The 71,576-nt window shown below is 36.6% G+C and overlaps 4 protein-coding genes across 6 annotated transcripts; 3 read left to right on the top strand and 1 right to left on the bottom strand.

Annotated features, from left to right (window-relative positions):
* Nucleotides 1-8,376: 8,376 nt before the first annotated feature.
* LOC147565215 (uncharacterized) lies at nucleotides 8,377-15,572 on the top strand. The gene is made up of 8 exons (XM_086651697.1): nucleotides 8,377-9,111; nucleotides 10,235-13,679; nucleotides 13,761-13,839; nucleotides 13,929-14,026; nucleotides 14,125-14,190; nucleotides 14,283-14,372; nucleotides 14,460-14,636; nucleotides 15,248-15,572. The coding sequence occupies exons 1-8, from the start codon at nucleotides 8,720-8,722 to the stop codon at nucleotides 15,281-15,283; spliced, it is 4,383 nt and encodes a 1,460-aa protein (XP_086507823.1). The 5' UTR covers nucleotides 8,377-8,719; the 3' UTR covers nucleotides 15,284-15,572.
* A 21,920-nt stretch (nucleotides 15,573-37,492) lies between these two features.
* Nucleotides 37,493-42,065, top strand: LOC147565214 (uncharacterized). 2 transcript variants are annotated; one of them, XR_015230130.1, is made up of 5 exons: nucleotides 37,657-38,313; nucleotides 39,392-40,526; nucleotides 40,640-40,665; nucleotides 40,987-41,669; nucleotides 41,828-42,065. XR_015230130.1 is itself a non-coding variant. In XM_086651701.1 (4 exons), the coding sequence occupies exons 2-4, from the start codon at nucleotides 39,458-39,460 to the stop codon at nucleotides 41,566-41,568; spliced, it is 1,677 nt and encodes a 558-aa protein (XP_086507827.1). In that variant the 5' UTR covers nucleotides 37,493-38,313; nucleotides 39,392-39,457; the 3' UTR covers nucleotides 41,569-42,065. The 2 variants fall into 2 exon arrangements, 1 of the variants encoding a protein (XP_086507827.1); XM_086651701.1 differs by having other exon boundaries at nucleotides 37,493-38,313; nucleotides 40,987-42,065.
* Nucleotides 42,066-48,118: 6,053 nt separating this feature from the next.
* Nucleotides 48,119-50,674, top strand: MAN7 (Glycosyl hydrolase superfamily protein). Its single transcript, XM_086651704.1, has 5 exons — nucleotides 48,119-48,697; nucleotides 48,956-49,150; nucleotides 49,312-49,434; nucleotides 49,538-49,737; nucleotides 50,039-50,674. The coding sequence occupies exons 1-5, from the start codon at nucleotides 48,368-48,370 to the stop codon at nucleotides 50,487-50,489; spliced, it is 1,299 nt and encodes a 432-aa protein (XP_086507830.1). The 5' UTR covers nucleotides 48,119-48,367; the 3' UTR covers nucleotides 50,490-50,674.
* A 2,052-nt stretch (nucleotides 50,675-52,726) lies between these two features.
* On the bottom strand, nucleotides 52,727-57,931 carry LOC147565212 (glucose-1-phosphate adenylyltransferase large subunit 1-like). 2 transcript variants are annotated; one of them, XR_015230131.1, is made up of 14 exons: nucleotides 56,787-57,731; nucleotides 56,443-56,565; nucleotides 56,081-56,254; nucleotides 55,443-55,535; nucleotides 55,250-55,333; nucleotides 55,109-55,164; nucleotides 54,907-55,000; nucleotides 54,440-54,625; nucleotides 54,249-54,329; nucleotides 54,073-54,159; nucleotides 53,833-53,994; nucleotides 53,422-53,760; nucleotides 53,261-53,321; nucleotides 52,727-53,156 (listed from the first exon to the last, which is right to left on the bottom strand). XR_015230131.1 is itself a non-coding variant. In XM_086651702.1 (14 exons), the coding sequence occupies exons 1-14, from the start codon at nucleotides 57,033-57,035 to the stop codon at nucleotides 53,055-53,057; spliced, it is 1,602 nt and encodes a 533-aa protein (XP_086507828.1). In that variant the 5' UTR covers nucleotides 57,036-57,931; the 3' UTR covers nucleotides 52,727-53,054. The 2 variants fall into 2 exon arrangements, 1 of the variants encoding a protein (XP_086507828.1); XM_086651702.1 differs by having other exon boundaries at nucleotides 53,422-53,528; nucleotides 53,890-53,994; nucleotides 56,787-57,931.
* Nucleotides 57,932-71,576: the final 13,645 nt, after the last annotated feature.

The raw sequence follows: 71,576 nt of genomic DNA, 5'->3' as shown, positions 1-71,576 counted from the left end.
TAATTTTGATAAATGAGATTTTGTAGATTAATACATGCATCAATATTGCATATGTTGGGTTGGGGCTTGTACCAGTGGCAACTTTGCTCATAAAATTTCAGTTTTTGCCTGATACGATGTCGCTCATTAAATTTACTGGCCTCTGAATAACTGCCCAAAATGCCCGAACCCAGACCATAGAATCATATAGACGTCCGAGCCAATTCCCCTGTAGTGGTAATTGGATGTAGTAGTGGTGGTGGCGAAAATGAAAGTTGTGAGGGTATGAAATCGCGGGTCAAGAAGTCAAGAGGACCGGGTCGTTGACCGGAAGTCAGACATTCACCTGTTAATATTTTTACGGACACCGACGACGTCTTTGGGCTTAACCTGTGACAAGAGGCAAAAACACACGTGACCGTAAGATCCCTGGGACACCGGGATGGTGCCGGCCTAAGAGAGCTCTGACGGTCAAGTCATTAAGCTTGCAAGAGAAGTAATAGATACGTGAGTGATATCCGTGGAATTTACTGTTAGGTGGATAATGGTCGGAGTTTAGGCACGGCTCGTAGAGTGGCCGGACCTCGGTCTTTACGAAAAGACTGACTTGTTTGAAGAGAGATAATATGACAACCTATGAGATATGCCCTTGAATAAGGCAACACTGATGAGGTGCCTTGTTCAGGGGTATGAACCGTAAATAAAGTGAGAAGCTTTAAGGTTTGACCTTGTATCCCTTGTATGTAGATAATCACCTGGGTGATGCGGGGAGCTTCAAGGGTCTGACCTTGTTAGACAATCACGCGGGTGATATGGAAAGCTTTAAGGGTCTGACCTCTAGGAGAGATAAAGTAAGCAAACTCGTTGTTGATAAAGTAGTCGAACCCTCGACCAAATAGACGAACCCTTGATAAAGTGGTCGTCAGGTTGTCAGGAGAGAGAAAATAAACAGACTGACGCAGCGGAAAAACTGATAAAAGCCTTAGAACTCCGTCTAAAGACTATTGAACCGAAATTGATAACAAGAATACTAAAATACTGAATTTTATTGATTGAATGAATAAAACAACTCCTAGATCCCCCTTTATATAGACTTAGGGTTTCCTTAACCTAATCAAACTCAAATAACAATTTCTAATAAATAAAATACTACTTTCCTAAATCTAATCAAATTCTAATAACAACTTCTAAATAAATAAAATACTAGAATCTAAAACCTAAAAGGTTTCCTAAAAAATATAAAACTGCTAAAAATAATAATTCTCTACGAACAAAAATATTATACTACTAAAATAACTAGATTTTAAGATATCTCCCTGCATCACAGACCCTTGATAAAGTCCCCGTACTTGTACTTTCTTGAGAAAGTGCGAGCTTATTTCCTCAAGGAGGGGTCCTGTACTTGCCTTTTCAAGGAGAGATAAAGGTCTCGTATCTTCGACAAGTGGTTGATCTTCTGGAGAGATAAAAAAAATGGTAGGTTGCTTCTTCAAGGTCCTGTATTTGTTAAGGACTTATACCTAGGTGTAAGATCTTGTACTCTGTGAAGGGTACTTGAATGAGATGGAGAAAACAGGATGAAGTGTGATAGCGAGACTCTATGAAAGGGCAAGATGATATGAGAGAGGAAGTGGTTCAGATGTTTAGATATCAGATGATAATGTTAAACCAGTACTCGATATGTTTGTCGATTACCAGATGTTCTTCTCCATAATTGGATGCCCTGTATCCTCCTTGGATCAACCATTTTATAGTATTGGTGGTCGACTGTTATCCGGTAATGGGTTGTCGTCTTTAATGGTGGTAACGCATGGGCTGCCACCATAAATACGGTATCATAACCCCCTAACGAGTATATCTAGGATATTGTCATCTTGAATGAATGTAACGTCTTCCAAACGGATACATGGTGGCAAGTCTGCTGAGGAGGTGAGGACTGACCTCTTTATCGAAGACTGGATGCGCTTTCGTATTTTGGCGTTGCTTCGGGGTGCCCGAAGATAAATGGGTCTGACCCATTAACCATTAATTGATGGATTTGGTCACCGTGAATTTTTAGAGACACTTCTGGTGACGTATTTTGTCTCGTACAAAAATAAAGATCAAAAATCTAAATTTCTACATAAACAAGAAATTAAATCATGGAAACATCAAGTTGCCCTCTAATCCTCAACCTGAGTTTAATGACAAAAGATCTTTTTAACCCCACAACATTTTCTTCATAGGCCAATGGTGAAATGGGTGACCTTTTTAATAATCAATCCAAAAGAAAGGGGGCCGCTTGCAACAAAAAAAAGAAGAAAGGGGCCGAAAATTGTAGGCGAAAGGGGTCCCACAGTCATGTGAACGTTCGTTGTTTTCGATAGTGGAACAATTTAAACAGAATGAATCATACGAAGTTTCGTGTCTTCGCCGATTAATCGGGATCTTCTTTTGCTATCATATTACCCCGCGAAAGTTGTTCCGCGTATTCCGGTGATGTGGCTAATTTTGTTTGATAGTGATTATTAGCCGTTGCAACCAGAACGGCTATTATTTTTACCAAATTCCAGCCGTTAGATCTTATTTTATCTTATTGTACAATACTCGAGGTCAGATGGAGGAAGTTGCTTTGAGATTCTCCATGATATTGATTTAGTATTTTGTTTATTTATTTTTTAGTACTGTATTAGTTTTCCCTTGGCCACCTGGACTTTGAAGAAATGTCTAAGATGGCTATTTTCCAAATTTCTAAACATTGATCAAAATTTATTTTACTTTCTCAATATTACCTTCCTTTATTTATTTATTTTCATATATTTTTGTTTGGAGTTCTCTAATACAACTATTGTATACAAAGGTATTGGCATTGATTGTTTAATAAGTCGTTCACTTCCATAGAGGATTAGTCTGAAATCTTCATGGTTGAGTACATACACTACCAACTAACTTCGATATTAATTGTTAACGTCGTAAAAAAATATTAAAAACACAAGAAATAAAAAAATTAAAAGAAGAAACCATGTTGTTATTTACGAACCAAATATGTTTGTGAAGAGCAAATATATGTTCTTCACGAACAAATTATCGATCACTAAAAAAATAAAAATAAAAAACTCCATTTGTATGGAGGTTTTGGCAGAGAAGGAAGAAAATAATGACAAGGTTAGGAGAAGATGGAGAGAGATGGTGTTTTTAAATTTTGATTGGTTGCCATATAAATGGACTAGAGCGAAAAGAAGATGACCATTCCACAAACTATTTTTATGTAGTAGGTTAAAAATTATTCAAAGGGGTAGGCAATTTGCCCTTTTTTTTAAATGAGATTAGGCCATTTGCCCATTTGATTTGTGATCCTTCAAATTAATTAACTTCTTTACTTTTTTTACTTTTATCGCGTCTGCTATTCTTTTTTCGGAAAGTGACTACGAAAGTCATTACAATGACATTTGATACATCAAAGATGTGATAATTACAATAACCACCGAATAAGGCCTGAAACAAGCGGGCCTAAAGTCTAAGGAAACAAACGATCTAAAGCTCATCTAACTACTTTTGTGTTTCGGTATTTTTTTTGTGTCCTAATTTTATGCTTGTTTGTTCCGTATAAAACTGTAGTTGATGGTTAATTTTAATTTGACTCCAACTCGTTACTAATTGAAAATTTTGGTCTCTAGATGAAAGTTCTTCATGTCGCAGAGAACAGATAAATATTCTTTTTTGAGAATTCGACTACGATCTACGCTACAAGACGTTGATACATCATGAAGATGTGATGAGCACGATAACCACCTAATTAAACCATGAACTAAAGCCCGACAAATTTTTTACCAGATGAAAGTTGGGAACAAATATAGCCGGTTGTATGTCGACAACAAAACTACGACAAATTAGTTACATATGATGTTACAAGTGACTGTTACAAATACAGTCCCGTGTGGACTAAACGATAGACAAATGTACAAATTTTCAAATGAGCCAAACCGTTATTAACAACAATAATAAGAAAACGTCCACTACCTTTGGTGTAAAGGTTGGACACCCCTCTTAAGCCCATAAAGTTGTGGGATAGAATCTTGGTGGAAGCAGTTTGCCATCAAAATTTATCTCATGTAACTTAGGCAATATATATGATAAATAATATAATAAATTTATCGGACTTTAGACATCTTTCGTGTTGTCGGACTTTAGACCACTTTTATTATGGTTAAGTTAGGCGGTCATCATGCTCATCACATCACGACTAACATACTCCTAGTAGATTTCTCAAGAAAAAGAAGAACAGTAATAAGAAAACCAACATGAAATTAATACTACATTAAAGTTCACCTACTGAATTATGCTAGTAATAGTGCATTACAAGCCATGTATGTAAAGTAAGAATCATTGACTTGTCATCATGATCAACTTTAGGATCTTATCGTGTAAAAAGAAAATGAATCTTATCTCATTAGATATTATCATAAGTAGGCAGTAGCAAATTCAACAAACAAAAAAAAAAAAGTAGGCAGTAGGCTCCTATTAGAATAATGCAGTATCATGCCATTTGATTTTTTTTTTTTTTGTTGAACTAGCCATTTGATGGGTATACAGTTTACTAAACATTATTAGAGACTAAAGTTATATTACTATAATTTCCCTATAAAATAAAATATTTTTATAGCTATTTCAAAATATATTTTTAGATTTTTGTAACATTAGAGTATTGGGCCAACAACTCTTGATTGAAGTAGTAAGAGGTATAATCTTCCACCTTAGAGATCAAGAGTTTGAATCACGTTGGACATTAAAAAAACATTGGAATATTTGTAGTGCAATATCATGCCATTTTATTGGTATAGTAAACATTGTTATAAATTAAAATTATATTACTATAGCTTAATATAATTTTCATATGAAATAAAATATTTTTATAGATATTTCAAACATATATTTTTGGATTTTCAACACTAGAATATTTGTGAATACTGATGGACGATTAGTTGATATTTATTTTTACATACCATTATATTATAATAATACTTTATTATACTATGGTTTTTACATATCGCTATATTATAATAATATTTTATTATACTAATACCATAGTATTATATAATATTATTATCATCCTTATCAAATGTTAATAAGGGTCTTCCAATTTTCAAAGACATTATTTCTTTCCATAGTTCTTCAAATTTACAATAAAATGTCCACTAAAGTATATGTAACCAAAATGTTTTCAAATGTCAGTGATGTCATGTCAAATACGAATATCAGATATATTGAAGGATTTTAAAAGGTCTTAATCGAATAATACAGATTTTTTTGGGACATTAATTTGAAATGTCATAAACGAAGAACACAAACATTTTGAAACATTTGCAATGTACAAACATTTAAAGACACAATCGATAACACAAATATTAGTGGACATGGGACGAATAACACAAACATTGCGAGACATTTGAAATGTACTACACAAGTATACAACATTTAAAGTAACAACAGATAATACAAATATTAGTAGACATTGCCATGTCCACCAATATCCACAACCATTACCCTTTTGTTAAACTAAGGATGATATTTGGGAATTTATTCAATTTGGGGATGATTTTAGAGTTTCGCGACTTTAGGGAATAAAGAAAAATCTCCCGGAAATAAAGAATTGGTCAATAAAAATTGATTTAGCGGGCATATTCTTCTTTTAATACAAAAATTGACTTGATCAAACATTGCCCCCTAATCTTCATCTTCTTTCTCCCTCTCTCTCTCGGTCTCTTACTATTATCTCTCTCTGTCTCACATTATCTCTCTCTGTCTCACATTATCTCTCTCTCTCGTTCTCTGTCGTTCTCTCTCTCTCACACTATCTCTTTCGCTCTCACTGACTAACTCTTTGTCGTTCTCACTCTAGATTTCCCCCTCTCTCTTTCATTGTAGATCACTCCCATCTCTCTCGGTGTAGACATATCTCTCTGTAGATTAGTCAGTTTTTTTTTTTCTCTTTCGCAGTCTTTATCTCTCTTTCTCGCAGTCTCTATCGCGTCCTCTCTCTCTTGCAGTATGTATAGATCTCTCTGTAGAGATCACAGAATTCGTGGTCACAAAATATTTTGTAACCACAAAACGTTTTGTGGGCACAAAATATTTCGTGACCACGAAATCCTCGAAGCGTTTCGCCAAAAACCCTCATCGAGGTCTGGTTATGTTTGAGAAAGTGAGAGTGAGAGAAAAAAATAATTAGAGATCGATCCATAAACAATGAGAGATTGAGAGAAAAACAGTGAGAGATCGAGAGGCATGGATAGTGAGAACAATAGAGAGAGATAATGAGAGAGAGGGGGAGAGACCGAGAGAGAGAGACAGTAACAGTAAGTTAGAGAGGAGAAGAGGGAAGATGAGGCAATGGTGGTCAAAATGGTGGTGGTGGGAAGTTGTGGTGGTGATAGAGAAGAAGATGAAGATTAGGGGGCAATGTTTGATCAAGTTAATTTTCGGGTTAAAAAATAATATTCCCCCAATAATGTACATAAAAACATGGATTCCCTAGAGAATTTATTCCCCGGAGATTATTCTTTATGTCCCAAAGCGACGGCCTTTATTTAATAAAAAAACTGTTAGGAAAATTGTCTTCAGATACAAATAAGAGGGATGAAGATTAGAGGCTTGAAACATGTACTAGGTACACTATCCTTAAAGCATTATTTGCCCCCTCTCACTCGAGATTACTTGAAGGTTACCAGGCAAATTGCTTCCCAAGATATGACAAGTCTTTGTGAAATTACATCAAGTAATTTGTGGAGATTTCACTTAAGGAGCGCTAGGACATATTGAAGATGGCTTCCGAGACAGTTTTTACAAATATCTTAAATTTGTTGTTTTAGTAAAAATCTAATTTTTAAAAAACAAAAAGACACTTCTCAATAAGTAAAAGATATATCTCTCCACATCAAAAGACATAACTATTAGAGATAAAATTCAAATTTAAATTATAGAAAATAAGTTTCAATTTTATAAAAATAATTTTATTAACTATTGTCAAAAAAAAATCTAACAAAAACTCTTGAAATAATCAATGGCTAGTATATGCCTTATTCTGCAAAAGTTCAAAAAAAGTGTAACCCATATTAAAAAGCATCGATTTCATTTTTCACATATTTGGTTCATTATTTTAGAGACAGACTTTTGGGCTCGAATGATTTATCATGGATAAATCGTTCAATGTCCGCTAGTGACCAAAGGCGGGGATGTTTAGGATAATGCAACTTTCTTAGTTTTTTTTTTTTTTGTTAAACTAGCAACTTTCTTAGTTGTTGAGTCCTTCCATTCTAATTAAAAACAAAAGAAATAACAGATAGTCTAATCATGTCTTAGAATTTTAAAAAGGTCTAATCTGGCACTAAATAATTAAACTAGGAACTAGAATTTAAGAGAAACTAATATATATTAACTTCAAATCAAATGAAACTATACTTTAATGAGATTGATATTTGTATGTTGCTTTAACAAAAGTTGAAGAGACAGAGCCATCACTCAAATTTCAAAAGAACATATACATAAATAAATATTCCTTTTGGATATTTTACATTTACATTGTTTATACAAAGTGGTCCTCTTTCCAAATACTGGTGGGGCCTGGGTTCCTAAGTCTGTCTATGGCCTCATTTGAACTAGTAAAGACTACATGTATACCACTAAGTGTTGATTGTGAATTCAATGAGCAAGCAAGATGAAACTTTAGTATATTTCTCTCCACCTATTAGGGGCTCCAATTGGAGAACATTAAATAGAAAGGTGGTCGACAGCTAAATCAAGAACACAGCTAAATCAAGAACACGAAGAATGGTTATTTCTTGAGAGGAAAGACGGTTAGTTACATGATTGAGATGGATTTTTGCGAATACAATATTTGTTATCAGACATTCTGAAAACTTTTCACGCTACACAAAGACAGTTGTCGTAAAAAATAAAGAGATTCCCATTTTTATTCCCGCTCATTACATTCTTTCCCATTTTCTTTAATTTTCTTGCCTCTATCCAAATTTTATTTATTTATTCTCTATAAGTAGATAAATCATTTAGCAACTTTTCCATCTCAATGACAAATATACCTATCCTGTGAAATTTGATTAAATTCACTAATTCAAAGTATACTATACTAAAAATATACATCTACAATGATATGTTATCAAAATCTAATATATCATAATATGCTATATAGGTTTTGGATTATGTTATAGATTCTATTCCTAACTAGTTTAGAATCTTAATTTCTAAGTTAGCAAAAGTCTAAAATTAGATAAAGTTACTCACTACCTTTAAAAAGAAAATTATAATAAATCATAGAGGGGGTATTTGGCTATACTCCAAAAGTTTAGGTGTTGGATAGTGAAATGAAACTAGTGAAAAAAAAGTAAACCCCACAAAAACGGTAGCGCCGGTCAATTCTCATTTCGCATTTTTTTCTAGTATTACCGGATTTTACCCGTCATCTCGTTTAAAATCCTTTGCTTCTTCAAACTCAAAAACCAAAAAATCGCCGATTATGACTGGTACAGCCAGTACTATACAGCTAACCAGACGACGAGTCTACTACTTTCTCTCTCTAAAAACTAAAACTTTCTCTCTCTAGAAATGAAAGCACTTCGGTTCCTCGTTTCCTTCTTTCCTGTTTCCTTCTTTTCTTTCACTCCTTTCTTCGTCTCTCTTAGCAGAGAAGAAAGAGAGAGCAGAGTAATAGAGAAACCCTAGCTCCAACCTCTTTCTCTCTCTAAAAATGGCGGATTTCTCACATTCAATGCATAGAACACAACCTTCTGCTACTTTTTCAAAGAAAATTTCCTCAACTGGAAATGGTTTTACAGGCAAAACTGTATATGACGATGTCTTCGGAGGTCCTCCGAAGTTCGGCGTTCCAACTTTCTCATCTAGAATAGATGATTACGATGAGATTTTTGGTAGTTTTAACTCTTCGCGAGTTTCTTCTATACCGATTTTGGATCTTCCTATTGTTGTTGATGAAAGTGATGATATTTCGATTGATGTACGTAACTCGAAATTCAATTACTCGGAAGTTTTTGGTGGTTTTAATGGTTTAGATTTCGCTGTTTCTTATGAAGATTTGTTAGCTGAACCTAAAGGAGGCGAGAGTTCTTCTGATGATGCCTGGTATTGTTCTCTTACTGGTTCAAATTCTCAAAATTATAACTTTTTCTGTTCTTTATGCTTTACTTTTTTGTTATTGAACGAGATGATTGAGTTTGTTTATTAGTTTATCCTTGAGGTTTTGATAGAAAAAGCAGAAGAGATTTTTAAATTAGGGTTTTTTCATATGTTCAATTGATCAGAAAGATTCACGTGAAACACAAGCTAGAGCTATCAAGAAGGATTTTATAAAAAGTTCTTTGGTGGATTGTGACATAGTGGAAGATGACCTAGAAAACACGTTTAAATGGTGCTTATCAGGAAACTATTAGGATGTTTGTTGTTACTATCATGTTTTTTGGGATAACTGAGGGTGAGATTTCTTTGCCAAAGGGCTTTAGACTTACGAATACCTATATTTGTGGCTTACTCTGAGGCTAAAAGTGAAAGCCCATTAGAGATATCTAATATAGTTACGGACCGTGAAATGGAAAAAAAAATGCGAGAACTGGTTGAAGAACGCGAGGAATCATTTGGTTCTGAAACTTCGAGGATAGGAAAATTCCTTCTATTTTCGTAGCTTTCCACGAGGACTACATGATTCCTTACGTACTTTTTTTTATATGATTCTTGTTGACTATCGTCTGTATGAAGTAATACTATGTCGTACTTCATTTTTCATGTTACAAATTTAAGGATTGTTTCTCAATTATTCATGTCATCTACCTTTTAATGCCGAAACACCAAAGTACGGTGAAGCACATGTGAAGGGATTTATCGCTTTGAATGCTTTCACGAAAATGTTTTCTCCGAATAGTTTCTCATTTTTTTGACTTCTTGCTTAACTACGTGCATACGACTCCTTTTTAGAGTGAGTACTGAGGCTATTGTTTTATACTGCGGAATGTTTGACTTTCATGGGATTTTGTATGTTTATGAAATCATCAAGTGTAAAAAATAATAAGTAGAATGAGGTTTGGTCTTCTATAATGTTGTTAACCACATTCTGTTAATGATTAATTGAACTGATATCGAAATTGTGTGGAGGAAACAGACGGCCCTGTAGTTTATAAGTTCAATCTTCACAGGTCAGAATTTGACTAGTTCATTTCATTTCATTTCTGAACATTTTATGTCGCAAGTGCAGGACCTCAGCAGAAACAGGTTCTCAATCAGAGGGGTCAAGTGAAGATCCTGCTTGTTCAAAAAACAACCATGCCTTCTCAAATGAAGAATCTTATGAGTCACTTGGTGAAACAAAGAAGTTCAATATATTGTATCAGAAGACTAATCAGATAAATACAGAAGATGTGATAACTGCAACAACACACATAGCACGATTAAATTCTGTTCCTGGGTATAGTTTTATAGTTGATTCTGAAAAGGAAAAAGTAATATCCAACACAACCAATTTTTGCGATGTTGATGCTGATATTGGTGGTCAGGTTATGCGAGAAACACATCTCGAGGAAATCATGCTAGATGAGCCAGTCTCTCATACTATACCAATGATCTCTAAGAGAGATCTAAAACATAAAGGAAACTTCCCCAAGGAGTATACGTCAGATCAGCCAGTTGGTCAACCGACCTCCGGGATCGATATGAAACATAAAAAGGGCCATCACAAGGAGACTAACCTTGATCAGCCAGTTTATCAACAAATCTTTGAAAATGATGAGAAACATGAAAGAAATCAACTCGAGGAAACCATGTCAGGAAATGGAAATTATCGGAGTAAGTCCTTTGTAACAGTTTCTGAGATCAATCTTAGAACGGTTCCCTCTCACGTCCCACCTCCATCTAGACCACCACCTAAAGTATCTATTAAGAGAACCGACAATGATGGCTCCCCGACTTACTTTGATGTGGAAGTAGATGCAAGCTCATCTGCTGCCGCAGCTGCCATGAAAGAAGTAATGGAGAAAGCACAGGCAAGACTGAAATGTGCAAAAGAATCAATGGAAAGAAAGAAAGAAGGCCTTCAAAACCGTAAGAAGGTGAATCTGAAGGATGGCACAAAAGCTAAGGAACAAAGGGAAGGGGTAACTGCAGATGAAACTGACAGGTTTCACGAGAAGGCTCATGCCACATTTTTGAGAGAGAACAATGAAATTAAAGGATTCGATTTGGAGGAAAGGCATAAAACCAGTAGGCGAGTGCAGGTAGCTCCTGATTTTCAGTTGACAGAAAAAATCTCCAATATATCTACAGAATTGATAAATCACAAGCATGGGGAGAAGTGTGTATCAACTCAAGAATCCAATGAGCGTCAAAACGCAACAGGAGAAGGGAAAGTAGAAGACCAATATTTTGAACTACTGAAAGTAGATAAGCTGACAGCAAATATGGATGAACCTAGGTTGAAGGAACAGAAGAAATGTAAAAGCAGTGCACCAGAATTAATTGTTGCTTCAGAGTTCTGCTATTGGAAAGAGGATGAAAACAAATTTACGGTGGAAATTGAGAGGGAAGAACGTGTCAAGAAAGCGAAAGTATCTCCGGAGCGGGAAAAACACGAGCAAAAGCTACAGGAATCTCTTGAGAGGTTAGAACATGAGAAGCAACTAAAGCAGGCTTGTCGGAAGGAAGAATATGAGATAAAAGAGAAAGAGATTCACGAGGAGGAAAATGAGAAAAAACAAAGAGTAGATGATGAACGTGGAGAAAATGAGGAAAGAGCAACAATGACACGCGAGAGCCGAGAAAAGGAGAAGAGACTTCAAGAGGCTTGTGAACAAGAAGGAAGTGAGAGAAGACAAAAAGGGGCTTATGATAGGGAAGTAAATGCAGAAAACAAAAAAGCGGCCCAAGAGTTGGAAGAAAGTGAGAAGCGGCAAGAAGCAGTTCTTGATTATGGGAGGACAGAAAACGAGAAAAGACTTGAAGAGATTTTTGAAAGAGAAGAAAATAAGAAGCAGCGACTAAATGAAGCTCGTGAAAGAGAAGAAAATGAGAAGAGACGAGAAGCCCGTGAGAGGGAAGAGAATGAGAAGAGACTTGCTCATGAGAAAGAAGAAAATGAGAAGAGACTAGCTCATGAGAGCAAAGAGAATGAGAAGAGAGTAGCTCGTGAGAAGGAAGAAACTGAGAAGAGACTAGCACGTGAAAAGAAAGAAAATGAGGAGAGGCTGGCTCTTGAGAGGGAAGAAAGTGAAGAAAGACTAAAAGAAGCTCGTGAGAAGGAAAATGAGAACAGATTGAAAGACACCCGTGAGAATGAAGAAAGGGAGAAAAGACTAAAAGAAGCTCGTGAGAGAGATGAATATGAGAAGAGACTAAAAGAAGCTCGTGAGAGAGATGAATATGAGAAGAGACTAAAAGAAGCTCGTGAGAGGAATGAATATGAGAAGAGACTAAAAGAAGCTCTTGAGTGCGATGAATGTGAGAAGGGGTCAAGGGAAGCTTTTCAGCTGGACGAGTTTGAGAGTGCACAACAAGAGTGCACGAGGGAGGACAATGACGAGAAACTTAAGGCTGCTCAAGAGGCTCTTGTGTGTAGCGAAGAAGGCGAGAATCTGAAAAATTCTAATGAATCATTAACCAGTGCCCAAATCGAAAATAAATTGGAAAGAGTGAATGAAATGCGTAAGAAAGGTTTAGAAACATCTAATGCCGCTCCAAAGGAGACCAACCAGGACCTACACACTGATAAAACTGCAGATGAACCTGAACAGAATGGAAAGATGATGGAAACAGCTACACATGCAAGTGAACATAAAGAGATCGGGAGGGAATTGAAAGCAGCCAAAAGAGAATTAAATGAACAGGATGGTATTTGTAGGTTAGAGAAAGAACATGTGGGTCAAAGTGCAACAGGGGAAGATCCTGAGAACAAAAGGAAAATGGCTTCAGATGGCAAGTCACAGGACGATACGAAGAACTCAGGAGAACCACGAGCTCCCATTTCAAGAGGAAAAAATGAATGGAACGAGAAACCATATATGGAAGCTCAAGGAAAGACAGAGTTGGCAGAAAATTTCAAGAAAATGGAAGCAGCTCATCCCACAAATGTGGTGGAACAAACAAGTGAAAAACTGAATGTAGTTAATGATGTTAACATAAGCCATGAGACCGAAAGAAAAACAAAGATTGTGAGTGAATCCCTTCCAACTGAAGAGAGTGAAAAGGAAAAAAGGATGCAAAGAGAAAGAGAGCGGTTGAGAAAGCTAGAAGAGGATAGAGAAAGGGAAAGAGAAAGAGAAAAGGATAGGATGGCTGTTGAGAGAGCAACAAGAGAAGCTCGTGAAAGGGCATTTGCTGATGCCCGTGAAAGAGCAGAAAGGGCTGCAGTAGAGAGAGCGACTGCTGAAGCTCGGCAAAGAGCTATGGCAGAAGCCCGGGACAGATTAGAGAAGGCTTCTGCTGAGGCTCGAGAGAAATCATTAGCTGAGAAGGCTTCAATTGAAGCCAGGCTTAAGGCAGAGCGTGCTGCTGTAGAAAGAGCAACTGCAGAAGCTCGAGCTCGTGCGGTGGAGAAAGCAAGGACCGGAAACACTGCTTTTAGCACACGAGAACGAACAGAAAGAACCTTTCCTGAGAAGTTCTCAACTACTTCTAGGGATAGCGGAATGAGGCATAGTTCATCTTTCTCGGTGGGTACACTTTGCGTAGACAATATGTTATTTGCTTTTCCTTATCATTCAACTAAATCAAAATGGATTAACTATTGACAGGATGTGCAAAACTCTCAATTTCAAAGTTCAAGTTCCTCGAATAATTTCCAGAGATACTCTCATTCGTCAAACAATGCTGGTATATGGCTCTTTAGTTGTTCGGAATTCATTTGTGTATATCCTCCATTAAATGATTTCTCATCTTGTTAGACTTTGGTGTTTATGCAGCTTCATATGTTAGTCAGAGATTTCAAGGAGCTGAAATTGAATCAGCTCAAAGGAGTAAAGCAAGATTAGAAAGGCATCAACGAACAGTTGAACGTGCGGTATGTATGGTTTTATTGCTTAACTTGGGATGTTCTGGTGTCTGTAAGTCGTAGATAGACGAAGTAAACATCTTCTTTTTATGTTTGTGCATGTTCAGGCAAAGGCTCTAGCGGAGAAGAATATGCGCGATCTTCTTGCTCAGAGAGAGCAATCTGAGAGAAACGTAATTATTTGATTACCCATAAAGGAATTTATTTAGCTAGTGACTGGGAAGGTGTTGATTTCTTACTTCTCTTGACCTAATTTTAATTGCAGAGATTTGCTGAAACTTTGGACATTGAGGTCAAAAGGTGGTCGAACGGGAAAGAGGGCAATCTTCGTGCACTGCTCTCAACACTACAATATGTGAGCACAAGAATTTTCCACTCGTTTGTCTCTTGTACTTCGAAACTGTATATCTTGCTTTTGTTTTATAGCTTAACTTCCTTGCAGATCCTTGGACCCAACAGTGGGTGGCAGCCGATTCCTTTGACTGAAGTTATAACAGCTGTAGCTGTAAAGAAAGCTTACAGGAAAGCCACTCTTTGTGTCCATCCTGATAAGTTGCAGCAACGAGGTGCTACCATTCAACAAAAATACATTTGTGAGAAGGTTTTCGATCTTCTAAAGGTCCGTTCCTCGATCCATTTTTTATGCTGTTGCCAAATTGCTCCAAATGCTGTCTAAACACTTTAAATAACGAAAACATAACTAGAACATTGTAGTTATACTGGGAAAAACAGTCTTCACATTATGCTCTTACCAACACTTGATACCGAATTTGCTACTAAATGCTTAGACTAATAGATATAATAAGTTATTCGGCTAGGGCCCCACAAAGAGAGCCAATTTTAAGTACCCATTAAAATAAAAGCATTACATTATTGAAAAAGGAAAAGAAAAATAGTAATCTAGGGTTCAGCTTGTAACGAGGAAAAGAAAAAAAAAACTCCTTTTCCTTTTCTCTTTCTTGCTTTTAAGAAAGATGTAGACTCAAGGGTAAATATGTGTAATCATCTATGACCCTCTTTTACTTTTAACAGTCATACGATTGTCCTTGCTTTGTTTTCCTAAATTGGTCCTCCTATATATATATGTGTCTCGAACCCGAGAACTAGTGGATGGAAATCAAATTGGCAATCACTCCAGCAAAGGATTATTGACATATTGAGCTCATTTTATCTTCTGTAATTGTATATTCATACACAAGAAGCTCATTTGTTTTCTTTTGTCAATGTCAGGAAGCCTGGAACAAGTTCAATTCAGAAGAGAGGTAAAGGAGAACTTTCCCCATTTATTTTGAAGTGTGAGCCGGCTGTCTCTGCACATTCTGTAATTTCTGAACACCTTAGTAAAGTTATAAAAATGAAATTATATCGAATAGAAATTGCAGTTATTCTTGTTAACAACTACCTTCTTATTTGATCTTATTCACTTTTAAGTGAATCTAATTTTTGGGTAGATTGTGATATTGAGGAGTTAGAGAATTCTTGAAAGACATAGTGGATAGCTAGTATGAAATCACAGTTCTATTTTCAAATGTATATAAAGTGAATGAATGGTCCACTTAAATGTCAAAATGGGTGATGAGCCAACTACTATACCTAATTTCAACTATCATATGCTAGAGTAGGTGAAAATGAAAAAGTCCTGTCTGTTAGGTCACTCTTATACAAAAAAGATTTAAAAACTTGCAATAATTATATTGAATATGTTCACTTTAGACCGACATCTCAGGAGAGCTTGACTTGTTTAATTTTGTTCTACTTGTTTCTGAAAGGTAGTCTAGAACTGGATTGTACGAGAAATGCTAATTGGTCTAACAAGGAAAATTTGGTTAGAACTCTAAAAAAAATTTAGGTTTTTAATAGATAATTCGTCTTTTTGACTAGTCTTTTTCTTAAATTAGGTCTTCGGCCTAATTTCCTAGCGGGCTTGAATAGTGATGTGTCCCGCTGTAAATGCGCAGTATTAGACATCTTCATTCTTGGACAGGAGTCAATGTTATAGTGTACAAATTTGTCTACATGATCATCTTTATCTAGAGTGGACTATACGTTTCTTCAAGTAGCTATTGAACATTTAATTGGGTGTCAATATTCAAACTTACTAGAGTTGTATAAGAAAAAAAAAGACCATCTAGAAGAAGGAAAATCTATCACGTAAGAGATTTGAATCTACAAGAGAGAGAAAGAGATAGGACCATTTAATTCCCAACCTAAATTTCAAAAAGCTTATATAAGTTGTCTATTACTTAACCAATTCAGTTCTTATCAAACATCACCTAACCCATCTTCTTCTATTTAACAATTCTTTTCAACAAAAAAGGTGAACTATAGTGAGCCATGAGTAATGGATCATTAGCTCAATATTCAGATGAGGAAGATGATCATAAAAGAATCCATTTTGGGTATGACAAGCTAGACAAGATCAACCATGAAGATGACTTTGATGAGAATTATGAGTTTAAAGCGTCAAGAAGGAATAACTTGACATGGCTATCTCCAGCTGCATTGTTAGGGTGTACGTCCACGAAGACTAATAGCATCATCGTGACACCGGAAGTGAAGATGATGAGGTCGACAACAACGACAAAGAGCCGGCGTAGTCATCCTCATCAAGAAGAACAAGGGAAGGTAGAAGCCAAGAAGCTTGCAAAGGCCCATCCAATATTCAATTTCTTAGATATGAGAAAGAGCAAGAAAGCCATGGCAAAGCCAGAGTTCTTGAGGTATATAGAGTATTTGAAGGATGGTGGAAACGGGCTCAAGCCTGATAATGGATCCTAATATTAGTTCTCTCTTTTTTTTTTTTTTTTTTTGAGAAATCGACTACGACCTACATTAGTAGTTCCAAGGCATTGATACATAATGAATATTAGTTCTCTTTTTTAGTACTGTTGTTGATGTAATATTTGTATCTATTTCTCGGACCAGTGACCTAGACGGTGGTTACCGACTTAGTAACTGTTCCAGCCAAAGATGGTTGGTAGTGTCGACTGTAATTGTATCATGCAATTCAAAATTACATTTTTATGTCCAGTTAGGCCAACAAATTGTGACCTCTCTACTCCTTATTGATTAGGTTGATTAGGTTCTATAATTTGTTTATGTATATTATTCTTGTGGTAACATTGTATCGTTCAAAATTTAATAGCTATTGGTGTGTGTGGACGCATAATTTCAAAGTAGGTTCATATTGAAAATATGATTACCATTACAACTTGGGGCACTCTATTGCTTCACAGGCATTCCAATTCGTCCACTGTGCTAGTTGGATCGAACTGGGCCAAACCCATAGACGATGGGACTGGTTTAGAGCGTTAGTCTATTACATTGAAGAAGGCACAAGAGATATAATTATCAAAAGTTTTCATTGATTGAATTGAGTACATATTTATAGGATTTACAATAAGGTTTGTAGAGATTTAGTAAATAAGGAAATAATTACAAATAAGAAACAATAAATTACAATTGCTATTTTCTATATTTTCAGCTATCTTGTGGAGATATCTTAATAAGACCAGATTCAATTTTCTCACAAACGAAATGGTAATCGATTTCGATATGTTTTGTTCATTCGTGGAAGACATGATTGGCTGCAATATGCATCGCTGCCATATTGTCACAGAAGACCTGAAAGGGTTCTGAAATCGGGACACGGAGGTCTTGAAACAAGTATTTCAGCCACTGCAGTTCTGCAGTGAGTGTAGCGAGAGCCCGATATTCGGCCTCTCAGTCGAAGATCGGGAAACGGTCGGTTGTTCTTTGGACTTTCAAGACAACGGGCTCGAACCAAGCATAGTGAAGTAGCCGGTGGTCGAGCGACGGGTGATAGGGCAACTGGTCCAATCAGAATCGATGAAGCCGGAAATGGTCAGAGTGCGGGATGAAGAAAGGAGTAGGTCATGATTCATGGTGCATTTCAAATAACGAAGAACTTGAGTTGCCCCATCCATATGGTTGGAGTGGGGATTCTGCATGAGTTGACTAAGGTAATTCACGGACAAAGAAATGTCAGGACGTGTCACTGTGACATAAAGAAGGCGCTCAATAAGACGACAAAACGAAGTCGGGTCGTCTAATGGTGTATCATCAGTAGGTAATAACTTTAAATATTGTTTCACAGGAAAAAAGACTTCGCTTTGATCCTAGGAGACCCGAGTCGCGAAGAATGTTCAACGTATATTTGTGTTGGCAAAGAAAAATGCCTTTCGGGGAACGAGATACTTCGATTCCAAGAAAGTATTGAAGTCGACTGATGCACCCGAAAAGGTTGCACACCCAAGCGGAGGTATCAAGTAGTAATCCGGCAAAGCCGGGATCGATCCAAGGATAGGAAGGTAGTTTGGATATCGAAAGGGTCTCGTTTGCCGGTCTAGATATCACTAACTAACTTAGACTAAAAAGGAAAAGAAACAAAGATAAATGGGGGTTTGATCGAATAAGGTGATAAGAGAATAAAGCAAACAAGTAAAATAAACTAAACTAAACAATAAAAGTAAACGGGCGAGAGAGATTCGAGAGAAGAGTCGGAGGAACAAGAGTCGGGAGGCAAATAAGACTCGATTCGGGCAACAAATAAGTGATAGAGGTGTCGAACCGGGAATCCATAATGATAAATCTACAACTATGTATGGTCCGATCTAATGTTCCTAAGTATAATCGATGTTCGACTCCTAAGGTGATGTCCATAAGCACTACGTATATCCGGGGATCATACTTAGTCAAACAAACGTCATAATCGGTTAATCCCGAGTCAACGAAAGTGTTGTCTAGTCGCCTAACTATGTGAAGTGCATGACAAGACACATGAAATTATGACTTAGACTACGATCGATATCGAATACTTTGTTTCGTCTATTAACTATGCGAAGTGCTTGACAAGACACATGAAAATACGATCAAAACGATAATCGAAATAAATGAACATCAATTTATAATCAAAACATCAAATCATATTAAACATAATCACGAATTCATCACATTTCATCTCATACAATCGACACACTAAAGTTAGCTAAACATGATGATTGAATAAGAAACGAAAAGGAAATGATGAGAGAATCCCCCTTTTTCGATGATGGTTCGAGGCTAAGATCGTCGGAAAATATGAGTTTTTAGTTGCAGCCGATCTCCCCTTAGCAATTTTTTGGGTTCCCCATAGCGACCACCATCATCTTCTCCATTTAGAACACAACCTCCATTAAGCTAACCCTAGCTTTTTCTCTCTAGAAATTTGTAGCCCAAAATCAAATCAAATCACATGGGTAGCTAGCCAACAACATGGAGAGTAAAAGCCCTAACGTTTCCGGCCAAGAAGGTGGCCGGAAAACCCTTGAAAATCCGGCCCAAGTTGAGCACAAATCCGGCCAAAAGAGGCAAAATCCGGCCAAAATACTTAGATCCGGGCCAAAGGATGATGTCCCGTGCATATCCGAGCTAGATGCGGCCGTTTCGAGTAGCTTCCTTGCCGTCCCGTGCTCTTCAAATGCATCCGAGCTGCTGTCCCGAGTTCGCAACCACTGTGCCGGCAAGAACAGCAGCAACCCGAGCTTCAAGAAGCTTACCCGAGCTTGCTGTTGCTGCTGTGTCCCGAGCTGGTGATGAAGGCTGCTTCTTGCACCCGAGCAGCTGTCCCTTGAAGCTTCAGCCCGTACCGGCAGCTGCTGTCTTACCCGAACTCTATGATGCACCGGCCAAGCTTGGCCGGCCTTGAGTGCCGGCCGACCGAGCTTGGCCGTGACCTCCTTCTTCCTTCTCTCTTTTTCTCTCTCTCAAGCTCCTTCAAGAACACCAAGAACCTTCAAGTTCTAGCCTCTTTTCCCTCTTTTGTTTGGTGAAGAAGATGATGAATAGTTCCCTCTTTGATTTCTTTTTCTCACTTGTGTATACACAACCCTAGACTTACTCAAACTTGACTAAGTCTTAGGCCATTTTGACTTGGACCAAAAAGGTGCCCATATAATCTCTATTATTCTCTTCCTCTTTGGGCTCTTGGGTTGGGCTTCTTTCTAAAGCAAGGGAGTGCCTTCATCGAACTTTTGTTTCAAGACCGAACCTCGGCTTCTTTCCTTCACAACTTCTCCGTCCGAACTCCGAATCGACTTCCGTTTTCACCTTCGTACTCGTCATTGACTTCACTTGTTGTTTGACTTCTGATTTTGACCAAAATGACCAAAATACCCCTGGTGCTCTTTTCTTCCCTTTTGCCGCATAAGATGAAAATGTGATAATTCGCTCTCTTTATTCCGAATTACACGCCAAACCCCAAATAAACTACCTAACAATAAAAACACATAAATAATTAGAAATAAAACTCGAAAAGAACTAACTAATCAAAGTTAAGTGACCTAAATGTGGCATTTTCACGTTACATCATCGACCAAGGTTTTTAAGAGAAAAACGTTTCTCAAGACGTTGTTGAAGAGATGAGATTTCCGAGGCATTATTGCCGGTGATGATGATGTCATCTACATAGACTAAGACGTATATGACGGTCGGACCATCAAAAAAACAAAACAAGGAATGATCAGAAGATGACTGTTTAAAACCTTCGGTGAGTAACCCAGTAGAAAATTTAGCAAACCACTGTCGGGAAGCTTGTTTTAAACCGTAAAGGGATTTGTGAAAATGACATACTTTGTGGTCACCAGTCCTGGAAAAACCAGGCGAAATAGTCATGTAGACTTTCTCATCCAAGTCATTCATGTAGACTTTCTCATCCAAGTCACCTTGGAGAAAAGATTTATTCACATCCAACTGATGGAGGGGTCAATCTTTAATGGTAGCAATGGAAAAAAGTTTGCGAACAGTGACCAATTTGGCGACTGGGGCGAAAGTATCATGATAGTCGATGCCTTCAACTTGGATATAATCCTTAGCAACGAATCGCGCTTTATGACGTTCAATTGATCCGTCAGAGCGGTGTTTGATCTTGTACACCCATTTACAACCAATTGGTTTCTTACCCGGGGGTAAGGGAGTTAATGACCAGGTACGATTTTGTTCAAGAGCTTGAATTTTCTTATTCATTGCATCACGCCATTCTGAAAAAGCTTGGCGAAGGAATAAGATGTGGGTTCCTCTGTGGTGACAACGAAAGTAAGAAATGCCCGATGGGAAGGGGTAAATTTATCAAAATTGACATAGTCAGTTAAAGGATAGTTGGTAGAAGCGTAGGTGCATCGGCACAAGAGCAAAGATAGTCAGCCAGATGGGCAGGGCGTCTCGTTGTACGGACTGGTCTCGTTGTAAAAGTTCTTCTAGAGAAGTGACTGAAACCAGGGCGGTGTGAGAATGCAGAAGCGAAGGGTCCTTCGGAGGAGAATCATCTTGCGGATAAGGAATTTCCTGCAGAGGAGAGATATACTGCGAGGGAATAATAATGTCAGAAGGAGGCACAGTGGATTCCTCTGATGAAGAAGCAACGGAAGATGAAGTATCTAGCACAATATGTGGGAGGGTCATCGCGTCAGTGAAATAGTGGGAATGTTCATCGACCAAAGACGAGAGAGTATACAAGTCCGGACGGGGCGAGTAAGTATCGTCGACTGACTGAAGTAATAGGCGTCCGAGGTAAATAGGGTGAACGAGGCAGGTCAGAGGACGCCGATTGGCATTCAGTGAAAAGCAACTTATCCTAAAAAACGCATGTTCCGAGAATCATAGAGACTGTGTGTATCTAAGTCGTAAATGGTGTAGCCTTTTTTCCCAGGCGAGTAACCAACGAATATTCCAGATTTAGCTCGATGATCAAATTTATTTAGGATGTTGGTATTTGTTGCAAAACATAATCAACCGAAAACTCGGAGAGCTAAGTAGTCCGGGGGAGAATCGTATAACATTTCATAAGGAGATTTATATGAAAGTACTGGGGTCGGCATTTTATTGATTAAATAGGTTTCCATTTTTAAACATTCCCCCCAAAATTTTAAAGTGAGATGTGCTTCAAAATGCAGGGCGCGAGCAACATCGAGTAAATGACGATGTTTACGTTCGACTACACCGTTTTGTTCAGGTATTGAGACGCAACTTCGTTGATGAAGAATTCCATTAGAATGGAACCAAGTTTGGAGATCACTGGATAAGAACTCGACTTCATTATCAGAACAAAAAGTCTCAATCAGGTTTGAAAAAATATTTTTAGGGCTCGAGGTTATAGATTTAATCTTCTTATGATATTGTTTAGAAACAAACTGAAAAAAGAAGTTCAAATGTGTCTGAAGGAGTTGAAGGAGATGTCCTTCGACCAAGGTGACAATGCGAACGATTTGTCGGATAGGACAATTGATGTGGAAGATCATCAAGTCCGATTGATTTAGGGATCGTAGAGTTGTAGCTAGAGACCAACTACGATCGTCGAATTACGAAGTAATTCGCGGCTAACTTCGATCGGATCCTACAACGGGTTACACATAAGAGTGACAAATTGATCTAGGATATGACTAGTGGGAGTGAGATATAATCATGGGAGTGTCCCATAAACATATCTCATAGGCCTAAAAGGAATTAGGCAAAGATAGTACAAAAAGGCCAAAAACAGGGTTTTTGGGCCTAGACCGGTTCGGGTACTTCTAGGACTCGGATTGGGCTGAATTTTGGAGGGTTAGTTGCTGATATAATAAACATTATATCTGCCAATTTTCGTGGTGTTCGGACACCTCCTCCTTGGGGAATTGAGAAAATACCAATAGTTGCTATTTTCGACTATTTCCCTAAATCTTATTCTAAAGGGTGTTTTGGGAAACCTAAAAGGAGGTGGATTCTTATTAGGGTTCTATATAAACACTCTTAGGGCAGAGAATAAGGTGTGGAATTTCTCTCTAAGCTTTCTTACTCTACCACATCAAGTAGAGAGGAGAAAGTGAGCTAATTCCCATTACTATCAATCTAGTCAAAGAAGAAGGTGTTCTTCTTTTCCAACCACCATTGGTGTGCTAGCTATACAACAAGGTGGGAGATCAAATTGATTGCTCGTGTCCCAAGTAGAGGAGCTACACTTGAAGCTCTTGGTCTTCTTCAATCAATTCAACTAGTTCGAGGGAAAAGCGATTAAGGTAATCTACTATCTCCATTAGATTAATTACTAGTTTTGCATGTGATCCTGGGAATACTAGTGTAGACATTAGATGTCATATTTCCGCTATAAACACTAGTAGAAGGGTGTAAATCCCTACAGTGGCGTCAGAGCCTCTTGCTATTAACTAGTTTTTGCTAAGAATCGAACTAATTTATATGCTTGATAGTTTGAAAATTGAGTTTATAAAAGTATTTTAAAAGGTGTTTTTAAAAAGGTATTTTTAACTCATAATTTGATGGGATTCAATAAATTTTCAAATTGAGAATCACATTGATGATTAAAAGTGTTTTAAAAGTCTCAATTTGATTGAATTTCAAACTAATCAATGCTTGATTAAATTGATAGTTATGTTTAAAAAGATTTTAAAACATAAAATTTGATTAATTTTGAATTGGATTCAAAGATTTTTCAAAATTGATTTCAAAATTGTTCTTTGAAAAATTTCAAAAACCTAGATTTTGATCCAAAATTGGTTTGATTAAGAGTTGTTTTTAAGTTTTGGAAACTTTTGAAAAACAAAATTTTGGAATTTTAGAATTTTAGAAGTGTTCTAAAAAGAGTAGTTTTGACTTTAGGAAGCTCTCAAAACAAATTTGGAAAATTTAAAAGTTTCTAAAAGTTTTAAAATTTTTTTAGAAGTGTTCTAAATGGAATTTCAAAAATTTAAGAAAAGTTTTAAAAATTGGAAAATAGCAACTTAGAGTTGCATAAGAAAAAAAAAAAAAATTTCTTTCTTTTTGGAAACTAGGGTTTTGAAAAACCCTAGTGTCCGGCCAGGAAGCTTTCTGGCCGGACCAGAAGCTCCTGGATGCATCCTCTGGACGCGTCCAGAGCAGCTGCTGAGACGCGTCTTGAAGACGCGACCAGCAGCTGCGACAGAAGCTTCTGGACGCGTCTTTGAGACGCGTCCAGAGCAGCTACTAAGGACGCGTCTTGAAGACGCGACCAGCAGCTGCGAAGGAGCTTCCTGAACGCGTCTAGGACGCGTCCAGAGCACTCGACCAGACGCGTCTTGGAGACGCATCTGGGAGGTTCTGGGTGTCTCGGACTAGTCCGAGACACCTAGTGCTGGTCCGGTCCAGTACCAGACACGTCTAGGACGCGTCTGGTACATGGACTAGCGTCCTGGCTCCGGCCAGGACGAGACCAGGCCTTGATAGGCCTCGGCCAGGACATGCCGGCCCTATGGGTCGTGCTATGTCCGGACCTTGTCCGAGCCCTTTTTGGGCTTGGGCCGGGACTTGTCTATGACTTGTCACGGGCTTTTTCGAGGCTTTTCGGACCACGAAAAGGGACCATCATTCGAGTGGGAGTTTTTGCCAAAAATTTTTCCGATTCCAACCAAATAATTCCAAAATCAATCCGGGCCATCCAATAGCCCAAAACGGATTTCTCTTTAAATTGATTTATGAAATCATTAAGAATCGAACCAATATTTTTTCCGAAATTGACCCGGGCTTTCTCGAGCCCAAAACGGAGTTTTTCTTAAAGATGAGTTTAGAAATCATAAAAGATAAAACCGGAAAGCACCATTAGTAGAATTCTTCGAATTTAGACTTAAGGTCCGTAATGTGACATGTGATGTCAACAAAAGTATCTCCCAAGATAATCATGCATATATAATTCTTAGCCTTGATATATTATATGATTGCATGTGATGTGAATGCGGGAAACTAGTATGGCCATAGATTTATTTCTTTATTCTTGTTTTAAGCACGGATGGGTGCATGCTTTGTAATTAATTTTAATTTCAAGTTTATACGATCTGCGAATCGTTAGAGTCTTGTAATTAGAGTTTAGGGTCTATGAGTCCATTGAAGAAACTCGAGGATGAAATCCAAAGGCGAGTGGGAGAAATCAATGGAGGTTCAAAGATGGCGATCTAAGACGAACCAAAAGGCGAAACAAGAAGAAAACCAAGGGTGATTAGATCCTCTAGGTTAGGGGCCATACTAGGATCCATGTCTGCTTGATTTACTTTCTCGCGCGCATTTACTTACTTATTTACGCTTTATGTCGTGGACGTTAGTTAGGCTAAATAGTTCACTATAACAAACGCCAGACTAGCGTAAAAGTCCCCAAAACGTAATCTTGAGTAATCGCCTATCCAGATTAAGACACTCGTTGCGCCCTTGTTCGAGGAAGGTGGGTCGGCCTTCGCAGAGTACCTCCTCTACCTTGGGACAATGCGGGTAGGTCTATAGAAGAGGCCTACACGTCTAAATGGTTCTACTCAACGAGATCAGCAAGAGAGTCTTGGATACTCGAGGCAAAAGGATAGATTAGTCATTCATTAATGAAATCTATCAACCAAGAGTCATAAGGTATGATCAGTGAAGTAGTTCACTCACCCGGAACGACGGAGTCAAAGGGTAGGGCCTTCGTCCGCTTTACTCCGAAGAACTGGGGTCTTGGAATCACTTATTCAATCGGGGACGATTTTTATTGAATAATGTGGGAAAACTAAGTTTTTCAAAAACGATAACGAGTTTTAAAACTTTGCCATTTCTTTATGTAGTTTTAAGATGACAAACGATTTCAACATTGAATCACACCTAAGGGAGGTGTTGATCCACTTCCTAGAATGGAAGAATGAATCCGAGAATAGTTCTCAGATTCAAAAGGAAGGTCACTAGAATACCCAATCCCAATGTTGACTCATACAAGAGAAGGTCAAAAGCCATTTGCAAGCAATCGTATAACATTCTCTTTGGAAGAGTAATGAATGCTAGCATAACCATTAAGACAAACTAAGGAAGAAATTCCTACAGAAGTCATAAATGGAGAGGTACGAGACCTTCAAGGCAATCTGAAAGTCATCCTAAGGGAAGACAACAGAATACATCTGTCACCCAATTCAATATCGATTGAACAAAGATTGATAAAGACCTTAGATGAGTCACTCAGGTTGTTACAAACAAACTGAGCAGAACATACGGGAATATCCAGTCTAAGAAAGGTTCTTGAGATTTGGTACAAAGAATCTAAGAAAGAGATCTTGAGATTCAAAAGGGCAAAAGGATCAGTCAAGTGAGACAAACATTTGATCAAAGAAAAGCAGCTACCGAGTACATGATCAAGAGTATTTCTCATTACTGTGAATGTTTCTGAACAATGGCTAGACCATTTAAAAGGAAACTACCTTTAGCACCTGGAGGACAAAAGGAATGGAATTATGAATTCCGATTCCGTATCCTTGTTAACAAAGTTAAAAACAAGTATCGTAAAATTCCTTCATCAGGTATTTAAGACCAGATGAGCGGCTCAGTGGGAGCTCAAGGAAATCACATACTTGACTAAAAGAAGTAAAGATCCAAGAGGGAGCAGAAGCAGTAATGCTAGGGATGCTGAAAGGGATCGAAGTCTTCTTTTAGACACTGATCTAGCTTAGAACTTAATAGTAATTATTTTGTTCTTCTAGAAACGTCTGATGTTTTAAACCAGTGATAAAATTAACTGAAGGTTAACATTGATAATGGCTAAAATCAAGAGATTCAAACTCATTAAACTTCAGCATTGTCAATTGGGTCTTAAGGACTAATTGACAAAGTCACCCTTTTCAAAAGGCATAAAGACTAGTAATCTATTAGGACTCATACGGTGTTATGCAGACCTATAAGTTTATTTGCAGAAGCTAACGAGAGAAACTTCAAATACGTACTCTGACAACCTCATGAAGTATGGAAACGTACAAATCATAAAGTATAAGTCAGAATGTTTGAAAGGTTCAAACAAAGTACAAACCGAAGTAAAGAATCACTTTGACAAGATAGTGAAAACTTGAGTCAAACACTTGATAACCATCAAAGGAGTTGAGAAACAGTTTCCCAACTCTGCTCCATGGAACACATCCGACGGATGGTGGATTCAGTGGGAGCAATCGAACATTGCTATGCATAATTCGATCAAAGATGGGTTTAAGCCAGTCTTCCGAATATTTTGGGACATATTCTATAAACGATTGTTTTCACACTTACCAAATTCCGTCTAAAGCTAAATTTGTAAAAGCGTTACAAAAACTAGCTAATATCTGACGCAATTTCTTTTGAAAGAAATTTGGGCTTCTTCCACAACCAATCAAGAGAACAAAGTGTTTGTTGCTCATGATAGTATTCTTCTAATAATTAGCACACCTGGTCGTCTGGGAGAAAAACACTAATTATTACAAGAATAAGTGGGAGAAAAGTTACAAGTCGATTTAATTCGATCATGAGAAAAATCATGGAGGGTCATGAAGAACAATCATGAAACTTGTACAAGACGATTAAAGTCGACCAAGAGCAACAAACTGCGGCTCCTCGGAAAAGGAAAGGTTAAAGACATGATCTTATAAACCCACCGCACAAAAGCGAATGTCATTCGCCGGAGAACTCTCAAAACAAGTGAAAGTGCCTCTAAAGGAATATCTTAAAGTAATTGAGAAAATTCCAAATTGTTGTTCAAAAGCCCTAAAAGGTCAAATCTCAAAGACACAGAAAATAAAGGCTTTTTCTGAAGAGATAAAAGACCTGCGCAGAAACGGAAACTGACTCTAGATTTTGGCTAGAAGCCAAAATCATCATGGAATCCATATCTCGTCAAGACATGAAGCTTGATAATTTAAGTCAACAAAAGACCTAAATTGGTTTTCCAAAATAGAAAACTGAGAAGGATGGAAACATTCGTGTTTCCCGAAACGAGACAAGAAGAATAAAGATTCTTCCAATCAAGTTATGTCCACAAGCATGCTTCAGAAATCTATCGACGGATTAAAAGCACGCAAGAGTTAGAATCTTCGATTCAAAAGGCAATCAGAGAAATTTGATTCCTGGAGAATGAAGAAAATCTTGAATCACGAGTTTCAAGAAGGTAAGTGGGAGTAAACAAACCTTCCGGGTCCGTATGCAGAGTACATACAAAAGATTGAGTACGACATAAGGTGTTGTATAACAGTAACGAACTGACTCAATAAAGGACCACACACAAAAGGATAAAATGCCATTTTGGGCATCTGAAGATCTATAAGCATAGATCAAAAGGATGATAGGATTAGAGAGACTCAGTACGCTGAGATGCTTGAGATCTGAAACAGAAAATCTAAGACTCGGAAAGTCTAAAAGAATTTCGACCCAAAAACTCATGACAGAGGGCGTTGCAAAACTCGGAGTCTAAAAGACACCGATGAGCTAGCACGCATGAGAGAGACATTTATGTTCGAAAACATAAAGTCAATCATGTTGGACATGATTAGCATTTAAACATCCGAATTCGGATTGGAAAACCGAAACACTACTTAGTACATCCTAGAAGGCTAAAGGATGAAGTAGTACAAAGTTGAACATGTCATCGTAGCAAACTTCCAGACATGGAAGGAAAGTAGGCTAAAAGTGTTTTAAACCGGGAACTGTTGCAAATACTACACAAAGAATTAAAGGCCTTAACTCTAGTAAAGATTACTAGATATTATCAAGGTTGAAGATAGTAATCTTCAAATTAATTGATAATAAGCAAAGTTTAAAACCGACTACCACGGTAGTCAAACTAAACTGTCACCTTAGACATAGTATGAGATTCATACACAGTCTAAGGCATGAGGTATAATTTTAAACCTCGACAAGTAAAACTGAGTGGGTAAAAGGAGTTTTACGGAAGAGGCTCAGATTTACAACTCTCGTTATCAGAAATAATAAGAATTATTTCACCAGTCGTCTAAACTTGGTTTAGTGTTTAAACGACAGTCCATCGATAATAAAACGTTCCGAATAGGTTTGTCAGATACGTGATCTGATGAATGAAACCCTATTAAGTGAACTTGGAATAATTATTATCAAAAATCCCTGGTCCAGGTCATTGCATGGACAACAATGACTCACGAAGACTAGCACGGGAGTCGATGGGATAGCGCAGTTTCATGGGCTATAGGAATAGTATATTCTATTCGACTACGTGGGTGTATAAAAGGTTTATACACTGGATAACCCTCAAATGAGAAGTACATCACTCGTGATGAACGTCAATACTTCTCATAAAGACAATTGGAGAGATTCCTCAAAACATGAGTGCTCCACTCATCTTATGTAAGGAATGCCCGACTTTGGTTCCGTTAAACGCCGCGCCGTAAAAGGAGGTTATAAAGACGGATACTGGGAAGGACAGGATAGACATGAAGTTAAGTGGGAGCGCAAGAATGGATTGTGTCACCCTAATCACATTAGGTACAAAGTGTCTCAAGGCCACTTGATGAGTAGCAACTGAAAATGCGTGGCCGCGCTCAAACGGATTAAAAGTTAATCGTTTATCTTTTACAGTTGTACTCGGATATCAAGAAAGTCTGAATGATGTGACGTATCAGATGGGATACTAAATTGACACGGGAATCGAGGCATTGCACTTGTTCTAAGTCCAAGTGGGAGTCTGAAGGAGTTGAAGGAGATGTCCTTCGACCAAGGTGACAATGCGAACGATTTGTCGGATAGGACAATTGATGTGGAAGATCATCAAGTCCGATTGATTTAGGGATCGTAGAGTTGTAGCTAGAGACCAACTACGATCGTCGAATTACGAAGTAATTCGCGGCTAACTTCGATCGGATCCTACAACGGGTTACACATAAGAGTGACAAATTGATCTAGGATATGACTAGTGGGAGTGAGATATAATCATGGGAGTGTCCCATAAACATATCTCATAGGCCTAAAAGGAATTAGGCAAAGATAGTACAAAAAGGCCAAACAGGGTTTTTGGGCCTAGACCGGTTCGGGTACTTCTAGGACTCGGATTGGGCTGAATTTTGGAGGGTTAGTTGCTGATATAATAAACATTATATCTGCCAATTTTCGTGGTGTTCGGACACCTCCTCCTTAGGGAATTGAGAAAATACCAATAGTTGCTATTTTCGACTATTTCCCCAAATCTTATTCTAAAGGGTGTTTTGGGAAACCTAAAAGGAGGTGGATTCTTATTAGGGTTCTATATAAACACTCTTAGGGCAGAGAATAAGGTGTGGAATTTCTCTCTAAGCTTTCTTACTCTACCACATCAAGTAGAGAGGAGAAAGTGAGCTAATTCCCATTACTATCAATCTAGTCAAAGAAGAAGGTGTTCTTCTTTTCCAACCACCATTGGTGTGCTAGCTATACAACAAGGTGGGAGATCAAATTGATTGCTCGTGTCCCAAGTAGAGGAGCTACACTTGAAGCTCTTGGTCTTCTTCAATCAATTCAACTAGTTCGAGGGAAAAGCGATTAAGGTAATCTACTATCTCCATTAGATTAATTACTAGTTTTGCATGTGATCCTGGGAATACTAGTGTAGACATTAGATGTCATATTTCCGCTATAAACACTAGTAGAAGGGTGTAAATCCCTACAGTGTCTTAGTCTCAGACTTGGTTTGCATAAGGAAGGCCCAAGTAAATCTGGAGAAGTCATCAATAAGTGTGATGAAATAACGCTTGTTGGTTAAAGATGGAACCGGGAAGGGTCTCCAAATATCAACATGAATAACTTGAAAAACAATAGTACTAAAAGAGCTACTTCTATTAAAAACCAACTTAGATTGTTTTTCCATCGGACATACAACGCACTCATACGACTTATTAAAGGAAATAAATGAGAAACGTTGTGATAAATAACGTAAACGGGCTAAATTAGGATGTCCAAGTCGACTGGCCAAACGTCGAGTGGCTTATTGAAAGAAAGTGTCGGAAAAGTCCTACGAAGAATGTAGAGTCCATCAATATCATCAGCCCGACCAATCTCCTGATTATTTGAGATCGTTTGATAAAGACAATGAGTAAAATCAAAATAAACACCAGATATCAAATATTTACAAGTATGATGCAAAGAAATCAAATTGAATTTGAAATTAGGGATGTAGTAAACCTAGTCAATAGATAGATAGTCGAAAAAATAACTCTGCTAATGTATTTAACCAAGTAAGTCACACCATCAAGAATTTGAACACAACAAGACGGTGGTGCTATATCATAAAAGCTCAAAGCATCTAAAGAAAAACAAACGTGGTTTGAAGCTTCACTATCAACAATCCAAACGAAAGGATGAGAAAGAGAAAGACCTGACATCCTAGCAGTGTTAGAACTGAGGGGAATTTGTGCATTGATAACTGCCATGATGCGATCATAGTCTTCTCTGGTAAGGATTGGAGTTGGAGAAGAGCTAGAACCCTGACAAGCATTATGGGCGACCATGTAGGATATAACATCGATCAACAGAGTGACCGAGACGTTTGCAATGAGTGCACATAACATCTTTGTTACAAGTGTCAATAGTGTGTCCAAGAAGGTTGCACTTGGTACAATAAGGACGAATATGCTTATGTTTCTGTCTAGATAAATCAGTTTCTTTCAACTTGTTAGCTGTCGTTATCTTGGCGTTGAGAGTGTGAAAATCAAAGGGAGCATTGAGCTTATTTTTCTGCTCTTTTTGAATGATCAAATTATATACCTTGGCCAGAGAAGGAAATGGTTCTATGAGCAGAATGTTATTGCTAGTGGCAGAATAACGCTCATGAAGGCCCATGAGAAACTCAATCGTACGCGAGGTATGATGATATTCGATGGTTGTTTTGCCAACATGAAAAGTACATGAAGCAGGTGAAATGGTAACATCCAGTTCGTCCCAATAAGTCTTCAATTGAAAATACTCCCTCCGTCCCAAATTAAGAGTCCCATATTGGGAATCCAACTTATTTTCACATTTTCTCTTCTTCCATGTTTACCCTTATTTATTTGATAGTTTTTCTTGAACTAATTCAAAGATTACAATTTTTATTCTAGAAATACATGTAACCATATTAATTTCTCACTTGGTTAATCTAAAAAGAATGGATTTGTTCATTGGAAAACAAATTTTTGTATTGGAAATAATCAAATGTCTTAATTAGCTTAATTAATGCACCACATATTGGAAACATATAAGAAAGGGTATTTATGGAAAAGTAAGGGATTTTATGTGATAAAAAAGGAATGGGACTCTTAATTTGGGACATCCAAAAAAGGAATAGTGGACTCTTAATTTGGGACAGAGGGAGTAATAAGCTGAAATAGTTAGGTGCTCCTGAGTCAGGGCAGAGATCTTTTTCTGCAGTTGATAGATGTAGGTATCGTTAGATGTAGCAAAACGCTCTTTCAAAATCTTCCTAAGATCAAAAGCAGAAGCCGAACGTCTCGTGCTGCGTCGGATTTCCTCGCTGACAGAATTGGATATCCAAGCTGCCACCATGGTGTCACAACGGGTCCATGCATGAAGTTGCGCAGGATCTGTGGGTTTAGGAAGCAATCCATTAATAAAACCTTGCTTATTCTTGATGATAAGGGCATTTTGCATGCCGAGAGCCCAATCGGCATAGTTCGGTCTTGTGAGGACGAGGTTGACGCCGACAGAAGTTGCATTGTCCGAGGTATGCACATAATAAGCCTCACAAATTTGTTGACCATGAGGAGAAGTGTCTGTCATCAACGGAGTGTCCTCGGACTTCGAGTTGAGATCACTCACGTTATGGGATTGTCCAGAGGTCATAATGTTCTGTAAAAAATAGAAAAGGTGAGTCTATTTGAAAAAAAATTATGCGTCACAAATATATATACATATATATATATATATATATATATATTTATATATTTATAAGTGACAATCCATATTGTCACAACTAACACAATAGTGGGGAAAAGAATGAGACAGTAGATGCTATCGCAAAATAATAGTCCCAATAGTAATGTATTGTGGTTAAAAAGGAAAGGCGTCACAAATGTGAGATGTCTCTAAAATAGAGATTCCGAGTTGGGATCACGGGCGGGCTGACTGGTCACAGGGGCACAACACCAGAGTTGGAGTCAATCTGAGTTGACTCAGGCAATTTGTTGTGGTCGTAGGGAGTTGCCGGCGGTCAGTGTTGGCAACCTAGGTCTGGTAAACTCGAATCAAGCAATGGGAAACTCGAATAAAGCAATGTAAGCCGATCGATCGAGTTGATGAGTCGAAACCGTTCGACTATTCTTGAAATCTAGAAAGATAAAGTGCTCTAGGGCAGCCGAATGGGAGAAAATATCACGAGTTGAGTGATTATAGTTGGTCAGGAAACCAGAAAAAGGCTATTTCCGGCTAACAACTTGGTAATGTCGGCGGTATTCAGAAACCCTAGAAGATGGAGTCTTTCTGTCGTCAGAGAGGGAGGTGAGTTTTCGGTCAAAGAAGATTGACCGAGTAAGAAAGGGGTCAGCGGCTCTCTAAAAAGCCAGGTTAAGTTACATGTACTGGGTCAAAGTACATGGTTGTGCTAAAAGACCGGGTTTTAGGTGTTCCGGAATGAAAACAAAATAGGTTCTGGAGGTTTTATGTGGATCAAAAGAATAAAAAAAATTGAAAAAGAAAAGGAAATTAATCAAAAAGTGAATGAGCAAACAAACACTAACCTTTGTTGATGGGATGATCGAAGGAAAATATAATAAGAATCCGTAGAGCTCCTTAAGATGAATAAAGCCGAAGAAACGTAATAATCCTTATAAAAAAAACTAGAAATTTAATTGTGCTCTAATACCATATTAAATTGAAGAAGACACCAGATACATAATTATCAAAGGTATCTTCATTGATTGAATTGAGTAGATATTTATAGGATCTACAATAGGGTTGTAGAGATTTAGTAAATAAGGAAATAATTAGAAATAAGAAACAATAAATTACAGTTGATATTTTCTATATTTCCTGCTATCTTGTGGAGGTATCTTCGGGATATTCATTGTCTTCAATATACTTCAATACACTCAGCTGCTAGTGGTGGCCAACGGGTAGTGTCGTGTCAGTTTGGAAACGGACCGACACGATCCGTTTATAAAGCAACACGACAAAGGACGGAATGACTCGTGCCGAACCGTCACGAGTCAAGCGGGTCTCGGGTTTATGCTCCCAAATTCGTCAACCACGACATTTTAGGAACAACAACACGGTCCGCCAAGACCACGATAAACCCGTTAGAAACGAGTTATTTTTATTTATAAAATATTACTGCCACTTTCTTTTTTGTTGAAAGTAATTATTAGTCGGTATAAATGAAAAAACAAAATAACACTTAAGTTGGTAATATTGTTCCACATCTAAAAGATAAAAAGATAAAAGAAAAGTGAAAAGTTATAAAAGATAACAACTTTTTTTCCAACAAATAAATCAAGAAAAGGAACAAACATGTTAGACTTTAACCAAAATATCACAACGTTTGACTTGAAAAAGAATCAAGTGCTACTTTTTGTTACCTTTTTTTTCTGTTCACAAATAAAATAAAAAATTGAAGTGTTGGTGAATGGACCGATAATGGTAGGGCCATTGTCGTGAAGTGTTTCTGTGCTCAGACCTCGTTTGCCACCACTATCAGCCGCACCAGACCCATTAAACATTACTATACAAGCTAAGGAGCTAGAGTTAGACCTTACTTATATTTCAAAGAAAATGGTATCGCTTTTTCTTTCTTCTTTCTTGCTTTGGATGCCTCTACAAGTGTCATGTCTTCTTTATCTGGACCAACTCTTCTTTTGGCTTTTTGTCTTGGGTTTCAAACTGAAAAGTATGTAGCCAACAAACAAAATAGTCTGCGGACTCTCGAATTGCTTTGAATCGGTTATTTTAACTTATAAAACATTACTACTACTTTGGTGAAAATAATTATAGATCGCTACAAACAAAAAAAACAAAGTAAAACTTAAGTTGATAATATAGTTCCCATCTAAAAAACTAAAAGATAAAAAAAGTGAAAAGTTATAAAAGATAATTACTTCTTTCCAACAAATAAACCAAAAAAAAACATGTTAGCTTTAAAACAAAAGACTACGATGTCTGACTTAAAAAAAAAGTTAAGTATTTTTTTTGTTACTCTTTTTTATAAATAAAATTAAAAATATCAGTGATGGTGAATGCACCAGCAACAGTTGGACCATTCACCACGACAACGTCTGGAAACGCTATGACAACGACATGAGGCGTTTTTGTGCTCAAACCCCGTTGGCCACCACTATCAGACACATTCGACCCATTAAACATTACTATTACAAGCTAAGCTCGAGTTCGACATTCCTTGTATTACAAAGCAAATAGTACCGTTTTTTCTTTCCTCTTTTTTGTTTTGAGTGCCTCTACATGTCATGTCTTTTTGCTTTTGGCAGTTTTCTTGGGTTTCGAAATGAGCAGTCTGAATCTCACCAATAAAATAGTCTGAGGACACTCAGACAGGTCTGAATCTGTGTTTTTCAAATTAAGTACGGGTTAGGCCCAGCTCAAGTATCCTCAGACCGTCAAATCCGTAGAAACGAGGGTTGGCCAAGAACAGTTTGAAGGAGTGCCTATAGACATGATAGGACCCCAACATGTGTAATCTAAAATCATCTTATGTTGTTAACTATTTGACCAACACCTTTTGTACTCAAAGAGTCAAAGGGGTCCACTTTTTCATAAAAGTTTCAAAACCCAAATGATTACGAATGTGGTTAGTGGGTCTGCCATAAACAATTAGTCATTCAAATTAAAAATGGTGATTGAATTGATTTCTAGGCAGAGAGAGACCATAAGCAATTGTTGGAGAGGACGTGGATTGAAACAAAACCTAGGCATCACTACGTCACGCGTCAGGTGCAAAGAGCTACTGCGTGGTTACTCAATCTACCATTCGAAAAATTATACTCTTTTCCTGTTTTTTCTCTCTCTGTTTTTGATGAAAAAAATTCAATTCTTTGTAGGGGTACTGATGATGACATGTTTAAGGTTTTGGTTTTGAATATTTGAAACGAATTAGACATAAAATATTAGTTTGAGTATCCGATGATCCAAAAAATAGTCATCAGTTGACTAGAGTCAATAAGTCAAAGAATGGGTCGAAATTCCAAAGGATCAATATCAAGGTAAAAGGAGTGTTGAGTCCGAAGAATTCTGTCACTTAAGACTAGAATCGGGAGGTCGGCACGATCGTCTTAAGAGCCTCAATCCTGCCCTGCTTCAAATACAATCCCGTCTGCCCTAGGATTTGCGAGAAAGTTAAGGAAGTCCATGTTAGCAAACCCGAAACATGGAAAGGTAGATAAGTGTGCTAAACGCTTACAACTTAATCCTGAATCTGATCAAAGAGGTTAGCCGGTGAAGATTTCCAGTATTTTACCTAACTTGGACTTCAATAGTCTTAAAAGGAAGAAACATTTCTTAGACTCTGAAAGATATCTATCGAGATCCTAAAAGAGAGAAACTATTAAGTATCTAAGATACGGGATAAACTAAAAAAGAAACCCTAAATCGCTTAAACACTGAAGAATATTTTTAAATCCCAAAGGTGGATCTCGACCGCCTCATCATCACCGTCTATCAACAGTCGGTCCAAAGCAGGCTATAAAAGGACACCAAATCACCTCGAAGAAGGTATGTTCCCGATGAACTCCAAAGTTCACTCAATACCCAATTCTTAAAAACTGCAAGGACATTAATTTTCTTGAGCGTCAGAGAGGTTTCCGAGCTCCTTGCAGGTTTTTCTTTCAGACTTTGGGACGCTGAACGGGAGTATGATTGATCGTGAAAAGAATCGACGAAGGAGAATCAATCAATCAGACACAATCCAACATCAAGTCAACTTTGTTCTGACTGGTGTCAGGATGAAACCTTTTGACATCCACAATCACAATGTCTATTAATATTCCAAACATTGTTTTTCTTTTATAGATATTTATAGATATGTTAATGTTTCAAAAAAGAATATTTTTTAAAAAAATATCTCCCAAAATATAAGACATTATTTATAAATGTTTGATCAAGAAAAACTATGAAAACAAATTAGCGATAGTGAAAACAAATTAACGATAATGAGGATGATGATAATCATCACAATAATGATGCAATAATAAGGGATATTTCGTAAAAAGGGCAAAGAACACTCGATGATTACTATGGAAGATGGATTACTCTCAACAAAAACAACTATGGAAGATGGACCAACTATCAACAATAGTGACTTATTTTTTTTTTTTTGATGAAATACAATAGTGACTGTTATAACAGGTAGATCTATGTCTTTTACTTTTCATACTCAGGTGCCAATAGGTGTTTGGGTCAAACCAGATTGACCTTACTCATTCTCCTCCCATGCGTGTAATTAGCAATTTATCCGGGTGCCTTTAGCCAGACACTGTTTGCTGTCTCTCACTTTCATGTGTTTCCGCAGAAGGCAAAAAGAAAAAGAATATATAGATTGAAGCCTAAAAAGACTAATGACTTTAAATATCTCATGATTCTTGCTGTCCCTCAAGATATTAAAAGGGAAATGATAAACATTAAACTATTACACAACATTTGATTTGGTTGAACAAAGAAAGGTATTTGAAGATATTTATTTGAGTCAGTTGTTGAAGATATTTTTCTTTAACAACTGTACTTTTTATTGAGGAGCTTGATATTTGAGTAAGGGGGACCATCCCTAGCTAGTGTTAAAAAATTCAGCCAGTAACTTTTTTTCTTGTTGAAAGATTCAGCCTGTAACTTGAACGCCAATAGATCCATTTCCAAATTGCACTATAGCCTGACCAATACATGTGTTTGGTTTCTCTGACCGAAATTCGATACATTTTTAAGTTTCATCTATTTTTTTGCACAGTTTATTTAAGGTACCCGTTTTCGGGAAATAATTAAATTTTTTAGGTAATTTTTTTTAAGCAGATAGTGTAAGGTTTGTCCTAATTATTTAGAGCAACAAATCTCCATTCTCTCAATCTCCTCCTCTCTACGGAAACTATTGACAAATGCTAAAGAAAGCAGACATACTGGACCTACTCCAGACCTTATCAGACGTGACCAAGTCAGATGAGAATACGAGGGTGCACCCTATAATTTATGAAGTGACACCCTCGCTATCGGCAGTCTAGAAATTTCCTATATAAAAAGGCTTTACTTAATCCAAAAAAGTGGAAATTTTGGATGGTGCAAATTAATGTATGGGAATTGACACACTAATAAAATGAAACCTTTGTCACTCTCTCCACTTAAGTCCAATCCACTTGTTAGATGCGAATACTGTGGTGGAACAAACATCGCCTTCGACCTTCTTCCTTTGGTCTTTCCCCCTTTTCTTTATAAACTCCCCAATCTTCACACTCCCCTCTCAACAACCCTCTCTCTCTCTCTCTCTCTCTCTCTCTCTCTCTCTCTCTAAATTTCCTTCCACCCATCTTTTTCTTTGTTTTTAAACACCACAAGCAAGTTTAAAGGTATGAATCAATTTTTTTATTTTGATAAAGTTTATTTCTCTCTGCTTTTAGTTATTCAGATCTGTTATTTCCTAACTGATTATTTGCCAATTTATCTGGTTTAGAGGATTTCTTTGCTGGATGATTTCAATAAAACTACTATATTATTGTTTATAAAAAAAATGTTGATTTTTCAATTTTTATTACCTTTATTTCAAATGAAATTATCTTCTTGGGTTTTTAAATAATTTGGGATCTGTTTGTTTATTTTCATTTTTATGAAAATCCCCATCTTAACCATATAAGATATTTGTTCATTTCATAGAAACTTGGAAAAAAAAAGGAAGAAGAAGAATATAATTTTGACTTTTGGGAGAATCCAAGATAAGATATTTATTGAAGAAGATATTCTGATTCAGTTATCTAGCTATTTCTTGTTCTTTAGGGTTGCAAGTAGACTTTCTAATCAAGATTGCATAACAACTTAGGTACTACATTGACATTTAGCTGTTCAGATACTAGGTGGTGTTTTCTCTTTTCAAATTCAGATATGAAATCTGACTTGAGATCTGAATGGACTTGACTCAGGAGTCAAGAATGTTTTTCTTTTGGACTTCAGTTGGAGTCCACAGTGTCTTTTATTAGTCTGGGTTAAGAGCTCTTTTTCTGAAATAACATGAAATGACTATATGATTATAGTTTCCGAGTCTCCGAGATGAAATCAAGTTAAACTTAGACGTCTCAGATTCAGACAAGTCAGACAATAAAATACAAGATCACCTAAGTGTTGTTTTTTAGAGTCTAAGCGCGTGAGTTGGTATATCTTTGCTCGACTTATACAAACTAGAAATTCTATTTATCCCTTCATTTGCCCCCTCCTCCAGCCCTCCGCCTGATGTGGCCACATATTATTTGAGCATATTCTGTGTCTATTTCCTCCACGCCCGAGTGATATGCCGCCACATCAGGCGGGAGAGGGACCAAATGGAAGGATGAATAGAATTTCTGTATACAATATTTTCATGTCTTTATTTCTTGTCTTTATCTTGTGTTCATCTTCGAAGTCATTGACATTTATTCTTTGTCATGGAAATCAAAGGTATACTTGTACCAGAGCTTCGACTGCTATCCATCCATTGAACTACTCTAGGATTTCAACCTTATCATGCCAGAACATGTTAAACGAAGTTATGAAGTTGGGGATATAAAATCTTTGAACTCTGACAATTCTTACGAGTCTGTATGGTTAGCCCATTGGATGCGAACTAGCTCTAACTCAAAATCGTGGGTTCAGAACTATTCTGGACTTTCCAATGAAAAGAAAGAAGATAATAATACTAATCATGGAATAATGGTTGTTAAAAGTGTAGATCGTAGAAAGAGTGCAATAATAGATATTGGAGTGGGTCCAAGTAATGTTTCAAGGCCTCTTCTTTGTGATCATCCTCGGTCATCTTCCAGTTTTGTCGCATGTAAGTATATGTCTGAGGCAACACAGTCGAGATCCTTTTTGTATGTAAAAGAAGAAAAGGAGCAGGCAGTCTATGCCGATACTAATTTTACTCCATTGGAGCAGGAAAATTGTAGTTATTGCAGCTCTCCTACATTATGGGTTTCTAGAGGAGAGGGTAGTCCTCAAGATGATACTCAAAATTTTGGGAAATCAAGCTCTAATCATAAGAATTGTACTCCAATAATAAATGATCCTTCATCCACCAATTTTGATTTCTCACTTTCTATTGATGGGAAAGGCAAATCAATTAAGTGTCTAACAAATACTGGAATTTCATCGAGCTGCAATAATCATGGGGCTCACTTACTACAGAGAATGCCAACTTGTGCTGTCCATGATGTGGAAAGACTGAAAAGATGCTCGACTTTGAATTCTGTGGAAGGAGTTCTTGGAGGTTTTTCGAAGTTCTCTCAGGCAACCCATCGTATGTTCATCACTGAGAAGGGCAGCGTCGACTTGACCTGCGGAAACCAGACGTATGGAAAGTCAAAATTATTTAAGGAATTTACAGGAAACACGCTCCCCGATATGTTTAACTTGCCTTCTCACCATCATGATACACGAGGACCAAAGCTTCAATTAATAGGAAGCTCCAGTAGTAGCGAGAGAAAGGAAGATACTGAGGATGGCGAGACTCACTGCCTACAGATAAAGAACGGATTATCAGTAGAAACTGATACCATGGCCCTCGATGATTCTGACACAAGAAACTCTTCTCAGGGTAAGTAATTCAGATTGGGCTGTTGTTTGCATAATGTTGTTGAACTGTTCAAACGCCATTTGTTTCATGCATATGATACCTAAGTAGGTTTTTTCTCTTCCATTTTGCTGCAGGTATAGCTTCATCACCATCAAATAAGGTACATTCAGCTGCAATTCAGAATTTAGATTCGTTCATGTTTCTATTTTCTTCATTAATGTTTATGGACAGGAATACATACCATGGAAACTTTCTACTTGTTCATGTTTCAATGTTCTCGCAAAATACTTATAGGTTCAAAATAATCAAAACCCACACCAAGTTAGTTGAATATTAATCGGAAAAAGATATATAGGTTAAAAAGTTTTACATTTCAATCAACATTTGATATATTAAATCTACTATTGTGGCAGGAAAGATATTATGTCGGTGCAATGGGAAACCATTATATCTCAATTATAACCAACTTTGTATTTCACAGGAGTTTGTTGTGCGTGAAAATCGAGCTATGATCAAAGTTGGAAGCAAAAGAACAGAAATGTCGATACCTGATATTAATTATGATTCTTCAACCATTATACCTGTGAAGAATTTAACAGGTAATAGGGATGCGAGTTCTCAGAGAACAATGAGTTTGGTTAAGCGTCTCAAATTAAGTTCATCTGGAGAGAAAGTCGATAACTTTTTTGGCAAAATTATGAGTTATAGCATAAGAAGCTCAGAACCCACATATACTGAAAATCTTGGGAAGAAACACATGGAGTCCGATAAAAGTATTGTGTTATTCAAGAACTGGCAATCGACTTCGAAGGATTTCATGAAAGAAGACAAGGATTTTACTCTCTCCCATCCTTGGATTCAAAGATGGTGTCGTAATCAAGCAATGAAAAAACCAGCAGCACCCGTAACCTGTGAACCACAGGTTTCAAAACCATCAAAGAAAAAGAAGTTTCTTCCAAGCGTTGGTGCTATGGCATTGATGGGTAAAGCCACAAACAGTTTTCGGCCATGTGAGTTCAGGAGAAGGGGTCCTGTTGTAGTCTGGAATACTGAGAAGGTCTGATAACACTTTTTACAGGACCAGTCAAGTTTCTCTAGCAGAAGACGAGAAGCAATTGAAACGGAAATGTCTTCTCTCTTGTAATGAAAATTGGAGATTTAAAGGTCGGGCACTAAACCGTTCTGCTTTCTACCTAGATTTATCTGTCTGTCACCTTTATCTTCTTTTGTTCTTCCCAAATCCCAAGTTGTTAACCTAACAGAACTAGCAGTTTCTTGAGTGTTGTTGTAATCTAACAGAATGGAACTGCTTGTTGGCGCAGTTTTTGTCGACAGCCCGTTTGGAATTCCGCAGTTTTATTTTGTAGCAGAAGCCAGAAGCAGATTGAGGTTCGAGATGAATGATTGGTTTATGTTGAACATAAAAAAAGGGATGATTTTCTTTGAATCAAGAATCACATTGGTATGTGGACTTTCTGAAGTGTTCCTTTTCTCCTAGTTTCATTGAGTACTACAATTATTAGGTAAGGGAAAATATATAAATAGTTGATTTGCTCCAAATGAGATTTTTTATCTTTTCGGTTGCCTAATGTATACTATTTTTAGTTCTCTTAGGGTTTGTGAAACAATAAAAATAGGAGGAACCTTTTCGTAAGCAAATAAGGTTGGACGTAGCTTTCCCTACTCGGGCGTCATGTCGCCATAGTAGGAATTGAGCTGCTAGATCTAACGATCCCAGAGTCTTAAATGAATGAACTCATAGGGCAAGTCACTAGCTGGTTCAACACAAAGGTTGGCTGGCGAAGCAAAAAAGATTGGAAATAACCCGAACACTTCTATTTTACAATATGACCTAGGGGCGTTTGGCCCTAGCAAAACAACTTTTAAGTAAGCTTCATACCACCAAATCAAACTTTTGGTCCAAACTCAACTCTCATGTTTGGGAACAAAAAAGACCAACAAAAACTAATTTTGTAAGCCACAAAAAAATAAAATGTTTAGCTCTGCAGAGGTACTTTCTTCAAAAATACCACGTAAAGAATACAAACTTCTCATACGATAAGTAGGGCCAAAATCCCACCCTGTTCCGATTCATATGATAAGCAGGACAGATTTTGGCTCGGAACTCGGAACCCGTCCACGACTGTTCGAGTCGGAAGGGTCTGTGACCGTCTGATGCCCGAGTCGGTTTGTATCCGCCCGACCGAAAGAACTTACGCGGACGGACACGGACATAGGTCCTTACCCGGTGATCCGACCGAGTCCGCCCGCTTATATAGTCCGTATAAATATGAGTACAGCCAACACGGCCGAGAGAGATCTGTATGTACATAAAATTAACATCTCCTTATAAGATTCCAAAATATCAAACCTATTGTTGAACCGACCCACCTGCCAAACTCTATATTTAGCGGATGTCACGGAAAGTTGCGTCTTTCATGCCTTAAATTCACCATATTCTAGAGGGTCCCTCTTCTAAATTGAAATGAAGGCACTAGGGTTGGGATGAGAGAAAGAAAATAAGAAATACCTTAACTGAAAATGTGAACGTTAGGAAGAAAAAAAGAAATTTCAAAATAAAAAACAATTTACTTTTTTAAGTTGAGGTTTTTTTTTCTTTTTTTTTTTGTTGTTGTTGTTGTTGAGCTTTTTTAAGTTAAGTTGGCTTTTGGTAGTCAAAATTTGATTTTAGGTCTGTTTTTTTGTTGCAATCAGTATGGGTTCTTGAACACGTAAAATAAAAGAGAAAATAAAAAAAGATAGGAAAAGAAAATTAAAAAACAAATAATACTTGGTTGAATCAGTAAAAATTTTGTAGATGAGTTACTAGGCCGGTCATTATTTCACCCTCGCTAGTCTTGAGATGCATTTTTCGTATGGATGGGTCCTAATTTATTAATTATACTGTAGTCGGTTTTTTCTAACATACATTTAAATTTGGGTCCGTGGGTATATAGACCAAAATAATGTTCAAAAAGGGTTTAGGGTCCAATCTTGTCAAAAAATAGATTTTTAGTCCTTTTGCTCTTGGGTCTAAAAACCCATACTATTTATAAAACAATTCCATTCGTGTCCCAAACTATTTTCACGGGATTTTAAATTGTGGGCCGAACCGAAAATTCCAACAACTTAATTAACCGTGAACTTGGGATAAATTATAGGAAACAAAATCGAGACTTTCCCAAAACGAAACGTTTCCAAAAATCCTAACCTAAATCTTCGAAACGCCATTACCAGAAACTAATCAAACGCTGAAAAGAAGGAAATCAAATTTGGGAGTGATTTGAGGAATTTATTAGCAAAAAACGGATAGAAACAAATCATAATTTCTCTCTCCTCTAAACAGATTTGTAAATTAAATTTATTTTCTCTCTCTAAACTTTCAGATTTGGAAAGAGTATATTTTCTGAGATCAATTTAGCGTGATTTGGGGGTTAATATACAAAACGTATATATCACTCTCTCACTTAATTTTCAGATTTGGAAATAATATATTTTTGTGGGAATATTACAACAACATTTGTTTCTGTTTTTACTCATACATAAATACACATCGAATACAAATTATGGAACAAATACGTAAATTATTTATTATTTATGACGAGGAAACTAACATTTGTCATGTATACAACGTAACTAATCAACTGTACGTGTGTCATGTTCAATAAATTACACATAATTTCTTTTACATTACACATCGTTTACATTCTGTTACAAAAAAAATCGTTTACACTATATTGTCGTAGAACATATGTAGTCTTGAGCAGGACAAACAACATTTACACTATATTGTCGAAGAGCATATCCAAATGCTTTTGCACCACCAAGAAACAAATGACCAACTTCAGTAGGAAATTTCATAAGTAACAGCAAAACTACAAAAAGAAAACATATACATTTGTCAACAAAACATATAATTTACTAGAAACGACATGTATAATGGAATAAATTATGCATACTGTTTGTTAAACTTCATAATGTGTTAGGAGACAAACATAACTTTAGTTTGAATCACAAGATCACTGTTATGTGAAAAAAATTTGTATAATGTGCAATCAATTACATATAATTTTTGGAACATTTATTGTACTATAAACAACAACTGTTTTGGGAAAAAAGTACGCGCAATGTTGAATAAATTATATATAATTTATGCAGATTTATAAGATGTTTTTGATATTATTTATAAAATATGTATAATTTGTAACAAAATACATATATTTTACATTCTGTTATAAAATCATCGTACAGAAGATGTTTGCGTTATGTAAGTGTTATGTTCAGTAAACATTATGTAATGTCGTGTAAATTATATATCGTTTACATTCTGTTACAACCAAATCGTACTAGATCTTCTCTGGATAAAAAATGATATGTAATTTATTGTAAACGATCCGTAATTTATTTTAAATTATATATCGTTTGCATTCAGTTATAACAAATCGTTCGATATCTTCACTGCATCAAAAATTGTACGGAAACCTTGATGAAGATTTGCAAAAATGATCTAAAAATCAATATCTGTAACCTAAAACTACTAAAAAGTAACAAAATACATAGAGACAAACACTTTTTAATCGAATAAAATGAATTGTAAAGACGGATTTAACATTAACATCATAAAATCGGTTATGAATCTTAGAGAGAGAAAATACTAAATAATGATAAAGATTTAATTAGATTATACAGAGAGAAATTTGATTATAATGAAATTCATGAACAAAGTTAAAGATGAAGATGAAAAACATTAAATATAAAAGAAGAAACTAAAACCTTTAACATTACCTGAAAAGCAATATTAAATCTGATTCAGAATCTATTTCAATGGAATGAAAAATGATTTTTGTAATGTATTTTACCTGATAAACGATAAAGAAGATGATTTCAATTGGTCTAATGAAGAAGAAAAAAGATTTCTGAGATTAATGGATGATTATCAAACAATTACTTTGTTTAGAAAGAGAAAATAAGCAAGTTTCGGTTACTAAAGATAATGAAGATCACAGTTACTTTGTTTAGAAACGTGATTGGAGAGAGAAAGGTGGGAGATAAAAATGGAAAAAGATATTTTGGATTTTAGAATGAATATCAGATTTTATATATAAAGAAGGTTAGTATAGGTATTATAAATTAATATGTATTATAGGGATTTGTGTTTTCTCTCTAGATGACACCAAATGAACTAGATATCCATTTGTATTATTTTTTTGGTTTTGAAACCCTTTATAGGATTAGAGAGGACTAAATGTCTTATTAGGGCCCATTTTTTGGGCTATAAACCCAAAAATTCTAAATATTTTTTATTTATCGGTTTAATAAATGCTAATATTATTTTTTTAAAAAAATTCCAACTTCAAAGTGCTCAATTGTACTATCTAAAAGGTGCAAAATTAGGGATGCCAACGGGGCGGGTTTGGGACGGGTTACCTCTTTCCCAATTCCGCCCCGTTAGTAAACGGGTTTTACCGTTCCCGCCCCAATAGTTAATCGGGGTGGGTATTCAATTACCATACCCGCCCCGCTTAAAAATTACTTGATCATTACCGACCCGTCCCGCCCCGTTTAACATGAAACGTTGCGGGGTGGGTCGGATTTAAACATAAATTTCATATTTTTATTTCAAATAAGTTATATTAATGAAAAAATATAGATATTATAAACAAAATTTTATAATCATTGGGTTTTATTAACTATAAACACTACAACTTATTACATAGTATAAAATAGTTAAATTGATGATATAAGATAAAAAGTTTTAGAAACCTATTGTATATATAATAAATAACATATTTAATCGGGCGGAGCGGGTTTTACTACCTAATCCCAAACCCGCCCCGAACCCGCTAAATGGTTTTATCTTCATACCATTACCAACCCATTTAATAAACGGGGCGGTAAAACTCGTTCCATTAGGGGCGGGTTCGGGTAAAAACCCACCGGTTCGGACCAAATTGCCACCCCTATGCAAATGCACTTTAACTCCCAAATAATAAACAAGTAAAAAGTGTAACCAAGTAAAAGTATTGGGTTATATTTTTTTTTGTGATGAACTAGAATTATATTAAAATCAAAACGGGAACTGTCCATACAGAACTAACTTATATCCGAAATAAAAGGAGGGAGTACATTCCAAATTTTCTTCTGACCATATTTTCTTCCTCATTTAGATAGAGCATCAGCTTTGGTATGCATTCTCCGGGAGTGTAAGAGAAAACTAAGTCTGTGAATTAATCCTTTAGGGCTAAAGTTTGTTTTATAACTTTTATTAATGGTAGTAATTAATTATACTTTAGACGTTCTCTAGATTGAGGAATTAGGTACTACACGTGATCTTCACACAATTTAATGAGATTGGGATCTCACTTCTCATTCACCATTATCACATTTCATCACCACCCAAATGTATGGCCACAATTTTGCTCATGAAGGTCATTCACATGGGTTGCCCCCATCTTCCCATCATCTTCATTCATCTCCCCACCTCTTTCATATTTTCCCAATGAAGACCCGATATACGAATAACTTTAATCCACCGTGATAAACTTATCTCGTACGTAATTTAATTGAGATATGTGTCAGGACAGAATTTAAAGAAAACAAAGTGCTTACGGTGAACGAACATAAAGTCATTATGTTCTTAGAAATCAAGCAAATAATTTTATTGTTAATCCGCTCAACCGATTATCGTATACCCAACGTATAAGTTCTAGCGACAAATTTTTACAAAATAAATACCAAATAAACACGACATAATCTACTAAAGAAATCTTCAAGATTTCGAATTCTTGGATAAGTGAGACTGAAGCGAACCCAATTGCTTTTTAGTACGTTAACACTTTAACTTTTATTCCGTCCTAAATTTCCAATTAAGTCATAGTTTTGAACTTCTTATGAGACTTTCAACTTAAATAAATTGCTTCTATTATTACATTCATGATATAGATTGTACTACTTATGTTTAGCCCTCTAGATGTGACTAATTTGCCTATTTGACCCCATACTGTATGGGCCATACATTTGGCCAGTTTTTACTTTTGTCTCATTTTTAATAGAACTGTCAAAACAATGTTAGCTTAAAACTTACATTTCCAATTCTATCCTTTCTTTCTCTTTGTTTTTTTTCTCATGCTTGTCATCTTATATCCTCTCTTTATATGGCCTGGAAGCTAACTTAAACCCAGATTTGGAGATTCTGGACTAAGCTAGATGTGGTTTCTTTAGATCTAAACTAATACAAATATTTCAAAAAGAAGGTGAACAGGAGAGTGGTTTTTCCACTCTTTTCATCTCCATCTCTCACTTTATCCCCTTTCTCTTCATCTCAATCTCTCGCCTCATCTCCCTCCCTTTCACCTCCTTATCTTAACCGAAGTGCAAAAGAAGAGGACAAGGAAAGAGAAGGGAGAACATAAAAAATGACAGACGGTGGAAATGGAAAAGAAAACATGGTTGACTTAACATTTGCTTTGGAGAACAGTAAACGAGGGGACTAAAGAGGAAGCTGGTCAAATATATATATATATATATATAGGTGACTAAATGGGCGAGTCGGTTGCATCTAAGGTGTTAAATAGGAATTAGCCCTTAACTATAGTTATTTGGAAGTTTTCAATAAGGGTAGTTTAGTCCAATTTCAGGTATAGAGGCTTGGAGAAAACAAAAACTGGAAATATAGTAAAGTTTGGCAGTGCTTGGAATTTGGAACCATCTAACTGTCAAAACAGTATACTGCTCTTTTACAAATTTAAATTAGATACATACTTTACTTGTTTAATGGTTCTTCACTTTTGAACCCTTCCACCTTCATTTTGTGAACAAAACTCTATAGAGAGAGAATTTAGAGAGAGAGAATTTGGAGAGAGATGAGGCAATGGGTTGTGGTTTTTTTGGTGTGTCTTTTGATTCAAAACTTAGAATTCAGTCATGAGAAAGTTGAAGCAGCAGGAGATGGGTTTATAGGAGTTAAAGGAACACATTTTATGTTAAATGGGATTCCTTACTATGTAAATGGTTTCAATGCTTATTGGTTAATGTATATGGCATCAGATCCATCTCAAAAAAGCAAAGTTTCATCTGTATTTCATGAAGCTTCTAATCATGGTCTTTCTCTTGCTAGAACTTGGGCTTTTGGTGATGGTGGTTACAAACCTCTTCAATCCTCTCCTGGATCTTACAATGAAGACATGTTCAAGGTTCTCTCTCTCTCTCAATCTAGTAGTCTAATTTTAGAGTAACGAGAGAGAGAACACGAAAAACTAGGCAGACTCTAGACAGAAATCTTATGTGATTTGCAGTGATTCGCTGTTTACTAGATCAAAATCATTGAAAGCACGATTACAATAATCCACATAAGATTTCTGCCTTGAGTCTTTCGATTTTTCTTGTTCCCAAGTATTTTTCCTAATTTTACTTGACATTGTTTCTTGTTTCCTCTGTTTTGCTCAAAAAAGGGGTTGGATTTTGTGATATATGAGGCTAGAAAGTATGGGATTAAGCTGATCTTGAGTTTTGTGAATAACTATCAAAATCTTGGAGGGAAGAAACAATATGTAGAATGGGCTAGAAATCAAGGGCAATACTTAAACTCTGAGGATGATTTCTATACAAACCCTATTGTCAAAGAATATTACAAAAACCATGTTAAGGTAAGCAAATAAAACCTAATATCATTCAACTTTCTAAGGGTTTTCTTTTCCCCTTGAGATTTTGCTATTTGGGTATTCACTATTTGATTCTTGATATGGGTTTCTCCAGTTGGTGTTTTTCGTTTTGAAGTATTGATTTTGAATGTGTTTTTTTGTGATAGACTGTTATAACAAGATACAATAGCTTGACTGGAGTGGCTTATAAGGATGATCCAACAATCATGGCATGGGAGCTTATGAATGAACCTAGATGCCAATCAGATCTATCTGGTAGAACCATACAGGTTAGAACAAAACCCATCTCCCTAATCTCATTTTTGAGAGATTGAATCTGATATGATTAAGGGTTTTCTCATAAAGTGTCTTGAAAATCGATTCTTGGTATAGGCTTGGATTACAGAGATGGCTTCTTATGTGAAGTCCATTGACAAAAAACACTTATTAGAAGCTGGTTTAGAAGGGTTTTATGGACCAACTTCATCAGAAAAACAAGGCAATCCTGGTTTTCAAGTTGGAACTGATTTCATTGCTAATAATCAAATCCCTGGAATCGATTTCGCCACTGTTCATTCTTATCCTGATCAATGGTAACGTTTAGAAAAATAATCTCAATTCTTGTTTTTTGTCTGTGTCCTGCATTTGACTCGCCAGAACTGACTGTCTCGGACTGATTTTGGGTCCATTTGAGTTAGACATAGAATAAGTCTGAAGTAAGAGTTTTCTGTATGAAATAAATTGAAATGACTATTGGATCCTTGAACAAAACAAGTTAGGTTCAGATGATTCAAATTTAGACAAGTTAGACTTAAGCGAGTCAGATTCAGATAACCTGAAAAAAAACACCCAAAAACAAAGTGTAGTTTCTCATTTATTTTATTTTGTAAGCAGGTTATCGAGCTCAAACGACCAAAGTCAACTCTCTTTTTTGAACAACTGGCTCAATACTCACATCCATGATGCTCAAAATACTCTTCGAAAGCCGTTGCTTTTAACCGAGTTTGGGAAGTCATGGAAAGACCCTGGTTATAACTCATACCAGAGAGATTTCATGTTCAATACAGTTTACTACAAGATATACTCATCTGCTAGAAGTGGAGGAGCAACAGCTGGTGGGCTATTTTGGCAACTATTTACAGAAGGAATGGACTCTTATCGAGATGGGTACGAGATAATCTTGAGTGAGAATCCATCAATTGCTAATACAATTAATCAACAGTCACGTAAGCTCTTTCATATCCGAAGAATGTACGCGAAGTTGAGAAATATCGAGAAGTGGAAGAGGGCGAAGTCCATTAGAAGAGGTCAATGGTTAGCCAAAAACAAGAAGGTAAATACATGATGAATATGAACAATCAAAGATTGTTACTTAGGTATAAGAAATATGAGTGAGGTTTTCAGTAACTCCCCTAGAGATTGAACATTTTTGTTCATCCAGGAGGGTAGAACATTATAGCTCGTGCTCTTCTAGTAGTATGTTTGAATGCCTACTATTACACATTTATAAACAATGGCTTTCTCCAAAAATCTTGAACTTATAGAGTTGCTTAATTAGGTTATATTTACAACGATGATACAGATACTCCCCAACTTATTGTTGCCGACAGGGCCGTGTGGTGGGGGGTGCGACACATGCCCCCCCACCACATGGGGCCCATTTCTACCTTGCAAGGATGTAGCGGTCTGTAACAAGTAAAAAACATTTCACAAATTGGCTGACTGGCCGTGGTGGATGAGCCTTACTTGTTCCCAAGTGGTCTTAGGTCTATCACAACAATTCAACCTAAAAGCTAGCTCAAGCGGCGAGGGCTTCCCTTACATTTATAAAGTGACCACCACCTCCTTTCAGAACTAATGTGGGACTAACACCAATAATCTTTTGCTTCACAGTAGACCTCGAAGATTATCTTCCTTTCAATAATGAATCAAAGATAAATTGATAAATCTAGGTTCAGATACAATGTGAGTGTAGTCCATGGGCCTTACTTGCACTCGAGTGGACTTGAGATTATCTAGCCCCAAAAGCTAACTCAAGAGGTAACATTTTTCTTCACAATTAGAAAGTGACCACACCCTCTACCATAATCAACGTCCGAAAAACACCAACAATCTTTCACTCCACACATTAGACTGAAACACTATCTTCTTTTGATGTGGGACTAACACCGACACTTCCTTCCTTGCAGCAGTTGAATAGAACAAAGGAAGAAAATATCGTTTCACTTCTCTTGTCCTATTATCAATGGACAACGCGACAAAGTAGCATAAGCGGTGGTGTTTCAGTTTTTTTAATCTTGAAATCTGACACTACATTAGATGTCTTTTATTCATCAAACTCACGTGTCTCATTCAAGAATCTATCAATTGTCTGGAATAAATTCAATTCAATAGTCTAAAACAAGTCAAGTACATAAGACTTGGATTCAGACAAGTCAGACAACATTGAATCAGATTCAGGCAAATAAAAACACATACACTACTTCCTAGGGTTCCTCCATTTCCTCCAAAAGAAGGAAAATATAGAAGAAATGAATGTTGGGAGCTTTCGGAGAAACTAACAAGTAATTGCTCTGATACGACTATGAAGTGACAGACTGGAACTTTATATGGAAGATACCAACGATCCCTCGTATTAAACTATTTCTTTGGAAGTGTTGCACTAATTGTCTCCCGGTTAGAGACAAAATTGGTAAATTTATAGGTAACAACTACAAATGCATTTTCTGCGAAAATCATGAAACGATTACCCATATTCTACTTCACTGCCACTTTGCTCGAGCCATCTAGCTCCACTTTAATATCAGAATGGATAACTTAACTACTATACTAGAATGGATAATTTACTGGAAAACCTTGGAAGTGACTCAAATGACGATAATGGCTAAAATAATGTGGTTTATATGGAAAGTGAGATGCAAAAAATGCTTTGCGAAGAAAGAACAAACCCCCTTGCAGGTAATAAGAATGATTCAAAGCTACACAACCAACATCAATGATTCACCGCAACACAAAATCAACAACCAGAGTCCCATCTGGCGCTCTCCGGAAGCTCCATTCCTGAAGATCAATGTCGACGCTTCATTCACAAAGTTTACAGAACCAGCAGGTATTGGGTGTATAATTCATGATGAGAAATGCGACTTCACAATAGCTTTGTCAGCACAATCAGGGGACAAACAGCAGAGGAATGCGAATGTATAGCTATTCTACAGGTAGTACAATGGGCTACCATCCTCAAGATTTCCCATCTGCATATAGAAAGCGACAACATCAACCTTATAAACCATCTCAAGGATCGGAGAAATGAGATCAACTGGCAATCGACCAAGCACATGAAAAGGATAATCTCTCAATTAGCAGGATTAGAGAAAACCCAGTTCTCCTACATTCCGAGATCTATCAATGTTCAATCAGATAAACTAGCAAAGTGGGGGAGAAAACATGCAGCGAGGAGATTATGGCACTCAAGGGAGGCTATGAACCTTGATTTGGCTTGTTAGTTCTTTGTATTTATCTCAACAAAACAAAAAAAAAACAAGTAATTGCTCAATCTTGCCATACATGAACAGAGATCAATCATAACACTAATAAAGGCATATTATTACTAAACAGTAGTCAATACTCAAAGTTTTTAAAATACTAAACTACTAGTGATCCTAAACTCCAAGCCCAAAGAACAAGTCTCTCATCTTGTTTTTATTTCTTAAATACATAACCTCCCCATCTATTAGACTTGTAATTACTACTCTCTCTAACTTGTCGAAAATTTACATGGAAATGAGGCGTCGAAGAAGATAAATCCACAAACCACCAACCCACTGTCGTTCCTTCTTCGCGGTTATGCACATCTTTAGTACTTTTTGTGCCAAGAAAATAACTCAACAGAGTAATCTTGGGCTCGAGACTTCTAGATAATTGTACCGTCCTTGATCGTTGCGTTCTTCAATACAACTGTGAGTCCAGACCTAATATAGAATCCTTCATTTGGCCGGTCTGCTTCTTCAACACCCTGGCAAATGAGATTTGAGTCAGTTGTTTGTTTCCGAATTGAGGTTGAAAGATCTGAACTTTTTAACTTGAGACTGACATATACATATATATACATATACTTACACTTTTGTTTGCAATGACAACATCTCTTCCGATCTTGGCATTCTTGTCAATTATGCAATTCCTTGAAGAAAAAGAAAGAATTTTCGAGGCTGAATTGTCAGAAAATCTGAATTTGTTACATGTAATATATGAGGACTAGATTGTGCGCAACTTAAAGTCACCTGATTTTGGTGTTCTGTCCCACTCCAACTGGAACCTTTCCTTCTGCTAGTAGCGATGCAATTTCAGATTCTGTTTGGTAATAGTCAGCACCCATCATCATAGTTTCCTGAAAATTCGAACAAATCCCTTCATCAAAATTAGTAGTTTACGTGGGGCATTTATACACGTCGTCCTGTTCGAAGGACAGGGGCCTGTGAAAGGAGAGACGCCCATGGGCGCGAACAGAGTCCTTCACAAGCCACAATTGGTAATTAGAAAACAAAATTTGCAGGTAAAGAGATGACTTATATTTAGTAGTTTACATTGTCGATCGGGGTGAAAAAAAAAAGTAATTAAATCTTTTTGTAATAAGGGCAAGCTCCAATAAGAATTAGCACCGGGTCCCCAAAATATATTTTGTGTAATGGCACCCCTTGGTTATCTCCAAATAAAGAAAGAGCAACAGTGTCCGAAACGAACTAATTCACCTTTAGTTCTACTCCATGCTCTAAACGTGAGCGAATGCCCACTATAGAATTCTGCACACTGCATTCTTGCAAGAAGCACCCGTGTGAAACTATTGCATTTTGGATCTGCAAGAACCAACCAAAACATGAGAAATGAAACATTTGGCATTAACGAAATGGGATAGTATATTAACCAAATTATACCCGGCATTTTTCAACTTTTGTTGGTGGTAAGAATCGTGGAGATGTAAAGAAAGGCGTCTTCGGATCATTGAACTCAAATTTTGGAACCTGAATCACAAAAAAGATATTAACAACAAGAGGGACATCTTTAACCCAAGCAAGATTGAAGTCTTTAGATTGGTAAAAGGAAAACTAACCTGTTCAGCTAATGCCAAGTTAGCGTCGAAGAAAGACTTGATCGTTCCAATGTCCTCCCAATAATCGTTGAATAGATAAGCCTGTTAATATTCCGTATTTAGAACTTCCTCATTTATTTGTCCAAATACAATTGAACAATGAACATTGAGCAAAGAGGTGATCGAATTCAAGTGTAATGTCTGCCACTTACTTGGACATTATGATCCATCACAGCCGAGGGAATGATTTCAGATCCGAAGTCATTTGACGTGGGATATCTAGACCTTAGAAGCTTTAGTAAAACATCTGTTCTAAATACATAAACACCCATGGATGCAATATATGGAGACTGCATCGCTTCTTGTGGAGAAAGTCCCAACACAGTGGTGTCAACTTGCTGCAATCAACCAAAAAAGATTTTTATTATATAAAGCTATCGAGAATTTCACTTCTTGGCATCAACCATATGTTTTACTCCGAACCAATCAGATTTTAACCCTGGTTAATGGGGATGTACTCCCATTAGGCCATTACCACCCAACCAAAGTGGGAATAACCAGCATCATCAGCCAATAGACTCGAAATATCAGAACAAGACAACCCTAATGTCCTAGTGTACCATGTTTCATTTTACTCATAAAGAGAGAGAAAGTAAGAAGAGAACTCTTTTTTGCTTACCATTGCTTTCAGGTCAGCGCCCTTTGGTTTTTCGGAGAATTGGATGATACGACCAGTAGCGTCAATCTTCATTAATCCATAATCAGAAGCACGGCTGAACAACAATATTGCAATTTGAGACTGATCCTAAGAAGCATATAGTATATGCCTATCGTCAATGGAAGATGGACTCGTAATAAGTGAAAGAGGTAAACCAACATACCTATCGTCCATGGGTATGCAAGAAACTGTAATATCAGCGTTTGTATCAATATGTTTCTGAAACAAAATTTAATATCAGTATAGAAACTTCAACGTTATAAAACGAGCATGAGAATAAACACCCGAGGAAGTGATTTTGGACCTGCACAAAGTCCATATAATTCATCCGGTACAGATGATCACCAGACAAGATCAGTATATGTTCCACATTCTTGTTCTTGGCATCCTACAATAATAAACAAATTGCATAAATAAATTCTTTGAGAGTCTAGTCTTGTTGTTGGATATTGGAAGCACGGAAACTTTCTTTCAATTGTTGAAGTTTAAGAAATTACTTCAAAAACCCAAATAAACTGTCTCACGGCATCAGCTGTTCCCTGAAACCATTTCATTCCTGTTTCGCCGGGTGTCTGAGTGGCAGCGAGAACCTGTTCATGAATCAAATAAAAGAAAATTCATCCTCGAAAGGTCGTACCAATTTAGAAGCAAAATCTCCACCTCACCCATTCAAAAAAGATTATATATCAGATAGAACTTCAACTTTTACGCGTTCTTTCATTGTCTGACTCGCCTGAGTTTGACGTCTCTAAACCTGAGTCAGTTGAGTCTAATTTGTTCTTGTCCAGGTCACAATAATCATTTTAAGTTATTTCTCACTATGGGCTCTGAATTCAGAATTATTCCGTGTCTGACTAAAATGAATTCAGAATTATTCCATGTCTGACTAAAATGAATTCAGAATTATCCATGTATGTCAGACACACGGCATACACAATAAACAAACACTGAAATCTGACTTAAGTCAATTCAGATGCCGAGTCAGATTTCAGATCTGAAACTAAAGAAAAACAAACACCAAGGTATTGCTTTTTATTTCTTACATAGTGTTGAATTCATCTGAGATCTATTACTAGAGAGAATTAAACATAGTTAAATTATAAAACTTCGAAAATAAACTATAAGATTATTTTACCTCTACAAATCCATCTCCAAAGTTCACACCATTGCCAAAATTGTATGTACGAGCGAGGTGACGATTGAGAGAAGCGGAATTGAACTGGGTCAGAATGAATATCTTGTTTATGCCACTGTTGATGCAATTGCTCATTGGGACATCAATAAGCCTGTAGCATCCTCCTATAGGAACCTATTGATCAAACCTTAAACACTTTAGCATCAAAACTAACAAAACCCAAAACTAGATCACTGATTCTAGGGCTGAAGGAAATTCATCTAAACCTCCTCTAATAACCCGTTTTTCAAACCATTACACTAAAATCACCTAAATCTCTAAATGTATCATTGCTATAGATTACATAACCAAAAGATTCTTACAGCGGGTTTTGCTCGATGACTAGTAAGCGGGAAAAGGCGAGTTCCGGCACCACCACCCAAAATGATAGAAGCTACATTTTTGGGTTCTGCTTTTGGCTTGGGTAATATTGGTGCTTGATGGGTCTGAAATCAAAATCAAGATTTAAGACATCAGTATAAATTATTCAAAACCATTATAATAAGATTGAAACATATCATAATCTTGGTACTTACTAATATAAATATTAAAAAATCACTGCAACAAAATCCATGAACAATAAAAAGAAGAACTTCACATTTAAAGAAATGTATGATAAATTTCAGTTAGGAGTTGATCAGAACATGGAATTAGAAGATTATCATACCAGAGTTTCTTTGGTGACATCTGGTGTAAGAACAGAGGAAATAACACCAGAACCACAAGATTTATTATTTCTAGTTTTTCCATTAACTCCATATTCAGTTCTTAGATAACTCTTCTCAAACTTGGGATTATCCCAAACCCTTCCACTCAAACTCCCTCTAATCCTCTCACCCAAGAATCCATTATCACCTCCTTTCTTTAATTGGACCAAATGTGGGTTTCCTTTCAAAGTAGCACAGCAAGTTTCCATTGTAATAACAAAAACCCTAAAAGTTTTTGAAAAACCCAAATCTTACTTTTCAGAAAAAGGAAGGGTGGGGGGAAATAAAAACTGTTAGACAAAATCAAAACCACTTTAACAAATCAAGGGTTAGATCAAAGATCTAAACTTTAAACACAAATTGGTCACAAAAGTTCAAATACCCAGATCACTAAAGTTCACTTTCTCTCTCCCTCTCTCTCTCTCTCTCTCTGAAATGAACAAGGGTTTTGAAAGTCTTGAGTACCCAAACACAAAACTTGAAGAAAACCCAGATTAGAAAGAGTGAAATTACAGAGTTTGAAGAGGATTTTGAGAAATGGGTGATTGAGAAACCTGATCAAAGAGGGTGTCTCTTGGGTTTATCAAAGAGAAGAAGATGAAGGTACATGTGAAAATGTTCACGAGAGAAGTGTTATTATACATAAACTCTTCTTCAGTCTGTGAAGAGTACTCACTTTCTCACTCAATCACTCACTTTCTCTCTCTAAAAAGAGAGGTTGAGTGTGTGTACGTGGCAGTATGGTACCAAATTCACTGATTTTTGCCTATGAATTTGGATCTTCAAAAAATTTGGATCTTCAAAAGTGTTGGGAGTTGGGGTATTTTTGCTGACCTATTCCCACAAGAAAAGGTCTACTACTATGTGAGATTGAAACATGTTAGCTAGGTTATTTTTGGTTTAGCAAATTTGTTGCTGGTTTCCCGCCACCAATATTTGTGCCATAATTAACTGAATTTACTTTAGTAAAATTAAGAATTAAGAAACGTCTAAGTGGTCGGTTATTAATTAAACAAAAATTATGTAACTGCTAATTAGAAGTAATTAATTATGTGAATAGATAAGCTGTTTGAAAAAGTGGTTTGAAATGAAGCAACCAACTGATAGTTGTTCAAATCTCATAATTTCTCAAAGGCTTTTCTCATAATGGGAAAGGGTAAGAGCAGGTCTAATCCCACCCGGCTGAGCCCGAAAATTTAAGTCGGCTGGAGACAGTTGAGATGTAATTTGAGTCGGTTGGGAGATCGTTGGTGACGTCTCAACGGTTATGTTGGGGATTTCTCCTGGCCGTTGAATGTGATAACTGTAAGATCAGACCGTTAGATCACATCCAACGGTCCGATTTTTTTTCTTTTTAAAAAAAATATATTAGTCTTAAATCTATTTAGTTTGTGTTTTTATAAATCTAATAAACTTTTTGTTTTTGTATTTTTTTGAATCTAATTAGTTTTTTTTTTCAAAACTAATTAGTTTTTGTTTTTTTTAAATAATATTTCGAAAATAGTTCAAGCACTTTTCGCACCCCCACAAAAACCCACACACACGTTTCTCGCGTGTACAAATTTTCAGCCTCAAGAGAAGCTGAGGTTGGAGTTGAATTTTTGAAGCTGAGCTGAGGCTTAAGAAAGACTGAGATTGAAGTTGCTCTAACCAATGACCCCGTTAATGAAGCCATGACCTCTTAAATTTTGCAACCTCCGTACAGTAATTCTTTTTAAAGAAAAGCAATCATTATGTTTTTAGAGTCATCATCCTACAATAACTAGTACACCATTGATAAGTGTGGGCATTAGATGGTTAGTGATGATATTGTGCTCAATCTTAGCCAAACTAACAAAGCTTTGTTCCACCTATATCCATCAAGCTAGTATTGTTTGCTTGATGCAATCGCTTGAAGTCACTAGTTATTTTAAACTGTAAGTCTAGGGAGCCCGTCATTTGGAACTCCCTAATGATCTGTCTAATGTCATTAGACAAAAAGACAAAGATCAATCTATTTTTTTTTTAAAAAAAATTTTGTCTTTTTGTCCAATGAGGTTGAACGGATCATTAGAGAGTCCTAAATGACGGGCTCCCTAGACTTACTGTATTTTAAATGTCAGTTTTTTTGTTTTAAATCTCGTACAATGCAAACATGAATTTTGTCAATCTAGTTGTTTCATACTACTTACAAAACTAGCTTAACTATAAAATTTGCAACTTACTTAATTTCATTATGAAATGTCAAAACTGTATAAAAGATTAAAGCATCTCCAATGCGGGACTCAATCTTAAAATCTTAAGTGTCACTTAAGACTTTATAGTTTTTATAGAAAAAAATCTTTCCAATGCAAAACTCAATTGAGATCTTTAGAAAATGTGTAAGCATTTAATTTAGGGATGTCTCACTTATAAACTCTATTTTTTGGGATCTATTTTGAGAGTCTTAAGTGTCTAGCTTAGTCATCAAATTTAATTTTCGGACCGATAGAAAGCATTTCTTTCTCAACCACTTTTTCCTGTTAAATGTACGTGTGACGTGTGTAACTATTATAGTTTTTTTGAGTGTTGCATTGGAGAAGGACTTAAATTAGAGACACTAAATTTAGCCATATAGAAGAGAATTTCAATTGAGACTTGACACATAAGTCATTAGAGATTTTTTTGAGTTTTGCACTGGAGATGCTCTTATAACTATTAAAGTAAGTCTCATTTCGAGAGGTCTCACCCTGAAGTGAAAACAAATTAATCTAGTGCAATTTAGTCCGACAAGAACAGTTGGTTTCCATTTGGTTGGATTTAGTTCAACAGAAAAAACATTTAGTTCCGAATCGGTCTGGTTTAGTTCTATGGCCTTTCGGGTGTACGAGAGTCTTTAAGACAATTTCATAAAAAAATTATGACTACATTCCATCCTTATGATATGCCAAAGCCAATCGTATATGATATATGATCATCCATTGTATTCATGTAATCCTGCTATTAAAAAAAACCGCTAGTATTTACACAACAAGAAAAGCAATTGACAAAGTTGGTTATCTTGAGAGATTTGGTTAGCTAGAGAGCGTCATTTTTTATGTTTACATAGATCTTTTAGTTACAAGCCAAAAAATATTTTGTATTTATGACTAACGACTTTTAACTCAGACAAAAGACCCTAAAAATAACCTGTCTGATAGAACCGTAACCCCTAACTAGTAGTTGAACCAGCTGGAGACCTCCGCATTGAAATCAAAATTAAAGATTTTGGTTTAAGTTTTTAATGAATCAAAATCTATGATTTTTTAGGGCTCGTTTTATTGTATTGAATAGACTTTAGAATCTTTTGTGTATGTATTATTTCTGGTCGAGTGACACTGAACTAATATGAAGAACTCCCAGCAACGAGGAAATAAAGATAATCTCTTCTTAAGACTAACTGGATTCTAGAACTGAAAGACGACCTCTTGGTTGTACCCCAGTCTTTGACTTGCCAATGCACTCAAAGAGACCTAGCAATGACGAACAACTCAACATCGGTGAGAAAAAGTACTGTGCATAGAAACAAAAAGGAAAGGCATAAATAACGCTTTCTTTAGCTTCTATTAGGTTTGATTACAATATGGGAGTTGATTTTCTCTCTCTAGAGATCTTAGATTATTCAATACAAATAGAACTAGAGTTTCGATATAAGTATTATTTTGTTGGTATAGCTAGGGTTTTTATAAGTTTTTTTTGTACTGTATGAAGTTTGAAATATTATGCAACGATGAAGAAATAGTTTTAGGAAGTCGAAATGATATTTTGCGGCATATACTGTCGTAAAGTAATATTTATAGTTGTTGTATTTTGTTTATGTTTTTGTTATTATTTTTTTTAAATTGTCAGTGGGTCTCGAACCCTATTTTTCGCCATAATTTTTGAATATCTTTCCATGCGCTTAATATTCATAAGATATATAATGTTTATTCTTTTGTTATTCATTTTTTTTTAACTGTATTTATGCAGAAGGTCGAAGTTTCATAGTCTCCTGAAATTTCATCATTTCCTCGAAAGTGTTGGATAAAAAATTGTTAAGAACATTCATCGTTAAGAGCTTCCATCAACCAAATATTTAGGCCGTTGAAAAACTTAAAGTAATAATTTTGATTTAGAACTTTGAGTTTTTTCTTAAATAGTAACCAAGTTAACGTTATTTTTTATCTCCCTTCTAAGAACAAATCTACACTTAACATATACATCAATAAGAAATGATAAATACGATAACCGGAACCTCTAAGATCTAAGAATACGTGTCTTGCCAATTATTATTATTTTATTTTTTTGGAAATTGACCACGATCAACTATAGTCATTACATTTGACATTGATACATTAAAGATGTGATAAAATCGAAAACCTCCCGTTCAAACTCTTACAAAATCGGGCCTATAGCCCAACTAAACTATGGGCTAAAGTCCAACTACTTTATTTATACTCTAATAATTTCAATACAAATAACCAAAGATTCTACCTTCTCTAAGATCGAACCTGGGACCTCCAAGACTTTCTGAGTTTATATCAACATTTACCACTTGGGCTACCAACTGTTGACGCGTGTGTGTCTTGCCAATTGAACTTTATTTGTTACGACAAAAATTAACTTGCTTAATAACTTTTAGTCCCAGTGATGAGAAATATAGTCTCCCTCTCTAGAAGAAGTCAAAAGGTTCAAATGTAAAAGCTGTGGTAGGGTATTGATGGTGACAAAGATGTACCCCTATGGATGTCTCAACAATCGGTCCGGCTCTTAGGGTTTGTCGTGTTTTGGTCTTAATACTCTTTAAGTTCCTAGGGAGATGATGTGATATTCTGAAGATGCGGTGGGGCAGCTTCTTCTTTTGTCCTTGGATTCTAGTAATCTGTCACGTACCATATCTCCTGATAATTTTGGTGCAGAAGTACCATTTTCCTAACACGTGCTTCCCACGTGTCATTGCCTGAGTATCTTTGCCCCTGTCATGTCTTCTCAAGTAGCTGTGCTCCCTTTTCCACTTTTAGACACGTGTACACTCCCCAATTTCATACAATCCCAAAAAAAGACGAACATGATTATATATACATGCCCATAGTGCTAGGGGAACCATCCTAATGTCTTATTTCATATCTTTGTCTATAGACAAAGGAAGTTATTTGGGCCTCTAATGGAGTACTAATGGATTATCTGAAGTTCACCACGTAATACACAAGTATAACTTTTGTTTGGCGTTTTTAATCGAGAAGCCCATGAGCTGGCAAACTCGGTATTTAATTCCACGAATTATTAAGTTTGGCGTTTTTATCCTTGGAGTTAACTTTTGTTTTAGATTAGTCCTTATGTAATTTTTATTTGGACTACTCTATAACATCCTTATTTATAGATTTTGCCTTGTCAAAAAAAAAAAAAAAAGTATAAACTGCTAAATTGGATGAAGGGTCTATAGATATACACAAAATAAAAAGGATAGCCAATTCAAACATTTTTGGTCATTTCTACCAAATATTCAAATGTAAATATTTCAAATTCCGTAAATGTATGGTTACTTTCGTCGTTACTGACCTCTTTTTAAAATCTCTTCAAATATTCGGAATATTCAATTATCAATGTCGAAATCGATTTTCGAACATAAATAACTGATCAAAATGAACAAGATAGATCTATTTTGAGTGGAAGATTTCAGATCCGTTCAACCATATTAAATTCTAGCTATTGGATCTTTTTTCTAGTTTTAATTTTGGATATGTTTGTATATGTAAATCTAATTTGTGCGATATACATCTGAGTCAGCAAGATTTGTAAAGTCAAATCACGTCCGCAAATTTAGTTTACGAAACGTGCGAATTTAATTTACATTTGCAAATTCAATTTCCAAACACAAATTTGCAGAAGAATGAAAAAGATATACTACCTTTTTCTCTTGTTTTCTTTTAAACGTATTAAAAATAGATCTTGATAGAAAGATAACGCAAAATCCTTTCTTCTACCAAAATCTAATATCTAATTGAAAATTGTATACGTTTAAAGTTCATTTTTTTTGTTACCATTATACGGACAGTAAATAACACAATCAAGTTGAAGGATCTAACAGTAAATATTTTTTTTTTTACTTCTTCTTTTCCACTATTATTGGTTCTTGCACATCTTCACCGGCCACACCATCTCTACGGCAATTAAAGCTTTCTCTAGCAACTAAATTTTTTTCTTGAAGTTGATCTGCGAGATTCATTGAGGATGATTTAAGAGAAAATTCCCAGTCAATTGGATTTGGGGGACGGAGAAACCCTAAATTATTTTCATAAGGAAGGAGGGAGAGAACGATAGGGAAGAGTGATTAAGGAGATATTCAACCATCTTCCATGAATTTAAGATGAGGCAATAATACACCATGGTTTTGCTTGATTGATGAAGCATCCAAATCCATCAAAGAGGAACTCAACATCCTTCAGAAGAGTGAGATGGAACTCGTAGGACCATATCAGAAACTTTTAGGTTAAAATTAATCAATAGTTTAGTTGAGTTGAGTTGAATAGACTCTCTCTTTCTATGTTTCTCTCTCTAGAAATCTCTCTGTTTGTAGAAGAAAAGAGAAGAGATAAAAAAAACAAATATCATCTTTTCTAATAGAGGAAAATTCCAGGTATAAAAACAAATAGCATCAAAAGCTTCAATGGAAATGTTTTCTTTCATTTTCTACTTACTTCTTCAGGTTTTCACTCAGATTCTGATTTTTCATATTTTTTTTCTTGACTAGTAGATTTAGTAGTAGTTCTTTATGATTATCAATAGTTTTACTCTTATTTTGCTTTTAAATCTTTTTCCTCTTTCATATTTGTTGTACAAAGTGGTTGGAAGAGTGGCTAAAACTTCCCTACACATCTCCATACGAAGATGCAAAAAAAGATGGAGAAGATGAATATGTTGGTGGTGGTTGTCGGGCAAAAAGGATCACCGGTGAAGAGTGTGGTACCGATGAAGAGGAAGGAAAAGAATAAAGTACTTAATTTTTCTTTTTGAGAATAATAAAGTACTTAATTGTAGATCCTTTAGCATGATTTTGTTATTTACACCCAAAGTTGTTGTCCATATAAAAAAAAAGTTGATTGTCTATGTATTAGCTAGTACTTTTTTTTTTTTTTAATAAAATGGTACTTCAATTCTTATAACATTTCTGCTCAACTTATAGTTATAAAAATATTTGTTATTCTTTTTAACATTGGGATCAATATTTAGCTAAAACCCCTTTGACAATGATTAAGATTTGAGACCAAACTTCTAAATTTGAGTCAAGTCCCCAAAAAGGAGGTACAATAATAACAAACAAATGATTCTCATTTAAGCAAGACACCACCACACAAGAAAACAAACTCTCCCACATGGAACTCTTTTAGCGATATCAAAACCACCAACACCTACCACCAATTGAAAGGGAACATAAGAGAAAATCAATCAACCCATCAATTTCACACTGACAGGAAAAGGTTTAGCATGTTGAGTTTTGGCATCATCTATTTGTGAAACAAGTCATTGTTAGGTTTCAAATGATGTGTACGTACAACTTTCATCCACTCGTCCCATTCAACACTATCTCTATCTCTCTATTATATGATCTTGTTTTTACTTGTCTTCGCTCTTTTTCTTGTCCATGTTCCATTAATCATTGAATATAAAATCGTTGTCATGTCAAAGAGCTAGGATTATACAGGCCATCACCGAATTCACAAACGATTAAGGTAGTGCCGACCCACTTTAAATTGTTTGCTTCATCCCCTCTTATTTATAGAAAATGATTCCACATAATGCACATACATAATCGTTGGCTAAAAGCTCTTTAGATGTCTGTCATTAGTTACCGAACAAATGAATCTACAGATAAAATTGTCCACATTTCAACTATCTTCTACAGAAACACAACAATTAGTTTTTTTTGTGACAAACTAAGTGTTAAGAGACATATCACTTGTTTTAAGTTTGACGTAAAATTTTCTTCAATCAACCTAGAAAATCATCGACTCTAAAGAGTACAAGAATATAAAATAAATATTTTTCTCGAAAAGTAGATTTTTGTATCGAATCTATGGATATATATACGCATATCTCTTGCTTCCACAAAATGGTAGGATGCCCCTCTATCTAGATATAACTTTGAAGAACATATGTCGTTTGTGCACAAGAATGCGCTCTTACAACTTCTCTCATGTATCCACAAAGCGAACTTAAAATTCGGGAACTTTAAAGATACATCACTAATGTCCAATTTGGAGTATTCAGTTTTGATGTTGAGTAAGGGATATCTGTTTAACTAATGGTGATGGGAGCCAAATATTGATCATCAGTTGTGATGTAGAAACGCAGCGGAATTAAAAGATACGAATATATAACTAAGAATAATGAAAATAAAGATCAAATAACTCTAAATACTCAACTTTATTAAAACTTCAATGGGGTTTTTCTCTCAATCTCAAGATAATAGACAAACTAGATATCCTTTTATAGGATTCTGGACTTTCCTAGATAGACTTGAATTAGACTTCCTAAATAATTAAATACTGCAACTGCCTAAATAACTGGACTCAAATCTGGACCTTTCAAATTATTAGAAATATTAAAATAGCATAATTCCTAAACCTAAATTAATTAATAATCATACTAAAATAAGGACTTTCTAAATCTACTCTCTCTGGCCGGTTGGTCCATGACCGGGTCCGGTCATGGAAATAGTCTCCACGCCGGGTGCCCCTGCATCAGCATCCCCTTCCCTCAAGAGGTTCGTCCCGAACCGTTTGTGAAGAGAATGTAGTTCTTCCGATCCATCTTCAATTGGCAATAACGTCACAATCTTCTTCTTCCATGAAAATTCATAAACATTCAAACGACCACGGTAAGTGGCATCAACATCAGATTGCCATGGTCGTCCTAATATGATGTGGCATAAATCCATATCGGTGACATCACAATTAACTGTAGATACATAAGAAGAACCAATAGAAAGATTAATAGTACACATGTGATCAACCTGTGTAGTAGTACCCGACTGAATCCAAGCGGTTTTATACGGGTTTGATTTAATCATTGTAGGAATACCCAAGAAATTGACCAGTTTTGTAGAAATTAAATTCTCTACACAACCATTGTCAATCACAATAGTACACACATTATTCAGTACTGTTCCCCGAGTAACGAACAAATTCTTTCGTTGAGATAAATTCCTCTTGAAAGGTGTGAAAAGAACTCGCCGAGTGAGTAACATAACCCGATCACCGTTGTCTGGAATAGTGTTAATTCGTTCTAATTGATCTTCATCCGTATCTGAATCTGCTTTCTTTTCTACCATATTTGCTTTACCGCGAGAAGGGCAAGCATTAGAATAGTGGCCTGTTTCAAAACAACGATAACACTTAACTGGTGGAGGTTTTTTATAAGGATTTTCTGTTAGTGATTTAGTACCGTCCTCCGCCTGTTTTGATTGATCTAATTCATTCGGTAGTGTTCGAACTGCTTGACTTCTCGTACTGTGTCCTCGAAAAATGGAACGTGAATCTGATTCAAAAGACCGAGCTACACTAATACATTCAGAAACCGAATTAAAAGCTCTCAAATTAACCAAATCTTTAATATCACTACGAAGTCCGTCCTTGAATTTTTCTACTTTCATTGACTCTGAATCTGGGAGATTAAGTCTTGTAATTAGTCTTTGGAATTCCGAAGCATATTCCTCAACGGAACGTCTTCCTTGGCGGCAACGTAAATAATCAACACATAGTTGGTTCTCATAATCCGGAGGGAGGAAACGGGAGAACATTAATGGTTTCAATTCTAACCAAGAAGAAATAGGAGGAAGGTGTAATAAACGACGATTTTCAGATTCCTGTTTCCACCAAGTAAGAGCAGTTTTAGATAAATAACCAGTTACACAACGTACCTGTTCAGGACCTTCAACTTGCATAACATCAAAAAAAATCTCAAGTCTAGAGACGTAATCCAAGAAATCTTCAATATTTATCGAACCATCATACGAAGGTACTTCCATTCGAATACGGTATGCTGAACTCGGGTTCGGACATTCGGTGTCGGTGGGTGGAGCGTAATGTTCACGTTCGGTTTGAGTGCATTGGACTACCAAGGGGTGTCGTTGAGGTATGTTGGTTGGACGGGTGATAGGAGTGGTAGGGTCACGGGTTTGGGAATGGTTGAAGATGTGTTTTCGGTTTCGGTTTAATTGGTGGGGTTGGTCTCGGTGACGTGGGTTTGTGGTGTTGTCGGGTTGGAGAGGGAGGTTGATGGTCGTTTCGGTTTCATGTGGACGTCGGTGTTGTAGAGGTGGTGTAACCGGATCAATAGCCGTGGGGGTGGATCGTGTTTCGGTATGGAGGTTGTGGTGGTTGTGATGTTGTTGGTATGGGGGGTGGGTTTCGGTTTGGTTGGTAGTGAATGAAGGATATCGGGTATACGGGTAAAGGAGACGTGGATCTTGATAGGTTGTAATGGTTCCTAAAGGGGCGATTGGTTGGGTTTGGTTGGTGATGTTTCGGTTGTTGGTTTGGGGGTTGGTGAGGGGGTTGTGGTCGGCCGAGAAGTGGCTTTCGTGTGGTGATCGATGTGGTGTTGTAGTTGGTTCGGGGAAGGAGAACGATGGTGGTGTTGACGTGTGGGTATAGGGGGGGTACGTAGGTGTTTGAAAAGGTGTGTTTGGTGAATAGGAGGTGATGAAGGGTGGTGTGATAACCGGTGGAGGGTGGCTAATGGTGTGACCGAATAGTGGTGTCGTGGGCTCGGGAGGGAAACCGAGAGGAGGAAATCGGGTGGTGTTGGTGGTAGTCGGTAGTTGTGAGAGTTGTTGATGTGTGATAGTGGTGGAAGGTGGATTTTGGTTTTTACACATACCTTCTAGTTGTTTGGAGATGATGGTGATGGAGTCATTGAGTTGATCGAATCGTTGATCGAATCGTTGATCGATTTTATCAAATTTTTCTGTTGTTTCCTTCTTGTACTCATTGAACCCTTCTTCCAACTTTTTACCTGCAGATAGCCCTTCTTTAATGTTGTCCCATTCAGAGGAGAAAGTTGGTGTTTTCTCCTTAGTTGGTGTAGTAGAGATAGTAGTATTAACCATGATGATAAAAGTGATGAAGAAAGAAAAAAAAAATTATGGCTCTAGATACCACTTGATGTAGAAACGCAGCGGAATTAAAAGATACAAATATATAACTAAGAATAATGAAAATAAAGATCAAATAACTCTAAATACTCAACTTTATTAAAACTTCAATGGGGTTTTTTCTCTCAATCTCAGGATAATAGACAAACTAGATATCCTTTTATAGGATTCTGGACTTTCCTAGATAGACTTGAATTAGACTTCCTAAATAATTAAATACTGCAACTGCCTAAATAACTGGACTCAAATCTGGACCTTTCTAATTATTGGAAATATTAAAATAGCATAATTCCTAAACCTAAATTGATTAATAATCATACTAAAATAAGGACTTTCTAAATCTACTCTCTCTGGCCGGTTGGTCCATGACCGGGTCCGGTCATGGAAATAGTCTCCACGCCGGGTGCCCCTGCATCAAGTTGATTAAGCTAATAAGTTAAAGAAAGACTAAGAACCTAATGGGTCAACCCGTGCCAAGTGACTAAGAAGGTGAATCCGAAAGAGCTTTGCCACTCAAACCTAAAAATTAGGAGGTCGGTACGAGTGTCTGAGGTTCCTAAATCCTACTTTGGCTCAAAAAATAATTAGGGTTGCCTTGGATTTTGGAGAAGTAAGGTAGGGTATGTGGAAGCGGGCCCGATACCTTAATCCTAAAATATGAGTAGTAGAACTGCGCCTAATACTTTTCTAACCTAAGTTCAAATCTGATTCTAAGATCTTGGGAGGAAAATATCTTAAGTAGTTACACAATTGATGATACGACAATCCTCCCGAAAGGAAACTTTTTCCACAAAATATTGAAGATCGAAAATACAATCTATTCAAAATACAAAATATTCTTGAACAAGAAAATTTGATATTATCACAATCTATCAAATATACACGATAGCTCGAATATGAAAACTAAATCTCTTACGACTGCAAAATAGCAGTTTGATTCTAAGATGGTGAATCTATACGTACCGCCCATTCATAACCACTCATTATAGTCGGCCAAACGAGCTTATATAAAATAGTAGGTTCGCCTTAAACTGGTTAAACTCAAACAAACAATCAAACGAATGTCCAATCTCTAAACTCCGAACTTCATACTCAATTAATTTAACTACATGAATGCCTAACAGACTTCAGCATTAGGTGTTAATTCAGAGTTCTACACAGATTTTGTTCCCCAGTTCGAGCAGTTCGAGATTAGACGCAACAATTTGTTTTCCTAAATGACAACCTAAAGACATCATCAAATGAACTCCCTTATTCCCCAGTTCGAGCACTTCAATTGGTATTTTGGTCTCTTCTGATAAAAGACGCTTCAATACTTTTAGTCCACAAATAGAGAACATCACTAGGTTTAGATTTTGATCGATAGTTAACTAATTTAATAGACCTTGCCCATCTAAATAATGTCAGTTTTGTTATTATACAAGAGACTAATAGGAGGGAGGGAAAGAGAGAGAGAGAAAGAGTAAATAATGTGAAAGTTCATGTTAGTTGGTAGATTAGAAGGCATAAACTGAAATAAATAACAAAATAGTTTTCGTGGTTCGGCCGAAGGATCACGACCTACATCCACGGAGAAAAACTTCTTTATTATAATCGCCACATACATTTATATGTGGGTTTGATCGGTTACGTTGGTCAGACATAACTTGATGATTTTGATTCCTAGAACCCTCTCCTATTTATAGATAACTTAGGGTTTAGGGTTTCCTAGTTTCTGATTACTAAACTAGGAAATAATATAAAATCTATATTACCATTAGATAGTTACAAGAGATATTCTGAACATATTATACTAAACATTACATATCTTCACATATCTTCAAATATCTTCACATATCTTCAAATATATTCTGAATTCTTCTTGTTCGTCGGATATCGTCTTCTCGATCTGTTACGTACATACACGTGTTACACTCGTATATTATTTCTGGAACTCATCTTGACCGCCAGATCTCCTACTTTCGATCCGTCTTATATAACGTATCCTATTACCCCCCCCCCCCCCACCCCCCCACCCACAAGTTGGAGCCCGTAAATTTTGAAGTGTCCGACTTGGAGAGACGAAAAAAAATACTTGTTGATTCTTCGTGTTCGTCTTCTTGCAACTTTTAAATTGTGAATGCGTTGGAAGATGACTGAACGATAATTAAGTCACGACTAAAAAGTTGGTAGATGCGGTCAAAGATTGAACGATAATCAATGGCAACGAAATTACATGTATTATTGTCATGTATATAAAGTTGGTCATTGTTGTGAAAGAAAATGTCGACAACAAAAAGTTGTGATTGCTGATGTCAAAAATTGGCCTTCCGTTTAATCAGCATGAAACAGGGAGTTGATGCATGACAACCTCCATTATGAATAATAAGTCTGTTAAATCGAGTGTTGCTTTGCTTCCTAATCCTGCTCCCAGCTCTGGTTCTGGCTCCTTACTCCTTGATTTCTAGCTCCTTGCTCCAACTCCTTGCTCATGTTCGTCTGTTTCCCAGGAGGGAAAACCTGCAAAGGGTTCGAAAACCGCTCCGACGCTCAAACCAGTCGGGGTGCTCTTTGCAGTAAAAGAATGAATATTGAACGATCCTTTTGGGGGCGAGTTGTGAGAACCCTGAGTGTTGTGATCTTTTTGGGATAAAGAGATTGATGTGACACGAAAATGTCACATTTGGAGAACCTAACTTAGACTAATTAGTCCTTTTCGAGTGTTATCAATAATATTTTTTGTGTTTTTCTTGTTAGGTATCATTTTTGGAGTTAAACATGTAATTTGGAATAAAGAGAGCGAATTATCACTATCATTTCATGTGCCGAAAACAAGAGAAAAAGATTTCAAGCAAATCAAATGACAAGTGGAGTCAATGACGAGTCCGACGGTGAAAATGGAAGTCAATTCGGAGTTCGGACGAAGAAGTTATGGAAGAAAGAAGTCCGAGGGTATTTTAGTCCTTTGTGAGAATTTGAAGATGTAGAGACAAGGATGGAGGCACCCTCTTGGTTTCTAAATGAAAGCCCAAAACCAAGTCCAAGCCCAAGAAATACTAAGAGAAGAAGAAATGTGTAAAGATTTTATGGGCACCCGTTTGTGGTCTAAAGACTTAGTCAAGATTGACTAAGTCTAGGGTTTTAATCAAGTTAGAGAAAGGGGTCAAAGGCCACTATTCATCTTCTTTATTCATCAACCAAGCAACCAAGGAAAAGGAAGGAGAGAAAATATAGAAGGAAGGAGGAGGCCGGCTAAGCTAGGCCGGCCAGCACTAAGGCCGGCCTAGTCTTGGCCGACAGCAGCTCGGGTTGTACAAGAACCAGCTCGGGACGGACTATAGCTTCACGAGAGTAGCAAGGATGCGCGCACAACAGTTCGGGATGCATCTGCTCCAGCTCAGACGACCATTGATGGCACGGGAAGGAAGCTGCTGCCGGAAGCTTCCACGGGATCTGCAGGTGCAATCTGCAGCACAGACCAACACGTCAGGAACATGCTCCGACCGGACGCGCGCGCAGGCAGCTTTCACGGGCGCGACCTGCAGGTCAGACCAGCACGGGACAACAGCTTTGGCCGGGATTTCAAGCTATTTTGGTTAGATTCTTCTTGTCTTTGGCTGGATTTTTCATGATGTTCCAG

This window comes from Eschscholzia californica, unplaced genomic scaffold (assembly GCF_041429995.1).
Source record: "Eschscholzia californica isolate CP2 unplaced genomic scaffold, dmEscCali1.0.p SCAF_1, whole genome shotgun sequence".
Classification (NCBI taxonomy): domain Eukaryota; kingdom Viridiplantae; phylum Streptophyta; class Magnoliopsida; order Ranunculales; family Papaveraceae; genus Eschscholzia; species Eschscholzia californica.
This window is presented reverse-complemented; position numbering and strand designations above follow the sequence as displayed.

Bases quoted from the DNA above. Each gene is read 5' to 3' on its own strand.
- LOC147565215 (XM_086651697.1), top strand. From the start codon at position 8,720: ATGGCGGATTTCTCACATTCAATGCATAGAACACAACCTTCTGCTACT. The intron at 13,680-13,760 runs GTGGGTACACTT...AACTATTGACAG, and splicing joins GGCATAGTTCATCTTTCTCG to GATGTGCAAAACTCTCAATT. The intron at 14,637-15,247 runs GTCCGTTCCTCG...TGTCAATGTCAG, and splicing joins AGGTTTTCGATCTTCTAAAG to GAAGCCTGGAACAAGTTCAA.
- LOC147565214 (XM_086651701.1), top strand. From the start codon at position 39,458: ATGCCAGAACATGTTAAACGAAGTTATGAAGTTGGGGATATAAAATCT. The intron at 40,527-40,639 runs GTAAGTAATTCA...ATTTTGCTGCAG, and splicing joins CACAAGAAACTCTTCTCAGG to GTATAGCTTCATCACCATCA. The intron at 40,666-40,986 runs GTACATTCAGCT...TGTATTTCACAG, and splicing joins CTTCATCACCATCAAATAAG to GAGTTTGTTGTGCGTGAAAA.
- MAN7 (XM_086651704.1), top strand. From the start codon at position 48,368: ATGAGGCAATGGGTTGTGGTTTTTTTGGTGTGTCTTTTGATTCAAAAC. The intron at 48,698-48,955 runs GTTCTCTCTCTC...TGCTCAAAAAAG, and splicing joins ACAATGAAGACATGTTCAAG to GGGTTGGATTTTGTGATATA. The intron at 49,151-49,311 runs GTAAGCAAATAA...TTTTTGTGATAG, and splicing joins ATTACAAAAACCATGTTAAG to ACTGTTATAACAAGATACAA.
- LOC147565212 (XM_086651702.1), bottom strand. From the start codon at position 57,035: ATGGAAACTTGCTGTGCTACTTTGAAAGGAAACCCACATTTGGTCCAA. The intron at 54,330-54,439 runs GTAAGTGGCAGA...GAATATTAACAG, and splicing joins TGATGGATCATAATGTCCAA to GCTTATCTATTCAACGATTA. The intron at 53,322-53,421 runs GTGACTTTAAGT...TTTTTCTTCAAG, and splicing joins GGACAGAACACCAAAATCAG to GAATTGCATAATTGACAAGA.